The sequence below is a fragment of the Pyrus communis genome, chromosome 15 (genome assembly GCF_041283825.1).
Source record: "Pyrus communis isolate YQ-2024b chromosome 15, ASM4128382v1, whole genome shotgun sequence".
Taxonomy (NCBI): Eukaryota; Viridiplantae; Streptophyta; class Magnoliopsida; order Rosales; family Rosaceae; genus Pyrus; species Pyrus communis.
In genome coordinates, this window is record NC_142579.1 from 15398274 (window position 1) to 15470362 (window position 72089).

Consider the following 72089-nt stretch of genomic DNA (forward strand, 5'->3'; position numbering starts at 1 on the left):
GTTCTCTCTCCCTTATTAGTATAAATAAAGGCACATGGCATGAGGGATACATATAGAGAATTCCTCAAGGCTTTCTATTCTCTTTTTGTCTGGAGCTAACTCTCTCCCTCTCTTTTCCCTTAGTAAAATATGCCTACAACATGTTATCAGCACATTCTCATTGCTGCGCTAAGGAACTAAAGGATTTTGGAGAAGGATATTCTACAACTAACAATCAAAGGCTTTTATTGTTTCCATATAATTCAGGTTCTTCTAAAACACGAAATTGATATTTAATAAGCTTTGCTAGCATGAAAATATTAACCGTGATGCATGAATCTCAAATTTATGTTATTCGATATTGCGATGGTGAATTGTGCAAGTACAAAGAAAAACAAGAAAATAGAAGTAAAAATAGGATTTTCTTTCAAAACCCTAATCGTTAAGCCGAGACGAGCCAAGTCGCAGCCTGAAGCCGCCTCCAATACGACATGGTTTTGGCATCATATTCTACAGCCCAAATCTTTTAGGCCTATTGTGCGCTAAAGCCCAAGCCTAAGAGTTGGGCTTTCAATTTTTCTCGGCTCACCTCAACTTCTGATATATTCCCCGCTGCTGCGGCATTCAGCCAGATGATGCTGGGCTGCCCTCATCTCAGCTGAAGCCCCAAGTTGGGCTCCTCTCTGTTTTCAGCCCACACACAACTTTTATTGGGGTGCACTGATCACAACTCACGCCAATTTGGGTCTTCCACCTGTTCGGCCTGCAGAGATCTACCCTCAATATGGCATGAACTGTTATACTTTCTTGCTTCCACGGCCATCCCCTATTTGGGCCTGGCCTATTGAACTAATATAGAGACCCACGGTCCATAATTCAATAAAAGAACATATTTTTGGCTCGTAGTCCACTTTTGTAAATTACGATCCAATTTTTTTTTTTTTCTTTGAAACTGAACATGAAGTTTCAAATTAGTGCCTTTGAAACCCAAAGTTTTCATAAAACAATACAACATTGTAAAACTCGAAGTTTTTCAAGCAAATTAAACCAATGTCTTTAAACCCGAATTTTCTAACTTTGATGCTTATGGAGGTTTTTATTTCCCATAACACCAACCACAATTTTGTTTGCTCCATGTAGTGGATTGCTGAACCATCACAATTTTAATTTCACCGACATGGAAGTTTTTGACAGAAACTACTTTATGTGGGTACAAGACATGAAGCTCTACTTGACTATTGAAGCCAACAATGGCATGGAAGAGCTGAATAAGCTTCCATCATGATCTTCATTCGAAGACATATGCATGAAGCATTACAAACGGAAGTACCTAGCTAAAGAGGATTTCATGGCTCTTTGGCTTGCTTTACGGATTATTCATTCATGAAAGATGATCTTGCCTGAAGTAAAACATGATCGAAACCTTTACATTCATGAATAGGTACAATTCCGAGTTTATTGAATCAATCAAATTTTGGTTGTAGCATATTTTTTTTTTCGTTTTTTTCATGTCTCTAACTTGCTCCTAAAGCAGCAATGTAGAGAGCAAAAGTTTACTAAATTCTTAAATTTGATTACTATCACAACTATGAGAGAAAGGTACCTCAGTGATCCAGTTGGGAGGTATAGAACAGTATAAACCTAGCTTCAATTAGAGTCTAACGAATGATCTGATCCAGTTTCGGTTGGTGAACATCGAAAGACATTCCCTATTTCGGCATGGATGTACCAAAAGACATGCAATTGCTTCTTCAGGGGCATACAGAATAGAAGGCTCTACTTTGATAGACGCCTACTGAATATGCTCATCCAGCTTCGGCTGGAACCTTCCGAACCTAAGTCTGGATTTGTCTCTTTCTTACCCATTTTACGATTTGTTTTACTACATATATCTACCAAGGGGTGGCATCACAGTCAGAAGTGTGATTTTTTCGCACCTAAGACCCAAAACTTCACTAATAAGGGATAGTATTCTCGAACCTCAAAACTAAAGAATCTACTTTCGTTTTGATGGAAGAGATCATTGGTTATGCACTTACTCTTTTCTCGACCAACGTTGTTGAGAAGTGCCATTCCCATAATCAGTATGTGAGACTAATTTTGCTCCATCTAACACATTTGAAATAGCAGAATTTTCACACGGAATGCCCATGTTGGCCAAACCCCTAATTAAATTTGGTTTCCTTTAACAATTTTCTATGTTCTTGGATTCAAGTTTGGTGTTTGTTTTATTTATGGATAACGTTTTGGATATTGTCCTCGAATATGAGTTAATTGAATCATGTTTCTTGTATACATGTGATTGAATTCAATTAACATGTGATTAGGTATAAATGTGGGAAAGTTAGTTGTTTAGATGAATGTGCTATTACACACTAATTTCATACCTCAATCACCACTCTGACTACGAATTCAGGTTTATCTAACCTGATTACGTGTCTTGGCGCCGCTCCTTATTGTATGAATGGTACTGAATTACCATTACAAATGCCTTATATCCTTCGCATTCTAGAAGAACGTTGTTGAGTATTAATGACACGCCCGACCCTGATATTCTCCAAACACCAGATTAGGCACGTGCTGGCCGACACCCGAAGGTTTCGAAGCCATATTAAGATGCATGAGAACCAATGAAAATAAATAAGACTTATAAATTTAAATATAATTAATATGCAAATGAGGAACATGTTCAAAGCATACAAATAATTTAGAACACTAAAAAGAAATAATGTAAAATTGAATGAACAAAGAGATGGGTCCTACACCGTGAGGACTCGAAGATGCCAATACGGGAGTGCCTTGATGCTGGGATTGTATGCCTCGATTTTAAGTCCTGAGGGGTGCAAAACAAAACATGAGTAGACCAATTTGATATATAAATAGTACTAATATAATTATTCAACAACGTACTAACCCCCAAAGTTTATGAAAACTTAATAACATAATACGTAATAGGTTTTCCGAAAACCCTAGCATGCCATAAAACCTTTCATAAAACATGTATCATATATAGTGTGTTTAGTAGTGGTATATATTATTAAGGCATATACATATATATAATATTTCATTCGCCCGAAGGCATATACAACACTTATTCATTCATCCGAAGGTTCTACATCATGTGCCCGTAGGTAGTATCATTCGCCTGTAGGCATTACATCTCTTGACCAAAGCCAATTTAAGTATCTTCCGACTGAAGCCACGAACCTACGCTTGGCCGAAGCCACCGACCTACGCCCGGTCGAAGCCATTATAAATATCTTCCTCCTGTAGGCCTTCATTTGCCCGTAGGCTCCTACAGTACTCACCCGAAGGCATATAAGTATCAATCGCCTGTAGGCTCCTACAACACCCACTCAAAGGCATACATAAGTATCAGTCGCCCGTAGGCAGAACATATGCATGTAGGCATGACTGTTCGAATAACCATTTAGTAAGTACATAAGTATATATCTATCTTGATCGGAGTTCAGTAGCTAAAACATCATATTGTAAAACCTATTCGTAGTACATACTCATTAATCATATATACTATGAAGAATGTAAGATCGATAAAGTGTGGTATTCCAAAATATTCTCCATAAAGCATGATATCTCATAAAGTGTAAATCTAATTTACTCATAAAAGTTTCATAAAATGTAACCATTAAATCATGCTTTTCATGTATGCATTTCTAATAGTAAAATATGCATTTGAGAAGGGGTCCACTCATAGATACTTCGCCGCCGAAGAGTCATACAAACTGACGAAGATGGAGTCGCCACAATAAATGCACCCAAGCATATAAAGGGTCCAATTAATAAACTCTATCATAACGATTCAATTTCAAAAAACAGATGTCATAAACGAATTAAGGACGTTGAAATTAGCCTAGGAGGGGTCTCAGACAAAACCCGAAAAAGTCCATGGCCAAAGTCAACGGGTTAGACCAGGTCAACGGTCGGGTGAACGGTTAGTGGGTTGGCCCGGTTCATTTGGGTCAAATGGGTGGTTGGTTCTCTCTTGGGTTTGGGCCAGTTCTACTTGGATTTTTGGGTAATGGGTTTATGGGTTTGGGTTTGCCAAAAGGGCCGATTCCATGGCCCAAAGGCCTGGGTTGGGGTTTGGGTTCAAAGGGGTTTGGTTTGGGTTACCTCAGGCTAGGTCTGGCTTGTTACACTTGTGGGTCACCGGACCCTATTAAAGAAGAAGGTCGGATTTCGACCGAAATTTCCTCGAGCTCTGACGAAGCTTAAATCTCAACTAAAAAGTCATCATATAATATACCGAAATGAAGCCCGTGAAACAAGGAATCGAACCATACCCGTGGACTAAAGATGGTTGGAAGACGCCTGTAAACCTTCAGTCTTCGCCAGAAAACTGGGGAGAGTCTCCCTGAGTTGATTTCTGCGTCAAAACACATGTATAAACCATAACCAAGCTCAGAACTCTGCCATTTTAACAAAATTAGGGGAAAAGGGAATGACCTTGAAGCTTACCTTGGTCAAAGTCGGCGGAGCTCGTTGGGAAGTCCAAACACAGTCACTGTGCTACCATAACTAGAATGTGAGAGAGAGAGAGAGAGAAAGAGAGAGAGAGAGAGAGCGAGAGATATGGAAGAAAAGATGGTGGTGATCTAGGGGTGTGGTTCAAGGGCTCGCCAGAGATGGTAGGGTGGTAAGGGTGGTGGTGTCGTCTGTGTGTGTAGTTCGAGAGGGATGAAGAGAGTGTAGATGAGGGAGAGAAATGAAGTGAGAGGGAGAGTGAGACTCACGGGAGAGAAGAGGAGAACGAGAGTAGGCTGGGGGACAACCCAAAAGCAAGTGAGCCCTCCTTGGGCACACCTAATTAGACCCAAAAACAATATTTTAAACAAATATCCCATAACCCAAATGAATTTACCAAAATACCTTTCCGTTCCGTAAAATCCGGGCTGAGTTGTTACAATTAAGGATATTTGAGAGAACAATGATCATTAATAAAACCATTGAAGAAAATAGAGTGGAATATATTTGCACCACCTCCAAAATATGAAGGCGGAGGCTATGTTTTGGGGCAAATGGGTTGCCTTCCAATTGAGATGCACCACTAGCTGGCCTGGAGCCAGGTGATTTAAGCGGTTTACTTGCTTTGGCATGACAATTTAGGACACTAAAGTCAAACAACGATGCCACGCGTTATATGAAGCATCTCATTAACCGAAATAAAAATTTTGTGTCTACAAGCACACTTTGCCAAGTCTTCTTTTTAGGGAAATTGGATTTCTATATCATCCCTACCAAAGATACTAAATGACCCTATTTCACTATTGATTCAAGGAAATAGTTGTGTACTAATCCAACTTGTGGGATTATGATTTTCCGGATGCATGCCCAAAGCCTATGGAGCATAGTCTGGTAGGACAGGCTTAGACTTATTAAAGATGTTACTTGTCTCCCAAGTAAAAGAAAACCCCAGTTAGAGTTAAATTAGGATATCTCAAGGATTAGGCAACATAATCCACATTCATGTAAATACTTATGGTTTTGTTTGATGTATCGACATACTGGTCACATGTTTGTCTGCATACATTGGTACTAACCTCCTTGCCAATTCTACCTTAAGGGCTCATTACCCTGATTATCATATAAAATTTGGAAAACAGGATAATGCTAGAGAGTTTATATCCGATATTTATTGATAAGTATTGCATGTCTTATGGGATTGAAATTGAACATCAATTTTCAATGTTCAAGCCAAAATAACATCTCAGAGGTGATCATAAAGCACAATTAAATTGATCACTCAAACTTTGGTAAACGCACCAAGTTTTCGATTTCTACCAAGAAATGTGCAATCTTGTATGCAATTATGTTGGTCCACTTGAGGCCTATTGTCATCCAACCATTTTTGGCTTACAGTTGGTTACATGGGTCCAAACCATGATGTTTCGCATTTACGCATTTTTGATGTGCACCCTATGTGCCATATTGCACTGCTCTAATGTACCAATATAGGTCCTCACATCAAGATTTGAATCTATGTCGATTTTGATTCTTCTTTAAGCTCTTTAAAGCCCTTGCAAATGATCTCTTTACCGCTTATATTTTGCAGATTGTCACTTCAGTGAGACAGTATTTCGGCTATAAGGGGGAGATATGAACGTCAATATTCTTGAAGAACGACTTGTGTAGGCGCTGCCCACTATGTCTCATCTCCATCCCTGTATCGCACAAGTATGATAAGTAGATGCAATGTATTCTAGCTTTCAAAATGTTGCTACAGATGCATTTTTTTTTTTATCTAGTTAAAGTTACAAGATCATATACCAACTGTAAACATACCTGCAAGGATATACGTACCTAACAGACGTTGAGTAACTTCCCTAAAATGTGTATCGTCCTTAAAGGATAGTTGATCACCTTTGTTTGACGGTCCAATACCTTGGCTTCTAGCCAATCATCTGTCTTCGGCTAGAAGTGCAACAGATCACTCGATTCATGGGATTCATTCCCCTAAAAGAAGAAGGATATGGCACAAATGAATCCATAGTCGACCGTTGTCTCAACCATTCAATCTCATAAGATTAATCTGGTTATCCCAAGACTTGAAGTTCTTGGTCCAATATACTAGTTTGGGTGAGATATGGAATTGGAACGAGATAATGAAAAGTGACGAATCAAACCACATTCCATTGATTAATGAAAACGTGGAATTGATTAGTCAAATTACAATCTAGGTTGAATTAAATTCCTTACCAAAGAGTGTTTGGACCTATTGTTCCTGCACTACTCAAAGTAAGTTTGTTGTATTACAAGTGGGAAAGAAAGCGTAATGAGATGAATGAAATAACATGATGTAATGGACACCTTATGGCACAAGGTTTCTCTTAAAAGCCTTGTGAACAATTGCAACATTATGAATTTGGTTAGCGTTTCTCCATAGGGATATTTATATGGAGATTTCATGTAAGTTCCCAAAGAATTACACAGACTGATTCGAATAGTTCTAGACCACATAACAACTTTTCAATTCAAATTAGGCGTTATGTTTACGGATTGAAGCAATCTAGGCAGATATGGTATACATGTTTAAGTGATTATTTGATTAGTTAGACATATAAGAATAAACTATGCCCTTGAGTGTTAACTAAGAAGTATTTCGAATTGCTAGAGTTGCAGTTAATGTCATGACATAAATCTCACCAAGACTCTAAAAGAGCTTGAGAAAACTGCCTCGCACTTGAAGACAAAATTTGAGATGGAGGATCTTAAGAAAACTTGTTTATGCCTTAATGTGAAGTTCGAGCATTATTTTGACGATCTTCTGGTCCACCAGTCGAACTACACTCCAAAGGTGTTACATTTTGCGTATACTTGTAATTATCTATTCGCTAGATGCAAATAAGTCCCTTGAAAAGGTTGAAGAACCCGAAGTTCTATATCTAAATTCAACTTTGCACTTTATTGTACTTAAGCTTTCTCGGCAATCCCCCAGTGAGTATTCCTAACTATGCATGTGTTTGACTCTGCATTCCTTTGAAATCTGATGAATGTGGACGAATGATGAATGTATGAACATTGCTGAATGCATGATTCAGTCGAATGTGTTCGCTTAGTGGTTTTTAGGGATGAATCAACACTGTATGCAACTTGCAAACATCACAAAAATTAAAAACAGGTTAGCTAAAGAATAAAGAAAAAGGAACTGAAATTGCTATTTTTTGGTTTTTCAATTTTTCAATTTTCTGATTTTTTTATTTATTTTTTGTTGTGTGATTTTGTAATTTTTATTTTTTATTTTTATAAAAGCATGAAAGCAAATAAACAAAAATAAAAAAAGAAAATGAGTTAAAAAAGTTGGGTTGCCTCCCAATTAGCACCTTAGTTAATATATATCTATATAACACTAAAGAATGAGGTTGGTAATCACATCACTTGTTTTTTTAGAGTCAAACACTCCTTAGCAGAATTGTGGGACGACAGTGGATACAGAATAAGTTGATGTTTATCAACTGTGCATTTAAATGCAGTGGGTGAATACTTCATACCAACCCTTCTATGAGAATGAATCTTTATAATCAAATAGGGTCATTTCCAGCGAGGCTTATGTCTCTGTCGAATTGACTTCAATCTTGTATTTAATACCCATAACCTCTACAAAGGCAAAATTTCTTGATGAAGAATTTGGTTGCCATTCAGCGCCTTTTTTTTTTTTTTTTTTTTTCCATGTAGATCTTAGCTTGCTTGTAAGACTTGCACCGAATTTCTTCAAGTATGATCGATTGTGCTAGTGTGTTGTCCAGTATAGCAACTAAAATTTTCTCATCAGCAACTATTTTCCATGTGTCCAAATTGTTCAGCTTGTTGAAGAGTTGACCATGTGACATACTTGATGCTGAATTTGTGTGAAATTCCCCTAACACATTAACTTTTAAGCCTTCCTGCACCTTTTATGGGAAAGGTTTGTTGGCACATAAACTTAGGTAGCCATCAATTATGGGAGGATTTCAGGATCAGCATGTGCCATTTCCTCCCTTAGGCATGAATAGTTGACAGATTGCTCCTCAATTCCTGCACCAATCTCATTTTGATCATCACAGCTTTTCCTGCAGTTAATGCTTGAAAATGAAATCCTTCATTGGTTATTTCAATGTACAACTCAGTTGATTCCAACAATTTAGAGATTTTATCTTCCACTGAAAGCTCTAATGGCACAATAGGCTGCTCAAAATACTGCTGATTATTTGCCCACATAAATAAACATGCTTTTTCAAACCTGGAGTGTAGAACTCTAAATAGGGGTCGTTCCAACGTCTTTTTGGGTTGTTTCTCACATTGATATGCTTTTGGACAAACTCTGGAAAATATTCCCCTTCGGGGCACTGCAAAATATCATGGGTCTTTAAACAGCAAAGGCACAAACTATAGGTTTAAATCCATAAAAACCTTTTTCTGCTAATGAAACCTATAAAGGTAGTCTTCCTGGTGGTAGCTCCATCATTGAACTGCTCTCAAAATTAACAGACCATAACCTACACAAATAAAAATAAAATCAACAAGTAAATAAGAAGATATATACAAAATTAATTAACTAAGAATATGATAAACATAAGTTATTTAAAACAATCCCTTGCAGCGGCACCAATTTCTTGATGGGATATTTATCACCTGCAAAAGTAGGGATAAAAACACTTACAAATACTTGCAAGAGTATAAGGTAATTGTAGTATAAACGGCTCAAAGAAGGTCGTTCAATTATTTAAAACAATTTATGTAAAACTAAATCTTAATTAATTATTTAAAACAAAGTTTGAGAAAAGGTTGATTTTGTGACTTAAAATATTATAAACGGATTTAAAATAAAAACAATTAAATAAATTGAAAAAGTAAGGAAAACAAAATAAAACAGTTTTTGAAAATCAATTTGTAAATGCACTAGGGTTCCATCTTCACCTTAACAATCCTATATAGCTTTCCCATTTACTTATGAATTACCCATGCATGTTTTGAAGGTTAAGTTTTCCTAAAGTATGCTCTACTTGGACCTCTAACCTAGAACGTATATCAAACATGCAGCCCATCCCGACTTCCAATCGAATGTGAATATGAAAGACTCACTAAGCTTTATGAAAAACCCTTTGAAAAACCATTCAACCCTTAGGACATGGTGTTCGCCCTAAGTGAACTACAATTATTAACCACAAGAACCCATTGCCAATTTTAGGGAACCTTCTATAATGACCAGTCCCCAATTATTACGATTTTTATAATTCTTAAATGTGAATCTACGAAAATGCCCTTCAAGGTAAAGTGTTGACTTTTGTTGACTGCTGTGTCGTGTCGTGTCATGTAAGGTTCAATTTCTTGGCGTATCCTTGTAGTACTCGTCTCTACGACCCGACCCGCGAAAACTGTGAAACCCGATGGGTTTCGATGGTTTTTCGGCCAATTTTCGACGATTTACGCCGAGTTATCACCTGGGAACTCCTCACTAGCCTTCCCTCTTCAATTTTCCACACAAATTAGACAAGATTTGGTCTTTGTTTCGTGAGAATGGCACTAGCGGCACCATGGTGTTCTTGGTGGTAATTCGCCAATTTTTGAAGAAAAGTCCTTCAAACTGTACCACCATTAGACTCTCCTTGAACCCAGAAACAATGCCCAATCATTGGTTGGAGCGTCAGAGTCGATTTTAGGACGAATCAAGAATCACCCTTTATAAGGTTTCCAACGGGTTTTAGTGGAATTGGGGCTTTTCCCAACCAAATTGGCCTTAGTCACAGGTATGAAAGTTGCTCCACTCATTGAGATCTTTATTCTTGTAAAATTTGGTAATTTTTAGAAATAGTTGCATTTTCTGGCAAGTCGGAGTGGCTAAACTTGCGGTGGCCCGTGGGGCAAGACGTCCCTTGACGTTCCTAGGTTAAATTTGAATACTCTAATTCTATTGGTGAAGTCCGATTGAAGAATTTCTGTCATTTGAATGTAGTTCCATGAAAGTCTGCCGCTTGATTATTATAGCAATCGACAATGCGACCGTTGGATCGTCACCAAACTTTGATACGTTATAATACGTAATATTTGAGGATATTAGAAACTTAAGGATTAGGAATCCGACATACAGATCTTCCCAATTAGGACATATAAGTTATATGTTCTATTGATAAGAATTCTAAGACATGATTTGATAATTGTTCTAGGTGCCGGTCGTTCGTGATGCCTTAATGTTGTGCTAGGGAGTTGGAGAGCGGACTCCAAGTGAGTAGGCTTTTGGTTTTCTATATATATATGTATGTATACTTTAAGTTTTTCCCATAAATTGTTTTAAATGAAATGTGATTGAAATGCCATGTCATACTTGCGTTATATTTTAGTATATGCATTAGTATAGCTTTGCATAATGTTGCATGATGCTGTGGAGCCCAGGTAAGTACATTATGATTTTAGTGGTTTTCTATATATATATATATATATATATATATATGTATGTATACTTTAAGTTTTTCCCAGAAATTGTTTTAAATGAAATGTGATTGAAATGCCATGTCATACTTGCGTTATATTTTAGTATATGCATTAGTATAGCTTTGCATAATGTTGCATGATGCTGTGGAGCCCAGGTAAGTACATTATGATGTTAGTGGTTGTGATGTATATGGTTATGCCTGGATGCATTTGGTACCCATTATCCTGCACCCCAGTGTTAGTGCTCCGTCCGAGGTCAAGGCCAACCTTCACATGATTGTTCACCTTCCGCACCGTATGCTCACCTTGGATCCAAGGCATGTGCCAGCCTATCGTACAGACCACATTAGGTGGTTTCGACTCGTAGGTGACTTGCGATACTTCGCACAGCCTTCACGTGATCGTAGCACTTGAGCGTATTTATTTACACCTAGCCTGTAGTACAGACCACATTAGGTGGTTCTGATGTGCAGGTTGAGCCGTACAGGTCATGTTAGGTGACTCTGGTTGGCATATCATTTTACATTGATTTATTTTACTTGGCTTACCTATTTCATTGCTAAGATACTTGACATGGCATATACTTGGTTTTCACTACTCTCGAGCATGATTTCTATATACGTATGTATTATTATTTTCTGGGAAATTATATGGGTTTTACGGCGAGGGATTATAATGTTTTCAAAAGGTTTTTATTAAAAACTTTATTTTCAGGCCCACCCACCCTTGTTTTTGCGCCCCTCCAAGTTTTAGCTGTCGAATGTTCGTATCGACGAGGATTTGTGGCGAATCTCAGCATAGGTGGCTACCTCTGAGGGTATGATCCTTACCCACACTACTGTACTTTACTTATGCTCTAACGTTGCGTGTGAAACGGGTTCGTTCCCGCTCGCAGTGTATTCTGGTCCTTAGGCACTTTTTGTTTTAAATTTATTCACATTGTCCACATCATTATACTTTATGGCTTTGTCACCTTCTAGGTGTCGGCCAGCACAGCTCGATTCGGAGTCCTAGTGGACATTCCGGGTTGGGGTGTGTCACATTCTGACCAAAATTACATCAAATTATTTTTCTAAATATCCTAATGATGGCCAATCATCAAGACAATTGGATAGTTTCAAACACGGTGACTAATAATTCAAAACATGCATGTATAATATCATAAGTAAATTGAAAAGAAACTACATATTTTTGCTAAGGCCCATACTCTAACAAAAAGAATTAGTTACGCAAATTCATTATTAAAAAACAAAGTATTATTAAGAAGAAAAAGATTGAAAACACCTGGTGAAATAAACTTGAATCTTTATAAGCTCTCTAAGCCGAGTTCTCCAAATGGATGCATCTGTAAACTAATGGCCAAATATCCTTATTTATTACAAGACAAAATCCTACCTAGAAAAGGTCTTAGAATAAAACTAGGAAACATAATAAAATAATAAACTAGCAAAAAAAAGGTTTCCTATTTAATTTCAAATTCAGACTTCTCCTAAAAACATACTTTTGACCAACCAAATCAACTCTGATTTGGTCCCAAAATGTCTCTTTTGTTAGCTTAAGACGCCCCCAAAAAATCCTCAGAAGGAACATTCCTCAAAACATGCCATCGTGACCTCCAAAATACCCAAAAATGTCAATCTAGGAAAGCTGCGCGCTGGGCCTTCTTTTTTCGCCACGGTCAAAGGGTTAGGTAGAAAAATCCGAAATTTTGACACAATCATCTTGAAAGAATCACAAACATTCTCCAAATCTAATCACTCCAAAATTTGTCCATTTGATTACTTCATGCTCAAGAGGAAGTTGCATGTCCTACATTGAAAATACATAACAAAGTATCAAAAATTCTACCACAATAACCAATAAATTATAATTAAGAATCGGGTAAAATATTTTATATAATATCGACTCATTAAAATGCTAAAGGGACTCTCGCAAAAGTTGGACACTTTGTGTGTGACATCCCGTCCCGGAAATATCGGAAACGTGCATATGAAATGACCCTTTTACCCCTAGCTTGTTTTCGTATTATTGTTTTGGTTGTTTTGTGTGGTGTTGGCAAGCTTAGGGCCACACACACACACACTGTCTCACTCTCACTATCTCTCTCTCTCTCTTTCTCTGTGAGTTCCCCGAGCCCCATTCCCTTTCTTCCTCTTTGAAAACGTACGGACAAACCCCAAAACCCCTCAAACCTTAACAGATCGAAGAAACCAAGTGCACCATCAAGTTCGTGAAGCTGAGAGGAGTCCAGTGGTACCAATTTCAGGTAAAGACTTTGACGTTTTCACGTCGATTTTACAAGCTCCGTTTTAGTCACTATTCATGCAAGATTAATCTAGTTAGTTTTTGAACTTTTGAAGCTTGTAGTTGTGTTGGTGAGGTCCCAAGGAGCCTCGGAGTGCTTCGTTGGACAAAATTGGACGGCGGGATCGTCCTGTTCTAAGTTGGCCGGTTTTGGAGAATTTGCACGGGTATAATCTAGTGAGTTTTAGGCCTTAAATTGTGTATGGTTGTGTTCTACTAGTTTAGGGCTTTATTTTGGTGCAAGAAACGTGAAGAATGGTGGAAAAATGAGCGAGAAAACCCAAGTTGCAGGTTTTCCCAGTTTCCGGCGCCGACGACGTCGCCGGCGATTGAATGAAGAAGGTGACGGAATATTCCGTCAATTCTGACGGAATATTCCTGACGCCGTTAACGGAACCTGTTAGTTTTAACGGAATATTCCGTCAGTTTAACGGAATATTCCTGACGGCGTCTGTTGACACCGTCAGTGTGCGTGGCACGTGGCCGCGCGTGGGGGGCGCGTAGGTCCGTGCCTATTTCGGCGCGTGGGGGCGCGTGAGGGGTCCAAAAATTATTTTAAAAATATGGTTGTGATCCTGAGGTTGTGTAGAGCACGTTGGTATATTCATTTGTCCATTTTGAGCAATGTATGAGAAGTTATTACGAGAAATGGGTTATGTGCTTTAAAGTTAACGTTTTTATAGCTATTTCGCCTATAGGTGACACGTACCCCGAGGACGAGCGTGCACACGCGAGACAGGGGGGCTACGACCCTTCTACATACCAGTGAGTGGGCTTTTGTTTTCCGTATATACCTATATACATTTATATTCCCAGAAATTGAGTAAAAAGGGTTATTTGCCTTATGCCATGCATGTTATTATTATCGTTTATGCATCATTGCACGCATTAGTAGTGGCATACATATATATGCATATTGGGTGCTGTGGATGCACAGGTAAGTGCCAGGTAAGTGGTATTCATGTTTACTTTCAGCAGTAGTTTGAGAGACTTAGAGAGCTCATAACATGCACCCCCGGTGTTAGTGCTCCCGCCCAGAGTAGGGCACAGTCCTTCACGTGATGTTCACCTCCCGCACCACACGCTCAGCTTGGATCCAAGTTAGGTGCTTAGGCCTGTCGTACAGACCACATTAGGTGGTTCCGACTCGTAGGTGACCCGCGATTATTCGCACAGCCTTCACGTGATCGTAGCACTAGAGCGTCTATATATGTTACACCCAGGCCTGTCATACAGACCACTTTAGGTGGTTCCGACTCGTGGGCAGGTTCAGACATTGAGATTGAGATTTGAGCTCTAGATGCAGCCGTACAGGTCACGTTAGGTGACTCCGGCTGCCAGATTATATGATATAGAGATGTTATACCTGAGCACTTGCATATCGTTATGAGATTTTGGCATGGCATATTATCGAGCATGATTGGCATATCTGTTCATACGTATATATGTTTATTTTCTGGGAAGTATACATGTTTTACGGCGAGGGGATAGAAAGTATTTCTATAAATGGTTTTCAAAAGATTTGTTTTTGCCCACTCACGCTTTTGTTTTGCGCCCCTCCAGGTTCTAGTTGCTTAGCCGTTGCAGTGGTTTCCCCTGAGGGCTTTCCGGCGTTTCTGACAGACACTCCCCATTGTAGGGTCGCCTTCGGGCGTACTACTGTTGTCTTTTTCGTTTGGGCTGCTATAGACCTGCTCTGAAATTGTATCTCACTTACTAGCACTTGTTTTAGTACCTTGTATGCTAGTTTTTAATTACTCGTACTTTTATATTACTACTTTATTAGCTTCCGCACGTGCACATGGCTACGTCACCTTTGTGTGACGGTCAGCACGCTCCGATCTCGGTCGGGGTGTGTCATTGTGGACTCTCTACCACCTCACAGTTTAATGTTGATTCCCGTGTCAACACTATAACACATTGTGCCATAAGCATAAGGCAGAGAGTCTATGGAGAGCCCCTCTTTTGAGAGTCCCCTTAGCATTTGTCTTTTGAGCATCTTTGGTGGACGACATGCAAAATGCATTAAAATTGACATTCTACAATTTTTGTTGATCGGAAAGCTTTACAATAGATAAGATTTAAAATACCCGATTATGGCAAAAAATAAATAAAAATAAAAATTTACGTTTACATTTACATTTTTGTTTTACATCTTTTGGAGGTAGGTTTCGTCAATCAGATAGATCAAAATAAATAGTTTTTCCATTGAAATAGAGCTCATATTTGCATCTCTTGAAAATGTAAAATGTGATATAAATATGATTTTGATATCACAAATTCACTGCTAGAGAAAATTTCATTTGCGTCGCTATTTTACGACATTTGATGCGGTAGCAAATCATGCGGCAGAGGACTGCTGTCGTCCCAAAAATTAAGATAGAGAACTATTGTCGTTGCAAAAATTGAAATGCTATCGCAATATGGGCTAGATTTTGAGACGGCATACATAGTGGTGCACTTATAACTTAGAAAATTTTCGAGATTTCCAAAGTCATGACTCATGTTTTCCAACACACAAAAGAAAAAACAAAAATACACTCAAAGTGCTTCACTCAATCGCTTTGTTCAGTCTTCACTACTTGTCCTCTCTTCAATCATCTTCACAACAAAAAAAGGGATATGCACTCTGTCACTCTATCGCTCCACCCCTCTCTGTTACAACTCGCCCCTATCTCTATTGTATTTTATTCTCTCACAATGTGAAATTTAAAAAATATCCCTGGAAGGCTAACTGTAAATCTTACGTAAACACTTGAGCTCATTTAACATTTTGTCTCCCTCCTTAATATATTCTTGTTGTACTCTTCAATACAAACCCGTGAGCGCAAGTGGAATAGAGTTTGTAGTTAAAAACGAAGATTTATAGAATTTTAACGTCAAGGAAGTTTAGTAATTTTATCACTTATTGGATACTTCCATTGTTGTTTTATTTCGTTGTTTTGCGTGCCATTGGGATCCATTTCCTCTCTTTTTCTTGCAGCTTACTTTGACATACTCACTCCCTCCGACACTCTCAGAGCATTTCTAGTGTAGGAAGGTCCCTGGGTAATAGGCAACTCAATCCACTTAAATGAACAGTAACTCCCTACAGTAAACAGTAACTGACCAAATGCATCTTCACCTCTAAAATATTAAAATATTAGCATTTTTTATTTTATAAAATAATAAAAGATAACATTATTTTAAATTTCGGGTAACAATATAAAGTATTCAAAAATATTAAAATTTAGTGTAACGTGGATGAACATGGTTATGTATATATAGAAAAAAGTTATAATTTTTTTTTTTAATTAGTTTTTTTTTATAATTTTTTTTATAATTTCTATAATATTTTAATAATTTAAATCGTGGCTGACGTTATTATGACGTTAACCTTACACCACATAGGCAGGGCTTTGGGTTAGGTGATTATTGCTTGGCTTCTCCATCGGGCTCATCTTGGGTCCAATTACTCGAGTGGGCTGGAGTGTTTTGGGGAGGGGGGGGATAATGATTGGGTTGCCTATCCTCAAGGTAATAAGCAACAGTGGAGTTGCTCTCACTTAGCTTAATACTCCCACTCTATCTTCTCAACTACATTGACTCTCTCTCTCTCTCTCTCTCTCCCCTACATACCATAAAACCAAGACCACACACCACGACCATCTTCATCCTCTCCTCACCTCGAGTCCGATATAGTGTTATTTTCACAGCAAGAAACTCATCTTTTCTAGCGAATGTAAGTCTTGAAAGTACTTTGGAAACTATACGAGTTTTACAGAGAGAAGTTACTATGTTACAAAAGGCAAATGATTTAATAAATCCTTATTTTTTTTCCACTCACACTTTCTATTTTGCGTCCCTCCAGGACTTAGTAGTTGGATTCTGTGGTGAGCAAGACCTTTGGCTAATTCTGGGACCCACTTCTGACAATGTAGGAAATTTATTTCTTGTTAGATATGTAATATCCATCCTACCCAAGATGAGAATATTCTTACTTATACTGCAATTTTATCTGTGCTCTAACACCACATGCATTTATAATAAGAGTTCTTCCCACGTTGTGCATTCTTATTCCTAGATTAAATTAGTTTTAGACAGAATTTTAATTTCCTCGTACTTTTTACACAACAATCGCATATTATAGCTTTGTCACCTTCCAGTTGTTGACCAACATGCCTCATCCAAAACCAATCAAATAGCTTTCAAGTTTCTATAAATACTATTGCTGAGGAAGACAACATAAAATGCACACAATGCCATTTTTAAGTCCAAACAGACTCGTGTCGTCCAATTCAAAGGTCTTAGAAGTTCTTTTGTTTAAAAAATAGAAAGAAAAATAATAAAATCAGATAAGAATATAGTTCTACAAGCAACCCCAAACCTTCACAAAAATACAGCTTTTTATCAATTCTATTGATACTTTTTCTTTTTCTTTTTTGTTTAATTTCCAAGGTAATGTACATTTTCAACAATTCCTTTCGTGACAAATTCAAAACTAGGGTTCATTCTTCAGTCTTCATATTTTTCGTAGAAAAGAAAGCTGGCTTCTGCAGCGAGAACATCTTCCATTGAAACAGCACACACTTGTGAATCTGAAATAGAAAACCAGCACAATGCAGCAGCGTCAAACTCAGATTCATCACTAGGTTCTTTGTCACATAAATCAGCTCTCACGCTTCTGTATACGGTGTAGTGCCCACTTCCAGCTCTTCCAAAGTGCTCCACAACGGCAACAACACGGTACAGGCTAGTATTTGAAGGAACCACTTCGCAACTCTCAGTCAACTGCACTAGGTACGCGCACGTTAATAATCAACCTAAAAGCTAATTATTCATCAAACACCATAAAAAATACTTTAAAAATGAAAAACAAATACAAGTTTTAAGATGCAAAAATTGTTCTTTTATGAGGAAAAGCAAAGGCCAAACAATTCTCAAATCAACTGATATACAATAGCAGCAAATTTCAACTACCTGATCTTCTGAGTGCAAGTTCATGTCTGCATGCATGGATTTTGAAATCCCTGCAGCCTGGGAAAAGCTGGATTCTCCCAAAAAATCTTGTGCATTTGCAGTGAATCGAGATACATCTGAAGCTAATTCTTCTGGGTAGATACTTCCTCTCGTTGATCCATAGATATGATTCCGCTTTATCTGATCATGCTGCATACTGGATTGATTGCGGAAAGTTCCCAGGTTTCTACATTGTCGCTGAACTTGCCCTCTTTTCATGTTTTCTTCCCAACTCTTTATTCTGACCTCAGTTGTCCTGAATTGCAACAGATCCAAAACCAACGGAAAAGAAATATGGCCCTGCAATCATCAATACAAAACCCCACGCCATGACAAATATTTTAAACCATTTTATCCTGGAAATATGTTCTCATGGACTGAACAAAGAACAACAAGAAATTTCAAATACCTGAAGTTTTACTAGTTCCCCAAATATATTGACCGAAACACGTTTTAGATGAATGCATAGAATCTGCAAGACACAATCAGATCAATAGAAATTTGTAGAGATTTAAGCATACACCTACTTCTCAGGAAAATCAAGATGTCAGAAAACGTTTAATAAAATGCAGAAAGTGAGAAACAACTAGAGCGAAATACCCAAAATATGAGCGAAAAGTACAAGAAACCAGTAGATTATTTGCAAACAGATTTAGTGATGTTAGTCATAAAAAGGAAAGAAGACAACCAGAGATATAAATGAACAGGGCTTGTTGAACAATTTTTAGCCTTCTTCTGATTTGTACTTCACATAACCAACCATCAGTTCAATTCCCAGTTGGGGCTTAACTTTTCCAAAACAACCAAATCCACTCTAGAAATTGTATCTTTTGTCTAACTATTTTCAGTAGATATTTAAATATATGGCAAATGATATCAAACAATAATAACTATAAATCACTTCTCCAGTTTTTCTCTTATGCTGGGTCACCAAGTAAATTGAGATTTCCTTGTTTTTCTATTATCGTTTTCCAAGTGAATACAATAAAGATAAACAATATAACAGAATAATGGATCCTGTTACAAGAACTGAAGAACCAAATAAACCAGTTAATCCACTTTGGGTTTATGCAAATTTGACAGTTAATTTTGCAGAGGCTTCCCCAAAACTAACCTTTCTTGGTTAGGTTAGAAAATTTTTCCAAATACAACATGAAAATTGCCTTGACCATAATTTGTTAGTTACGTTGGGGGCTTTCTTTCGCATTATGGACATACCTACATCTCTTGTTCATACAACATTTTCCTTTGTTTTCTTATAACCATAATAAGCAGGCTCCAAGAGCTTTTGAGATGCCTATTGCCACATATTCCCTTATTCATTCTTAGATGATGCCAAAGCAGCTGAGGTACATGGGCTTCCACATGATAATCAAATAAACCCAACTGTTCAAGAGCAATATCGTGTCATGCCAAATAGTTCCAAAATCCCATTTATCTTTCTTCCTGTCGGTCTAGTTGACACCTGGAAGTACCTCAGGTTTTATGTAATAACAGAAGAAAAAAGGAACAAACCTTTGGGCAACGAGCAATACTTATTTGCTTTAGAGTATATGAAAATCTATTTGACCACGGTAGCTTATGCAGATGAAAATGGCTTCGACAGTCACAGGAATCTTGCTCAGGGCACCTCTTAATCTTTTCAATCTCTTCCTGAAAAACAATCAAATTAAAGGAGCAAACGGTATTATGTTTACAGAAGTCAATAGCTCTTCTTGAAAGGAATAAGAACCTCGAGGGCCACATAAGGAGAAATGCGACAATTTTTATTTGACTTAAATGTCAAAATGGTCCATGTGTTCTAGTCATTGGGTCATTGGGTCAATTTAGTCCCCATGTTTTTTATTTGGCTTAAATGTCAAAATGGTCCATGTGTTCTAGTCATTGGGTCAATTTAGTCCCTGTGTTTTTAATTTGGCAAATTTGCTCCTTGTGTTTATCTCTATCAGCTAATTGAGGACATTCCATCCAATCTATTTTAAAAATTCATAAATTAGCGAAGTGTTATTGGCACTCCAAAAATCTCATTCTACACTCCTCACAAGTATATTTTTCTTTCCTGATATAGAAAGTTTGGAGTGTAGAATGAGATTTTTGGAGTGCTAATAACAATTCCCATAAATTAATATAAACTTATTTATAAAACTATCTATTTGATTCAAAATATTTAAAAATGAAATAAAATTAAAAATTAAAAGAAAAATTACTTAAGTCTCAACTCCCCGACCTCCTTCCTAACGTTCTCTCATTCCCCAATTTTCTCGCACCCTCTTCTCTTTTCTATGTCACAACCTTAACAATTTTTCAGATTGGAAGTTTTATCTCTTATATATCTTATTTCACATTGATTAGCAATTTTCTGCAAATTTAAATTTAAATAAAGAGAAAGGGTAATATATGGCTCTCAACGGTCAGTTTCTCAATTACATAGTCAAAGACGAGGTGATCAGGGTTAATTTTCTTCGGACTACCATGATGGAATTCGCGTGGTGACAGGTGGGGTCAAGGTGGATGTAGAGACTCGTTGGTTGAGTTGCCTACGTGTGTGGCTAGGGTTGGGGTTTGGATCAAGGACAAGGCGGATGGCGTGGGTTTGTTTAATTTTTTTTTTTTTTTTTTTCATTGGCAGGGTGGGTTTGTTAAAATATTTTTCTATAATAGGGTGTGATAATTTTATGATTTTTTAACAGAGATTGAATGGAATGTTCTTAATTGGCTAACAGAGAAACATAAGGACTAAATTGGTTAAATTGGAACACAAGGACTAAATTGACCAAATGGCTATAACACAGGGATCATTTTGACATTTAATGTTCGCGTGAGTCAACCCTATTAATTAGGAGATTGTTTGTGATCAGGAATACAATTGTGTTTCCTAGTTTAGTTAGTAGTCCCCTAATATTCCTTGTATCACAAGATGTGTTTATATAATGCCTCCTGGGAGAAGAATACTTAACGATTAAGCCCTATGTCTTATAGTTTTATCTTGGCATCAGAACGAGTTTCAACTTGTCTCTTCCCCTAAACCCTAAATTCTGCGGACTTGAGGATTCCATTGTTGGCTGCCGTCTGCAACCAGCAACCAGAATTCAATTTTAAAAGGTTTCAAAGCAAGAAACCTCACTTTATCCCAATCCAAAAGAGAGGGAAAAAAAAAAAAAAAACAACCACCACCAATTCAAAGGTTTCGAAGCAAGAAACCTTACCGGCAATCCAAGTACTAAACCTAGAATATCAAAACTGAAACCAACAACTTGCTGCTTTAATGACAGACAGCCTAGTCATGTTCTCCCTCGTGGGGTTGATGCCCGCCTCATAAGCGTCTGACAGAAGCTCTGTTGGCACCGCATGGAGGAAAATCAGGAAGTGGGCTGTGCTTGACTGACATCCCACCCATTGCGCCACAAAGAGGAAACTCGGAAAATGGGCTACTGAGTTTTGAAGCCCAGAACAATTCAAATCCACCAGCAGGTGCTGGCGTTAGCAACATTGATGGAACCGGCCTGCTTGGCCCACTAGCAGGGGCAACCCAGTAAAACAACTTTGACCTAAATAATCTGGACCGTCAGTTTTCCTTTTTAAATTTGATTGCTTCAAGAAAGCAATTTGACGACCCAGGTAACACAGGCAAGTCTTAATTGCATCTGATGATCATGATACAGGTTGGATTATTGATTTTGGGGCCACTGATCATATGATTTACGATCATACTCTTTTTAACTCAATGACACCACCACGAGACAATATTATTACTGCCAATGGAGGTGTTGCCCTGGGTACAGGGGTGGGTTCAATAGCACTCACTGCTACCCTCTCTTTACATAATTGTTTACTTGTTCCCATACTTTCTAGCCACTTATTATTTGTGGGGCAAGTAACTGAGCAATTAGACTGTATAGTGCAAATGTTTCCATCTTTCTGTCTACTTCAAGATATTCGGACTTAGGCGATCATTGGACGTGGTACTAAGAGGAGGGGGTTGTACTATGTCAACGATGTTACACAAGGTTGGGGTTCACCAAGTTCGAAGTCGTGATAGTGGAAAGGAGAAAGACTGTTGAATTGTGGCACCGTCGCCTAGGTCATGCCTCCTTTGGTTACTTGCGGAAATTACTTCCGTCATTATTTAATAATATTTCAAATTCTTCTCTAAAGTGTAATGTGTGCACATTAGCTAAAAGTCAAGCTTCGTATCCTCCGAGTTTTAATAGAAGAACAGTTCCTTTTGAGTTGGTTTACTCTGATGTATGGGGGCCATGTCCAGTTACTACTCAGCATGATGTGCGTTGGTTTATAACATTTGTTGATGACTGCACTAGAATGACTTGGTTATATCTCATGAAACATAAGAGCGATTTAAGTGAAACTATCCAAAAGTTTTATCATCTGGTCCACACACAATAATCGGCTTCCTGTTAAAGTACTTAGATCTGATAATGGTGGTGAATACATTAATCAGGACCTTTCTTAGTTTTTTGAAGACAAGGGAATTCTCCATGAGACTACTTGTCCTCAGACCCCACAACAAAATGGAGTAGCCGAACGGAAAAATTGAAACATACTTGAGATTACTCGTTCCCTTCTCATTGGCGCTTGCACGCCCAAGCTATACTAGGCTGATGGGGTGACCTACGCCATACTCTCAGGGGGAGACAACCGTAGGTGGCTGGTTCGATATCCTTACTGGTTTAAGTGCTGACTACCCAAATAACAGGTCAAGTGAGCAAACGCATCTGGAGGATAGGTACAAGGCAAGGGTAGTAGCCAAAGGGTACACACAGACCCTTGGTATCGACTATCAGGAAACGTTTGCTCCGGCTGCAAAAATGAATACCATTAAAGTTTTATTATCTCTTGCGGCTAATCTTATTGGCCTTTGAGACAGTTTGATGTGAAAAATGCATTCCTACACGGGGATTTAGAGGAGGAGGTCCACCTAGATTTTCCACCAGGGTAGGGCATTGAAAACTCTAGTGGGAAAGTGTGCAGATTTTGAAAGGCATTCACTCGGGCTATGAAAAAGTATAGATACCGATAAGGGAACTCAAATCATACTTTATTCATTAGACGCAAGGATGGTACAATTACTTTGATCATTACATATGTGGATGATATGATCGTCACATGTGATGATACGAACGAAATTGAACGGCTACAGGGATATTTGGCCTCCGAGTTCGAGATGAAAGATTTAGGAGGACTAAAGTACTTTCTGGGTATTGAGGTTGTTAGGTCTCAAGAAGGGGTCTACTTGTCACAACGTAAGTACATGTTGGACTTGTTATCCGAGACGGTTATGTTGGCATGTAAACCGGTGGACACTCCAATGTGCAAAATCATCATCTTGCAATCTATCAAGATCAAGTTCCAACAAATAAAGAGAGGTATCAAAGGTTAGTGTGAAGATTAATTTACTTGTCACTTACTAGACCATATATTGCTTACGCAGTAAGTGTATTTATGCATGCACCAAGTGAAGATCACATGGCGGCTGTAATGAGGATTTTGAGCTATTTAAAGGGAGCTCCACGAAAAGGCCTAATGTACAGAAAGCATAGGCATATGGAGGTGACATGATATACTGATGCAAATTGGGATGGGAACATCACATATAGGCGGTCTACATCGGGTTACTTTACATTCGTGGCTGGTAATCTAGTGACCTAGAGAAGTAAGAAACAGAATGTGGTGGCTAGATCGTTAGCCGAAGCTGAATATAGGGGGTTGGCACATGGTATTTGTGAACTTCTATGGCTTCAAATACTTCTTACTAAGATAGGTTTTAAGCCAAAGGGGTTTATGCTATTGTACTGTTATAATAAAGCGGCTCGGGAAATAGCTAACAATCCGGTGCAGGATGATCGGACCAAACATGTTGAGGTGGATGGATACTTCATAAAGGAGAAGCTTGATGTTAGGCTTGTTGACATTCCATTTGTGAAAACAGAAGAATAGCTGGCAGATATTCTAACACATGCAGTATCTCTTGGGAGATTTTGGGACTCACTCGACAAGTTGGGCTTAGGAGATATCTATGCACCAACTTGAGGGGGAGTGTTGGCGTGAGGCAACCCTATTAATTAGGAGATTGTTTGTGATCAGGAATACAATTGTGTTTCCTAGTTTAGTTAGTAGTCCTTTAATATTCCTTGTATCACAAGATGTGTTTTATATATAATGCCTCCTATAGGAGGAAGAACACATAACGATTAAACCCTATGTCTTATAGCTCTATCTTTTAAACCTTTTTATTTTTTCGAATTGACTATCAAAGTCCCTAAAAGAGCATCTGGTGACACATCCAAGCACAAGTGATTTAGTTTTAGTTTCCCGGTGATGCAAAGCATTTATGGAATTTAATAAACAGTCAATGAGTGTTTTTATTTTTCCATATAGTAATAAGTTTTTGCATTATAAAAGATTATTAATGCATAGCCAAAATTCGTAAGTTTTTTTAAGGAGTATGAGTTAATAATCATGTATTCAATAAATGGGACACAACGCTTTGTCTGCAGTAGCAAACCTGGTTCAATATAATTGGAGGTGATGTCAGTTTCTAAAGTACCCGATCAGCTTCCCTTTGTTTTTCTTTCAGGAATCTAGGATTTGGCATCATCATTTCTTCACTTAATGTGAAAGAGAACTGTCTTTCTTTTCCTAGTCGCATCAGACAAGAAAATAGAAGGAGAAACAGGAAGATGAAGGAGTAACAGGAACCCTATTCTGCTGCAGTCGTCATATGCAAAATAAGGCTGTCAAGTTACATATTTTCATAATATGGGAATAAAGGATTTACCTCATTTACTCCTAGAGAAAATAAATACTTGACTGCCGCAATGTGCCAACAATGGTTACAGTGGTAATTCTCAACTTGCTCAGCAGCAGTGAACTGCTCCAGGCAATCCTCTAAGGTGCATCCAACCATCTAACATTGTACAAAAACAGAATTGATTAAGAATAAAAAGGAAAGGTAAAAGCGGAGACGTTTTAGTTTAGAAGAAAGCAATCATAACAGCAGAAGTCAAGTGATAGGCTCAACATACATAATATCAAAGAGTGAAAACTTCAGTACACACTACACATACAATTGTGCCACCGCCATCAAGGACTGGTGAAAGAGGCAAGCTGTGAAAAGATTCGAAATTCAATGATATCTGCAAAATAAAGAGTCAGACTCTGAAATATCCACAATTGAATGATACCGTTAAAATAAAAAGAGGAAAACCTGACTGAAGACTCTAGAACAATGGCCAGTGAAGATAGGATATTGTCAACAAGTAACTTTATTTATTAAAATTCAACATCTAAAACACAAAATTGCAGCCTACTAGGACAGCCAAGACCGAAGGATGTAGAATTTCAGAAGAATTTAAGGAAATTTAGGCATGTGAAATTGATTTTGGAAACAGAAACAGTAGCACACCAACTAATCGTAAGAGTTGCAAATACACAAAAGGTGCAGATAAGCATACACGAGATCAAGTATAACTCAAATTAGTGCATGATTGTGTTCCTTCAGAAATTCATGTGAACCTGTGATGAGCAACTTTGGCACGTGAGGATGCTACCGAGAATTCCATCAAATGGCCCAAGGTAGTATTGCTGCCACCTTGCCTGCTTACTCTGATTCTCCATACTCTTAGGAGTAATAATCCTACAATTAGATGCACAGAGTTCTGCCAAAGAACATTGATTTGGAAGATAGCAATCTGAAAATTCTTCTCTTAAAGAGGACAGAAGATGAAGAAATGCTTCTGCTGCATCCTATGTGTACATAATATTACATATTAGATATTCAACTTTGATTACTCAAGTTGTTATGGTATTTAGAAGGCAGAGTAGCACCTGCTGGCTTGTTAGATCGAAATTCTGAATGTAATCTGCCATTGCAAGCATCACTTTCCGTGGACTTAATACAACTCTTCCTCCACCAACTACGCGCAGGTCTACAGAAATATTATAAATTAGTTTGGAATACCTAATAGAAAAGCCAGAAAGTTATATATTCTAAAGACATGATGACATATGATGTCTTATCGAACCAAGTTTTATATTTAAAAAGCATTCCAGTATACAGTTTAACTCCTACAAACGGCAAGCGATTCCAAAAGGCTTAATACTAACCTTCTAACAAAGTAGCCAAAGCTATCGCAAGAGGAAAGCCATCAACGCGATTGCCAGCTGCTGAGAACTCATATTCCTCTAAAACCTTCTGGAGAAAGGGTTGAAAGCATGAACAGCTAGCAAGAGCCTGAAGATTAAAACATCCAACAACAAATCACATAAAATCATTCTAATTCATGAAACACTTAACGTAATTGATTTCTAAACAGAACATACATAGAATGTAATCGACTTCCATCTTCAAACACTTATAGGTGAACAAACGCGACCATGCGCACACACACAAACAAGCACACATATAATGTTCTCCTAGTATTTCCAAACATGATTTAACCTGATAGTGTAAGCGAATGTGCATCTCGTTCTACCCCGATCAATGGTCTTAATCAAGAACATATGATATAATGGATTTCAATTTCTAATCAATATATAAGTCAAGCAATCAAACAAGAGTATAAGTACAAAAACTAAATTAAAAAAAAAATTGAAAAAAAAAAAAAAAAGGAAACAAGTGGGAATACCTGTAAAATAACATTGAGAAAACAATTATTTCCAAGATTTTGGAGGCCCGGTACCAAAGGCAGCTGCTCGGGAGAAGAAGTCTCAGTGTGTGGCAGCCACTCCAAGTGTAAGGTGTTTAGGATGCCGAATTTCGAGCCTCTGAGAGCAAGAACAAAGCCGCCAGCAACACCCAGAAGAGCAGCCACAGATGAAATCGAGCTTGAACCAGATAAAGTCATAAACCCTTGTTGGAATTGCCCAATCAAACACTTCAAATTTACCTCCCTTTCAAACTTCATCCTATTTCTATCTTACCCAATAACCCAATACGCAATACCCAATACCCACACAGATAGACAGATTCCAGAGACTACTAGGAAGGATCAATGGGATTTCAAAACCGTCAAAACCCTGCAACAATAACAATTGAAGGAACACCGGAAACACTCTGTTCTTTATGCAAATCTGAAATAAATAAACTTTAATAGGGCAGTCTGAAAACTGGGCAAACGTCCATAACGTTTTTATAGCTCTGCACTTTTTATGCAGTCTCACCCAACTCCTACATATGAGGTGAGCTTCAGGATGTAGTGAGCTTAGGTTGATGTTAAATAGGGAGTTTGGAAAAAAATTCCTGTTTTTTAGCGGCCTAATTAAACATTAACCCACCCTTATTGCATTCAGAATTCATGTTTACTTGACATAACTGGAATTAATTTTATTTTTGACTTTGCTGCTTTACTAAAATATGGGTAATAAAATTATTTTACTTCTATACTTCCCTCTGTATTTGCTTATACATGAAAAAAAAAAATAATAAAAAAGTGTAAGTTTTCTCCCAAAACTCGTAATCAAATATGTAAAAGTCAGGAATTAAATCAACGAGGGGATCTAGTTGATCTAATTCCATTTTCTCACGTCTCAAACTTCTAAGCTCTCCAGTGTCATTCTTTTCCATTTCTATTAAGTAAACATGCTCCTAGTTGTAGTTTCTATTGCTCATCAACAATAACAACTCGAGCCCGTTTCAAGTGCTTATTGGGCACATCTTTATTTTTAACAAAAATCACCTAAATCGGAAAGCATATGATCATTGAATTAAACAGTTATCTTCTCCTATAATTTATTATTTATTTATTTTCAGTTTCAGGAAACGTTTTCAAGGGTGTTTTGGTCATTTTACATTTCAATTTCTTGTTTGGAGGTGAACAAATAGATAGATGTTAATTCCACGAGCACATAGGTGTAAATAGTGCCTAATTCAGAGTTAGAATGAAGAAGTTAGAAGTGTTTAAGTTGGAGGGCATTTTTCTCACTTAGACCAAAGTTACTATAAATGGAAAGAGTCTGACCCATGGAAGTAAGAAAACCAGGTCTCCAAAAACGAAACCCTTTAGCTCTGCTAGACCAGGATCAGGAATCAATGAGGATGGTGGGGTTAAATTATTGTTGAGCCCAGTTGAAACCCCATGTCATTTTTACCTCCAACAACGACAAGGTGAGCCTTTGAAGTTTTTGACATCGTGGCTTTCCTAGGGGTTTTGGCCGTCTTTCATTACTATTGGACTTCATGACAAGTAAAAAAGTTGTTCCTTGTGTTGAGCTTTACATGCTTGTAAAATTTTTGAAATTTGAAGTTAGCGGGAACTGAGTTTCCGTTTGCCGGAAACCACCATGCATAGTGGTGTGTGTGGCGGGGCATGGGAAAACTCAATGACATGGCTTTTGGACATAGAGATGTTCATGAAGCCTGAGTCCATATTCAAGGTTTGATTGTTGAAATTTGATGCAATGGTTCGATCATTAAATTTTTGAGATAATTGTACAGTTGTTCGATTTTCATTATTGGCAACAATGCGACCATTGGATTGTCGTGCAATTTTTTAGCATGTTATTTGTTTATTGTCAAACCTTTGAGAAATTATGGAACGAAAACTTGACGTTTGAATTTTCCAGATTGGAGAATCTTGGTTGTTAACCACTTTGACCGACGATTGACTTTTTGGTCAACGTGCCCCAATTTATTCTGGTGGCTTATTTATTTTAGGATTCTAAGATAATATGTGTATTTTAATAGGCGTTCATCGTGTCTAAGTGCTCAGATTGCTAATAGTCGAGATTTTTGATAAGTGATTGTAATATTATGTGATGATATATTGCATATTCTCTTGTTACTTACTTCTGTATAGCATAGATTTATAAAATGTGTTTATCGCTAGTCATCAATCTGTTGTTTGAAATGATATATCTATATTTACTTGAAATGATTGCAAACTGAGAGGGCTAGTAGAAGACCGATACCTTGTATACTTAACTTCTCGTTTCATGCATCGATATTAAATCCTAGTGTGTTACCTTTCTTTCTAATTCCATGAGTAATTCTGGAATCCAATTTTCCTGAGAGGTTCTAGAACGCTACTCTATTCGATTCCATGCGAAGTTCTGAATCCCTACATCATGTCTGATTCCATGAGAGGTTTTAGAATCCTACTCAAGTCCTAGAGAGGTTCAGAAACCATGTGCATAGTTTCTATCTAGTTCCATAAGAGGTTCTAGAACCTAGTGGTTTGCTCTGGCGCGGGTCTAGTAGACATGTGATGCACTGCGAGCAAAGCCACTAAAGGCTGCATTAATGGGCCAAAGCCCATTGGAGTTAGGGTTTCTAAATCAATGGGCTCAAGACAAGCCGCAAGATTATTCACATAGACTGTTCGTGGAGGCTGGTACTGTTTGGCAGTGACCAGCAGAGCTAGTGGCTGTAGCTCGATAGAAGCATGTTGAAATGGTGATGGCTATTTGACGGGGAGTGACTGAATCTGATGAGGCCTCGCATGCGGTTGTTGTTGCTGTTATCACCACTATTGCTATTGTTATGGCGCTGCAACCACAATGGCCTAGCACGGTACTGGTATGGTAGTGGAGGTAGTAACTGTGGAGGTGATTTAGAGCCAAGACAAATTCATGGCAATCCTGTTTTTTTACGAAAGCAGCTATAATCCTCGAATAAAAGGTGCGGCAGAGATTGTGATCAACGAAAATTTCGAATTCATGTTCTAGGGCCTCAGAGATTCCATGGAAATCCTAGATTGCGAGGATTGACCATTATTGTTCTTGCTTGTTGTTCTTTGTGTATCCACCATAGTTGTTCCATGTGAACAAGAACTAAGAACACTAAAGAAAGCCTTTTATGGAATGCCCCGACCCGAAAAATTTTTATTTCAGAAAATAATTGTGGTGATAGGCCAAATTAAACTCTTGTTTATTTCACTACCATAATTCATAATTCTTTATCTAAATTTATTAATCACTCACAAAATCTATAATCTATAACCAAAGTTTAATTACCAAAACATAAGATTTAATTTTTCAATTAATCACCAAGTTTCTTTTCTTAATTCAAATTCTCAACAAAAGAATAATTTCAATTATTTAAGGCTGCATCTAACCCCTATTAGACTACCTACGTACCCTTGATGCGGGCTTCATTTTCAATCCATTTTCCAAAGACATTCAAGCAACCGAAATAACCAACATTGGGTTTAATAATCGAAACACGTCAATTGGATACCAAGTTCATATTTAGAATATCAACATTTGCACAAAATGGCAGCATCGGCCCATTGGCAACATGTAGCTGTGGGTGGCGGTTTCTAGCGAACAGAAACCCCAAATTCCAACCAACTCTAAAAATTACCAAATTTTACAGGCAAGTAGAGTTCAATGAGAAGAATAACTTTCATACGTGAGCCAAAGTCCAATTCGGCCGGGAAACACCTCAAATCGCCCTTGAACTACTGGAAACCCTTGAATTGGGTGTTCTTGATTCGACTCCAAAACAACTCCGACGCCTCAACCAATGCATGGGCTTTGTTCCATGCCTCAAGGAGAGTCCAAAGGTGGTGGTAATTGAAGGATTTAGCTTCAAAATTTGAGGAATCGCCACCACGAACCCAATACACCAACCATCAATTTTTCACAATTTCAAGCTCAAATTTCATCAAATTTGGGGTGGAATGGGTAAAAGGAAGGTTGTGGAGTGTTTCCCAGGTGTTTTTTTTTTGGCATGATTTGCCTGAAAATTTGACGAAAAGTCGTCGGAAGGGGAAAATGGAACCAGTCGGGTCGACGGGTCGAAGGGAATGAGCCGAGTCGGCCAATTCTTCCTTCCCTCATTTCCCTCATTTCTTTCTTTTCCCATTGGTCCTCTCCTACCCCCCCCCCCTTTTTTGAATCATCGACCCCCTCATTTTGTCCCTCTCCATCACAGCCACACACGTGGCACATCCATTGCTCCAAAAAATCTGGAGCCTTCTAGATGAAGGTTAAATTACAAAAATATCCCTAACTTTCAACATTAATAACTTCTTCATTAGAACTCCGTTTCACGAACGGTTTGTGTCTATGCGTTCGTGAGATTGAGCTCTATTCACACATAAATTGTGACCTGAAAGGGTCTACGGATTTTAGATAATTAATTTCCAAACTTCAAACTTCGTAGCTAGTTTAATTTAAAACTCAATTCAAATAAATTAATATAAATTCTTGAAAAATAATATGAAATCTCAATAATACAAATACGTAAATTATAATAATTTTCGGTAACAAAATTTTAAAATTCCTCAATTAAATTTTCATAACCATAAATCGATTTGTTTTCGATTTTCGCCACATATTCATAATTATAAATATTCTATTCCATATATTTAAATTTTTAGGGTATTACATTTTAGACCATTCCTAAAGGAGATGTCAAATCCTAAGTGGAATGTCATGTAATCAAATTTGAAGATAGGAGCAAGCTCCAACCGATATGTTAATCCCATGTTTTCATATGTCAAATTTGATATATGAGAAAACGTGATGTCAAATAATTTTTAATTATTTTATTGTGTGAGTCCCATTAATGCACCAATTATAGATCTTGAAAATTTATTTTAATTGATTTATTTTTAAAATGGGTGCTAAACATATCGGTTGGAAAAAGAAAAAAAACTGACATTGCCACGTTAGCCATCAAATTGACATTTGACATTAATCTTTTGACATCTCCATTGGAGATGCTCTTAGGGTTTACTTTCTTCACTCAGATCTCCAAGCACACATTGAGTTGTAACTCAATTTTTCTCTCAACGAAAATACCAATTTGTGGATTCAAATTTCATTCACGACTGATTTGATGAAATTTCACCTACAAGAGAACAAACACCGTTAGCTTAATTTATGAACACCTACAAAAAAAAGAAGGGTTTATCTGCCAAAGAGCATCTGATGCCTAAGTTAGAAAAATAATAGAGAGGAAATTTGAACTTGAGAGTATTATGAGTAGTACGTGGTGATTACCCTTTTATTTGATTAACTTGCCTATTTATGGGAAAAAAACCCTAGTAGGCATTGGGAAAAGGAGGTTGCAGAGTATACTAGGTAGTCCTTAATGATGCAGACAAGTCTCCGTGGTCCTCTAAAAGTCCATGTTAGTAAGAGCACAGGTGTAGCAGACACCCAAAGGGAGACTCTGAAGAGTCAGTGCCTTGCCACCATTTGACTGGGTATGGCTCGATGGTAGGACGTGTTATGGGTAGCCTAGAGAGCCCCTAATATGTATCATGGGCAACCCAAAGTGACATAAAAGCCCAATTATAGGGCAGATTGAGTCTTATTCCCTTAGGGGAATTTTATCATCAACTAACGATGTAAGGGCAAAACTGTTATATTGGACATATTTCCACGTGTCATTTTCCTATTAGATGTGATTAATTTATGTTTCGAAAGGTTCTCATAATTTTGGTGGTTGTTGATAGATTTACAAAGTATGCCCACTTCATTCCTTTGTCCTTACTAGGGGTGGTTCGGTATGGGATACCGAACCGAAACTAGTATCCCAAATCTCAAACCGAAAATTTTCGGGACAAGAATATGAATACCAATCCCAAACCAAATTTTTGGGAATCCCGAAATATTTTTAGGATTTCGGGACAAATCGGGAATCCCAAAGTAAAATGTGAAATTATGATATATTTTTCAAATATATAATTCAAGAACACATTCATGAACTAGGAATGTCATTTCATTCACACTTCCATTTAATCGAACACTGGCATGCCTGACTGTTTTTATCAGAGTCAAAATTCAAATTAATTAAACCTTTTTGGCAATCTGTTGGAGACAAGAATCAAGCCTTCTGAAATCATCAGCCATGACAGCAGCAATAATAAAATCCAAATGAATATCAAACAGAACATGAAAAATATGCAAGTTGTAAGGCATTCCAGGTTGTAGAGTATAAATTAGAAACTACTAGCATCAATTATAAAAGAATAATATATATATAATATATATGTATAAATATGCATATATAATAATTAATAATATATATTTTCGGTTTGGTATGGGATTCCCAAAATATCAAGAAACCAATCCCGAATCCCGTACCTAAATTTCAGTTTAGGAAATTTTTGGTTTGGGATCGGGATTTTTTCGATTCGGTTTGAGATTTTCAAGAATTTTCATGAAATAGGTGTTTCATCTTCATTAAATGCCACAATCTATCATTAATGACATAAATCAATCTTTTGTAGCAATTTTTGAGAATTTTTTGGAAACTGGGGAATTCATTACCTGGGCAAAGATGCCAAACATAACAGTGATAGCCAACATCGAGGCAAGCAAACAACAATGCAAAAGAAAACATCGAGCAGTAGAGGGAGTTACAAGGAAGACGTATTAGCCAAGTTATCGCGTCACCCCATTCAGTGCCCTAGTTACATTAAGGATGACAAGGTAAACCATCAATTTGAAGCAAATGAACTAACGAAGATGGGGGTCTGTTGACCCAAGAAGCATTTCACATCTCCGAACACCACTACGATGCCAACAAATCTGTTGCCATTTTGGTTGATTTTAGAGTCCAAGACCAGCGACAGTCCTGGAAAGACTCCCCTAGCCTTTTAGCTTTCAATAAAGAAGGGTAGGCCTCCCATCTGCCATTTTCAAGCAAATCTGAAAGAGAGCAAATGGATTCATAGGAATTAGATTCAATTATAACCATTTGAATCCCCAACGCCATACCAAATTCACAACCTTTGAGGAGGGCCACGGCTTTAGTAGCTCCAACAAAAGGAGCCTGAATGGCATGTCTAATCGTTGCCACGAAATAACCCCCAACAACCCACAACATAATCCCTATATAGCCGGATTGCGTCATCGCCGACCAACTGGCATCAACATTAATTTTTGTATACGGCATAGCAGGAGGAACCACTAGGTCGATTGATTAGCCAATGTCAGGACCGGCGCAGGTGGCACCAGATTTTCACGGACAGCTTCAAAATACGCTTAAGCCGAGTTTGTAATTGCGCATAAGATTTGTGTGGGGTTAATTGGTCTTTGATTATACAAAAGGTTGCACCGAGCTTTCCATATATGCAAGCACGTGAAGGCTACATACGATAGTAAGTACATTCGGTCCCCACTTTCACCCGACATGTAGGTTTAAGAATGAGTATAACCATTCCATCCAATTCGAGACTTCATCCCTGTCAATCTTGAGATTAAAAACCCCTCCAAACCAGATGGTCTCCACCCATGGGCATAATAAAAGTAAATGTTCAATTGACTTCTCTTGGTTGTGGCATATCAAGCATGTAGGTTAGGGGCAGAACGTCGTTTATATAATGTTTCCATCGGGGCCAATGCTCTATGGAAGGTTTTCTACATGAAATTACGGATCTTTGCTGGGGTTTGAAGCTTCCATATGAACTTCCAAACCTAAGCCGAGGTAACTCGGGATGAAGAAGGGTGTTGCTGCGCCGAGGGGCTAGCTCGAGATTGAACCCAATGGTACCTAGATTTCACCGAGTACAATCCATTCTTGGTAGCCGACCATATAAACCTCTCCCCACACATTGAGTCACCGATATACGTATCACTAATGGGGTTGAGATTCTCCATAGATAAGAAGGGTTGAAGGGAGTTAAGTTCCCAAGTTCTAGAACTTGGACATATAAAAGTCTTCACCCGAGTATCCTTAGTGACCGGCACCTCTCCACTTGGAATAAGGTGGCCCGAAGGGAGGGATGAGAGCCACCTATCTTCCCAAATCCGCACATTCTGCCCATTCATTACTTGTCAATGAGCACCCTTCAACAGAATATATCTTCCCACTAATAAGTTGGTCTAGGCCCATGATGCTCGGCTTCCACGTTGGGCGTCAAGAAAATAACAATGTGGGAAGTACCTGGACTTGAGTACTAAAGCCCATAAAGAATTCGGCTCTGTAATCAACCTCCAACATTACTTGGCAAGGAGAGCATCATTGAAGGTTTTAAAGTTCCTAAAACCCATGCCCCTTTCATGCTTTAGAAGACCCAACAAGTTTTTTGATACCTAATGAATTTTCTGCTCCCCATTTTTTTGTCCCCACCAAAACCCAAAAATCATGGAGTCCAACTCGTTGCAAATTGCATATGAAAACTTAAAATAAATTCATTGGGTACACAAGAATAGCTTGAGCGACAACCTTAATCATAACCTCTTTGCCGCCTTGTGATAGAGTGCACTGCTTCCACCCTTGGATTTTCTCGATCATTCTACCTTTCACATAGGTGAGTTCATGACTCTTAGAACGGCCCCATGTGGCAGGAACCCCCAAGTAGGTTGCCGGATCGAAAACCACCGGTATACCAAGAATGTCCCCCAACTCCTCCGCAACTGCTATGGGGGTATTGGCACTAAAAAAAATACGCATGATTTCTGAATATTCACCACTTGGCTCGAAGCCGAGCAATAGGCCTTAATTAGTCGGCCTAAGTTAATGCAGTTCACGCTGTCAGCCTTCAAGAAGATTAGGGTGTCATCATCAAAGAAAATATGAGATATGTAAGGGCCATAAAGGCTTATCTGAACCCTCTGCAACTGCTTAGTATCAGTGGCTCTACTAATCATCTTTGACAAAACTTCACTAACCATTAGAAACAAATACGGAGATAGCGGGTCTCATTGCCTTAATCCTTTCGAAGAAGCAAATTTATTACCCAGTTGATCGTTGATGATCACAGAAAAATTAATCGAACTCACACACCCCATGATAAGCTTTCGCCAGCAGGGGTGAAACCCCTTCTTCTCCATTATCGCATCCAGAAAGTCACATTCCACACGGTCATAGACTTTTTGCATATCAAGCTTGATGCTAAGTTCAAATTTACACTTTGTTTTCCTGAGCTTAAGGAAGTGGAATAGCTCATGTGCAATCCCAATATTGTCCTGAATTTGTTGTCCCCCAACGAACGCATTCTGCATAGGAGAAATAAGACTCGAGAGTAAAGGTTTTAGTCTATTAGTTAAAACCCTGGAGAGTGCCTTGTAGGAAAAATTGCATAAGCTAATAGCCCAGAATTGAGAGACCGACTTCGGGTTCAGAACCTTTGGGATCAACACAATGTGAGTCGCATTGAGTTGACGGGGACAATTATCTCCATTCGTAAAAAATATGACAAGCTCATTAACTTCCTTTACAATATTATCCCAAAATGAATGGTAAAAAATTCCTTGAAAACGATCCAGTCCCAGGGCTTTTAGGCTGCCCATTTACAGAGCAACATCTCTGATTTCTTCCTCCATTATCAACATCAGGAATGATTGATTCATACCATTAGTGACCGATGAGGTGATGCACTTTAATACCTGCCCTTAATCCCTATGCCCCAACGATGTAAAAAGCTTAATATAGTAGTCATCAATCAGCTGATGCACCCGGCTTGGGTTCTCCTTCTATACTCCGTCTTCCTTCTCGATATTTTCCACTTTGTTCATCCTTCATATTTGCAATATGGATTGATGAAAGAACGCTTGTTGGCATCACCTTCACAAAGCCATTTTACCCAAGACTGTTGTTGCCAAAAACTCTCCTCTTGTTCCCAAAGCTTGTCAACCTTTATGGTCTTCTCCTTGATTTCAACCGCATTTGGCCCCCAATTTATTTGAAGCTCCCTGAGCTGGCCCATCAATTCCTCTATTTCTCTAGCTCGCATCTTGAACTTTCTTTTACTCCATTTGATGAACTGAGACCTACATTCATTTATCCTTTTCTGCAACCTTGTTATCGTGTCCCCATTGCATGGGCGGTTCCAACAAACTTCGACTAACCTTCTGCATTCCTTATCTTTGGCCCAAAAAGCTTCAAAACGAAATTGTTTTTTACCTTTTCCTAGACTCGATTCATGATGGATAATGATTGGGCAATGGTCAGATCCCACAACCGTACAATAGGTAATAGAGGTGTTTGGCCAAGTAGCCTGCCAAAGTTGATTGCTAAGCCCCTGGTCAATCCACTCATCCACCAACTCCCCATTTCTGTTCCCGCGCCATGTAAATGGTGGTCCATTAAAGTTAAGGTCAATAAGCCTTGTAGCTTCCATAAAGTTTGCCAAGTATCGAGGCCGGTTATAAAGGATTGCAGCCCCTCCGGATTTTTCAGACTCCCTGATAAATTCGTTAAAGTCACCCCCACATAACCAAGGTATATTAGAAGGCACAAAGTGAGAGTTCATTCAACCCTAGAACTCTTCCTTTTCCCCCCGATAGGATGTGCCATAGACTCCAGTCACCCTTACCCACCTAATGTCTCCCACACTCCGAACTCGAGCATAAATGATATGTTTTGATGAAAAATTAACATCAACCTTCATCAAATCATCCCACCATAAACTGAGACCACCAGCCTTGCCAATAGGAGATACATTGAACCTACCAGAAAATCCCATTCTTCTACGTACCCCGTCAATTCTATGATCCTTCATCTTAGTTTCCGAAAGAAAGATCATAGAGGGTTTGTATTTTCTAATATGCCCATGTAGGGCTCGAACTACTGTGTCTGACCCATGAACACGACAGTTCCAAAATAAGTGTGTCATGACGATCGTGCAATTGTTTCATGCCAGCCGCCACCTCCTTAGGAGCTTGTCCCCTTTCTTCTCGCCATGAGTTTAGACCTCTCTACCTCCGAAACCTCATCCATATACTCCCATATCTCCTGGTATTCTTCTAGGATCTCCAACAGTTCCTCTTTAGCATATAAGCCTATTTCCATCATCAGACACCTCTCCCTGATGCTCATACTCCTTAGCCTAACTGCCACCCTTTTCTTCCTCTCTTCTCTGCTCTAGATATTTTTACTTCTCTTTTGAGGCGATTGACTGATTTCCATGTCGCATAGCTCAACCCCACACTTCGATAGACTACCTTCAGTCACCCCACATATATTGAGCACATTTCCCCTATTCTGGGCATCCTCTTCCCTAATACCTTTTATAACAACTGAAGGTGTGTCTCCGTGTTTCGGTTGAATAACTTTAGAATTCGTTTGTAGGAAGCAATCGGGACGACGACCCAAAGTTACATGCCGAGTCAAATAATGGTGGCCCTAAAAAATTATCCAATGAGGGGTGGCAAACTCGAAATCCTCCCCATGTTTGTTAATCCTATATTTTCTCTTCCATCATCTCTTAGGCAGTTGTGTCATCTCAGGATACCCCTTCTCCACCTAGCTGATTCCTCCCTTGCAACTGTTCCCCTAAACTTCAATTCCAGTATAGCTCTGGTTGTCTATCCTCTTGCCTATATAGCAGAAATCCTGCAGTCACTCATATCAAAACTCCACCTAGGTGTCCTTATTATCCTCCCTCGACAACCAGCAACTAGTGGTTAAAGGGTTAAGGGTGTTAACAATTACCCTCACTCTTAAGAATCCAAGAGCGTTAGCTGGGTTCTCAAGCTCAATGAACTCACCTATTTCCTTTTAAAGGAGTCAGATATTGGCTTCCGACGTGAGGCAAGGTGGTACCCCCTGTATCTGTACCCAGAAATAGACCATGTTCAGCTCTATTTCATCCAGGGTCAGTTCCTTAGGTCACATTTTTACTGAAAAGTTTAGTTTCATGGTAACTGGCTAAAAATCTTTGCCACTGTACTTTCGTCATGAACTGTTACGATGAACGTTTTGTTCTTTACCCATTTGATTTGAACTTCCCCAAACTCTTTCTATGAGGACCTTAGAATGTTTCGAACGTCCCACTTGTTCAAATTTTTGTTGACCAGTGCCGTTTCAACCAACTCTACCCCATGTTCCATGGTCGATAGATCCATGGACTTATCAAGGTAAACCACCAAGTCTTCAACTACCTGCTCTACCATATGTTCCTCTCTGTACCTAGTGCTATGGACCACTTGAACAGATGTATGAAGTAGATAGATTGTAGAGGCCTTATCCAGTTTGTCTCTGGACGTGCTGGTATATTTTTCCTTCTTAACTTCTTTCCAGTTTGTTTGATTACTAAATAGCAAAAATACCCATAATATCGATGTTGGGAAGTACCTTATTTCTTTACTCAAAATCATCTTGGCACTTTATTGTTAGGTTTTGGGTTGGTTGAAACTTTCCCAACTGCAATAAATGCTGGGGTTGGCAGACGTCATTTACCTCCCCCCATCTGTCGGATTTGCAAGATTAGGGACCTACCCGCACATACCTCTGGTGGGATAGAAAGATGATTTGGCCTTAATTCTTCCTCACCGATTGCACTTGTACTCTGATAGGATCAAAGGTAGTTGTGGGTTTATTGCCTCCTCACTGACTGCAATTAATTGTCATACCCACTTCCTCTTAGCTAGGTTAATTAATTTTTAGAAAGAGCAATTACTGACCAGATCCATTCCTCTTAGCTGGATAAACTCATTGTAGATTAGCAATCTACCCACTTGGAGAGGCAATCAAGGGTGATAGGGTGAAAAGAGTAGCAAAAGGAGTAAATGCGGGGTATAGAGCACCAAATCACCAACTTCACTTTTAGTCTCACAACAGAGAAAAGGAAACACTCACAAATGAGGCTTTCACGGAGGAAAGAAGTGGCTCTCACAGCGGAGAGAAGTTTAAGTTTTTTGAGAATCTTTTATAAAGACTTTAAAGCACAATTGTACGAGCAGTACCTATGATCCTCAGTCTGAGGGAAAGGGATCCTCTTTGGATCCCTTCCACCAAATTCAACCAATCAATCAATCTGGGTCTTTGAAATTTGATGCAACGGCTACAAACAGGGGGGCTCCTTTAAAAGTTATAATAACTTTAGCCGTTGGAAGGGCCCGGATTAGGTGATTGGGTGGATTTGGTGGAAGGGATCCGGAGAGGATCCCTTTCCCAGTTTGAGGGCCAAACATGGTCGTCAATTGTACTTTTGGAGCATTACCTACCGTGTTTTGTTGGAGACAAAACTTCTTGGTTATATCTCATATATTTTGGGATGATTGGTGGCAATATGTATGCTTCCACTAAGATGTATCATCGTTTCAATAACGAGCTAGCACCAATATAATATAGTTTGTTTCATATCTTAAGCCAAGGTTGGACAAGTGGCATGCATATTGATTCTCCATCCTCGGATAATACTACGAGACTAAATTTATAGATAAAATTTGCAAACTAAATGATTTGTCACCAATAAGAATGAGCACGTTTATCAACGTTTAAGTATTAACTCAATCATCAACTAATATGTCATTTAGTTTACAAAATTTTGTTTACAAATTCAGTCCCCTAGCATTAACCCCTCCATCCTCTAATGAAATCTACCATTTTCACCATTAAAAAATGAACGAAATACCACTTAAGCAGCCATTAAAACTGTTCAAAATGAATGCCATAGAAGTATTTCCTACAGTTTGAACACTAATAGTGATTGTTTACAACATTTCTCGTATTTACTACTTTTATGTAAATTGTCATCTGTCATGACATAGTTACTCTAACTAATAGTTAAGCTATTTGACTGAGATGAATAAATAGGATAAGAAATGACTGGGTTAACTTTTCTTTTTCCTAGTATTCGTATTGTAACCTTAACATTTTTTCGGTTATCGGTTTTTATGTCCACCCTTATTTTGATTTGTCAAAAAGTATATAGTTTCTGAATGTACTTTTTTTTTTTTTTGACAAAACTCAGCGCCAATTTTTTACGGCGGGAGTTTACCTCTAACCTCTAAGTATGAAAAATAGGGTTTTTATCACAAATGATCTCTGAAATTGACCCTCACCATCAAGATGGTCCTTGAAATTAAAAATCAATCAATGTAGTCCTTGAAAATAGGTGTTGCAAATTAATGTGGTCATTTTGTCCCAATTCTGTTAAAAAATATGTTAAGTGCTGATGTGGCATATAAATGAGCCCCATAAGTTCTTTTTTCTCACAAATGGTCGTTGAATTTGACTCACGACATCAAAATGGTCCCTAAAATTGACCCGCGACATCAAAATGGTCACTGAAATTGAAAATTGATCAACGTAGTCTTGCAAGTAAGCGTCTCAAATCAATGTAGTCTTTCCGTCATACTTCTGTCAAAAATTCTATTACGTGCTGATGTGACACATAAATGGGTCACACAAGTCTAATTAAATTTAAAAAAAAATTACAAATAGGCTTAATAATTTAATAGTTAATAAAAAATTTGTCAAAACCCCAGTCTTGCAATCACCTTTGATCCCAGTCCACATTTTTATACCTCATTCGCTCTATTCTCTAAAATAAAAATAAAAAAAGTAAAAATCTCAATACACCCATCTTTACACACTTTGACGCCCTTCCTTAATTGAACCTGGATTGAGATCACCTTTGGTGATGGCTTGGCCCATTAGCAACGACTTTAGGACATCACCTTTAACATTTAGGTGATCAACATCCTCACAACCTTAATTTGGGAGAGCTTGTTCGACGCTTCCTTGGTGGTCTGGTGATGCAAAGAACGACGAGATCTGCCTTGAGATAATGAGATTATAACCGAGGTGCGTCCATTGTAGGTTGAAAACTATTTCCACACCCCCTCTTAGGCCTTGGTTAAGCCTTATGCCTTCGAGAATTTATGGGAGGGATCTATCTTCGGAGTAGGCCCTCCTACAAGAAAAAAAAATTTCATTGTGCAAAAGGTATTTAGATAATTTTTTTTAATTAATTATTAAACCCATATCAGCACATAACAAATTGTGGCAGAAGGATCATATTGATTTGCAACACCTACTTACATTGGTTGATTTTCAATTTCAGGGACCATACTGATGGTGTGGGTCAATTTTAGGGACTATTTTGATGGTATGGGTCAATTTTAGGGACTATTTTGATGGTATGGGTCAATTTTAGGGACCATTTGTGATAAAAACCCATTTATGTGCCACCATTTTAGGGACCATTTGTGGGGCCCCCATTTATGTGCCACATCACACTTAACAGAATTGTAACGGAATGACCGATTTGCGACACCTATTTTCAGGGACTACATTAATTGATTTTTAATTTCTAAACCATTTTAATGGTAAGGGTCAATTTCATGAACCATTTATGATAAAAACCTTTAAAATGATGCTTCTATTATCTGAAGGAGGCAAGTCAACCTAATTACAAATGTTGTTTCTATTTTTCTGAAGGGTAATGTCATGGAGACTAAATTTGTAAACAAAATTTACAAATTAAATAAATTGTCACCAATAAGAATGAGCACATGTATTGACGTTTAAGTAATAACTCAATCATAAATTTTCATGTCATTCAATTTGCATTACGCTTTTGTGAATCATAATTTGTATTAGTCACAGAGAAAGAGATATAACATCAACTTTTTTTTCGTATATGATTGTACCAATGGTAAATACATCTAACAAGAAAAAGTTTCATAACCGAACCAAACAACAATTTCATAATAAATGGAAAAATATATATGGTAAAAGATGTAAATGAAACCATCATCTCGACGAGGGAGTAGTTTATTGAGCATAGCTAGACCATTGCTGCATTGGAAAATCAGCAGTACTAGTACTGTTGTCACTTACGGATGGTCCGACGGGAAGCCATGACCGAGCCCCAAAGAGTGAAGACAACGGAGGTGGTGATAACGAAGAAGAAGAGGAAGACGAAGAAGCAGCAGCCTCAGCAACAGCAGAGGATGATAGAACCATCTGATCATAAAGGCTCATAGGTTGCCTCTGCATATCAACCAACTCAGAATAGCTAACAAGATTTCTTGAGGTTGAAGGCACCTCGTCCGACGAATGGAATGCTTGAGAGTGAACAATCGGCTCACAGGATGTGGCAACGGACAAAAGGGTATTTTGAGGAGCAGAATTGCTCAACTGGGTCGGCGGAGGAACGGCGGTTGACGACAGGAGTCTGACGTTTTCAGGGAAGTTGAGTTTGGCCTTGTTGCCTCTGAATCGGAGGGCAGCTTGATCGTAGGCTTGGGCGGCGGCTTCGGCTGTTTCAAAGGTGCCTAACCACACCCTGGCAGCCTTGAAGGGGTCCCTAATCTCAGCTGCCCATTTTCCCCACGGTCTTTGTCTCACTCCTCTGTATCTTCTCCTTATTGGCTCTGCTATTTCGGGCGCACTGTATACATATCTACTACTTGGAGTTGGAGATGGAGTTGGAGGGATTGCTGTTGTGGTTGTCCTGGTGCTTAAGCCTTCTGCGGATATTGGTCAAGAGAAAAAGTCATTTTTTAACTAAATTGGTCTGTCCCAACGCCACGCATTTTGCGTGAAGGAGAGAGCTTACAGAAACTGCATGCCTTTTGTAAATTTTTTTTTTTTTTAAAATAAGTAGAAAAGAACAGATAAGTATAAAGAAACAACAAAATCACAATTATTCACATATTGGTTAAACAAATAAGTGTTTAAACAAATTAAACATTAACTAAACTATGATATTAGTCTCATTCTTTAATTGAACTGTTCTGCCACTCTACGTGCAGAAGAGAGCTTCTGAAAAATTTCCGCGTTTTGTAATTTTATTTATCTTTGAAGATAAGTGGACAGGAACAAGCAAACAAAACCGCTAGAAACAACGAATCATAGTTGTTCTTATTTTGGAGTATTTAAGTAACTTCATGTGTAAGGAATTAGAAGCGTGCACGACTTTCGTACAATTAGAACAACTTAGAAGGAGATTTTCTTTTGCTTTAATCGCAAGTCACTCTATCGTGTTAAATGTAAAAAAGAAATTACCTCCAAAAGCAGAGGATGGCCCCTGAATGTGCTGTGGAAATTCATCGAAAGCTCTACAAAGCCTTGTAACCGACTCGGACAACGGACCGCCGCCGCCGCCGCCTTCTTCCTCTTCCTCTTCTTCTCTTCCTCTTTTAGTTCCAACACTGCCACATGAACTAGTCCTTGAATCAGAATTAACACCTGCAGCAGCCACCTCATTTTCGTCTCCGGCCACCACATGCGTCAAGGCCGATACCATCGCCGACATCTCTCTCTCCCAATCCAACTGCAACAGCATTGACGATGCGGCCGACGCTAATATCCCACTTCCACCACCGCCAGCCCGCTGTCGTTGCTGATGTGAAATAAGCAGGGGTTCATTGAGCCATTCTCCAATGTTATGATGTCCTCCTTGTCCCTCCTCAATGTTGGTGCGCCTTGCGGCACGTTGGTCGCTATTACCTCTTGAATTCGCCACCTTTAATACACACATATAGAAATAGATATGATTGATGAGATAATATTTGTTGATATATCTATCTGTATCTACCCAACAAAACTATAAGCACACACAACACAACATACAAAACCAAGTTTACTACTGTTTACGTGCAAATTCTCTCTCGTCAAGAAAACCAACACGCCCCCGCCCCCAGACACGCAGACTTGTTACTTATAGCTTTGAACCGTCATCTAAATATAATATATTATATATATGCAATTTATAGCTGGGACTAGCAGATCGATTTATATAAACGCTGTCATGGGAATCATGTCGGTTAATTCAAAGGAAAATTAATAAAAAATTTTTGAAAATTTTGAGTTTTAATTTTTTAGGATAAAAATATGATTTGTTGTTAAATTAAACAGTACCATGAGTTTTTCATTAAAATTCTCTTAATTCAATTGGTCCATCTTCATGCAGATGGAACCCATTATTTAAAAATATTAAATGTTAAAAATGGATTTTTATCAAAAAAAAAAAATGTTAAAAATGGATAAATATATACAGGAAGGAATTTTATCGAGTCAAAAGAGGCAGTATGAACTTAGAACACAAAGTGTGAACATACAGATGCCGACAAATATATATGTGACAGGCTGGCGTATAGGAATTTTTTTTTTTTTGTGGTGGGTGGTGGGGCGGGTTGGTTGTGGCGGTGTTTGGGGTCAGAGGGAATCAATCAACCAACATGATGGTTTCGAGTAGAGTCCGATCAGTCGACATGAACTATTAACTTGGTTTGTTGCGACATGGATTAATCTCTTACTACCAACAACCTAGTGAAATGAAACCAGTTTCCTTAACTTTGAAAGTCAAGGGGCTCAAGTTTGTACATCCCGGTTATTCAATTAAAGAAAAATATAACTTTAAGCGAAGAATTGATTTGGGATTGTGATGCTTTTATAAAATAAAATAAAAACAGCTTATTAAAAAGAGAATTGTTATTAGCACTCTAAAAATCTTATTTTACACTCCTCATAAGTGTATTTTTTTTCTTTCTAATTATGGAAAACTTGGAGTGCCAAATGAGATTTTTGGAGTGCTAATAACAAATCCTGTTAAAAATTGTGGAACATTACATATGTTTGGCAAAATAAAAAAGAAAGGTCTTTTTAAAAAACTGTTCTTAGTAGAATAGTATAGAAAAGCAGAAGTAAAGTCTTTTATGCTTCTAAAATTTTTTTTTTTATTTCAAAGTATAGTAATCGTGTTTGTTTAATGAAATTTTCAAATAGCAAATGTATCCCCACACATTTTACAAAATTACAATCATTGGCCCTATATTATTCTCTTTGATAATTATCATATTATATTAAATACTATGTCATATTTAGTCATTTAACATATTTACAGTAATTTATCTATAAGTTTACTAAACATTCGGATACTATTTTTTTGTTAAAAGTACTATTACAAAAAAAATTTATCAAACACTCAACAATTTTATTGTACAGTTGTTTATTTTCATATCACAACAAAAGCAGGTTCTTATAAAGCATATCAATACTAAACTAGCCTGTAATATACCGACTTGTGTTTAGTTAATGTGTTGTATATATTAGGAGTATTTACAGTTCTTTTTATCACATTTGAAATCATTAATTAGATTCTCCATTTTCTTGCGTTCCATGTCGACCCACGTCTTTGATGGAAGGGCAATTTACAAATTGGTTGCACATGACAATGACGGTGTTGCCTGGTTCCAAATATTATATGGATATCAAGTCAACCTTGATTTGAGCATGAGCAACTTGTTTGTTATTGTTGTTCTGAGAGACGCAATTGGTTTACGCGTTTACTTTTTAAATGAATGAATGGATATACTACAGTAGTCACCGCTAACTCGATCGGTCCACAGTTTTACATGTTCAATTCAAAAGAGCAAGTGGGGAAGGAGGTTGCTGCGTCGAAGGAAGGGAGTTCTCATGAGTTTGCCTTTGATTATTTTTTGAAGTTTCAATGTAAAATTAATTAGTAGTATAGGCTAATTTAATTATTTATAAATATATGTAAAGTTTTTTTTTCGATATGAAATTTATATTTTCAAATTTTTTTTTTTTACATGTGATTAACTTTTAAACTTAGCACGTGAACAACATAAATCGGACAACGTAGATCACGTGTGGCTATTGAGCTTCACACAATGGAACAACATGCTTTAATACTAACAAGAAAGTTGGGGAAATCCAATTGGTATGAGAAATAGCCGAATTATTTATAGGTAATGCTAGAGAGACCCAAAATTTTAAACCAAATAATGTGTCATTAATAGAAAATAAGTACGTTAATTAACATTTAAGTGATAATCCAATTTTCAACAACATCAATTAGTTTACAAAATTTGGTCTCCCTATCATTAAACTTATGTATAACCATATGCAAAATCTCTCTCTTTTCTAATATGAGATTCATAATCTCAACAAAGGGCGGTTGGGGAGTGATGGTGACGGCTACGGCGAGTAAGAGAGCTTTTGTTCCCCAAAATCCAATTGCATAACCGTCACAAACAACTTTAATTGATCTAGGGAATCCATGAAGCAATGGTGACAAAAAGAATTACTTGTAAATCTTTTCATTTTCCCATTCAATCCGATCCTCATCATTCGTCGTTGTGCGTGGCCATTTCATAGCAGATAAGAATTCACTCTGCACCTGATTCTCAATAACTTCCCGCAGTTGTGGGTAGAGTACGATTTACCCCATATTCATGGGCGTTCTTTTTCCTGCTACTGTTATGCATTTCCTTACCAAAACATACTCATTGAGGGTTGCAGACAGGTAGGCGGTTCATAAAAGCCATTACCACCCGTCACTGCTCAGTATTACAGTCTAATGGTATTTCTCTTCACTTGTAAGTGAGAAGTCTTAGGTTGATTTTCACTAAAAACAAATTGTTAGATTGTTGGAGCAATATTAGAAAATATGAAAAATAACAGTATAATTCCAAACATAATAATCATAAAGAAATTAACAAGATCAATTATATATGAGATCAATATAAACAACTAGAGAGAAAGTTGGAAAAACTGACAAACTTGGAGGGTGAGGCTTGCATAAATGCAATGTCCTAAAGACAGAATTTCGCCCTTACTCTTGTGCTTGTAGTTCGGTAGGCGTTCGTCTCCCAGGATTCAACAATCTATAATCCAAAGTCAAAGCACTTCAATCTTCGGACTTTGGCAAACTTCATATATTCCGTACTCTCAAGACACGATATATTATAATATGAAACATTGTAATATAAACTTTTAATAATTGAATGAAAAATATTGTTAACCAATTTCTTAGAAAGGTTATGTTGTTTAGGTGTATTCCCTTGATAAGTGATGTATACCTATAAATGAAAAGTTACATCTCTTTAATAAGTAGAAATTGGATTCTATATAAACCCATGAAACCATTGGTATTATATATAGAAAATTAGAGTTAATTTTTCCTCTTGAGAAATAGGGTTTTCCCACTTTGTTTCTCTCATGCTTTGTGAGTCAAATTCCTAGTCGTGTCTTGAGAGTACAACATATATAAAGTTCGGCAGAGTCCGAAGATTGAAGTGCTTTGACTTCGAATTATAGATTGTTGAATCCTGGAAGATGGACACCTACCGAACCACAAGCACAAAGTAGGGGCGAAATTCTATCTTCAGGACATTGCATTTATGCAAGCCTCAATCTCCAAGTTTGTCAATTATTCTAACTTTCTCTCTAGTTGTTTATATTAATCTCATATATAATTGATGTTGTGAATTTCTTTATGATTATTATCATTGAAATTATATTGTTATTTTTCATATTTTCTAATATTGCTCCAACAATCTAAAGATAGAAACTTATTTGGAGTAATTAGAAAAATATGTGATTGTAAGATGTATATGTAGTTTACGGGAAAAGCAAGAGGGAATGTAAGAATGGTGTGATTTTAAAATCTGGCAGCTATTAAGGCAATAAGTCAGTACCTTTTGGTAAAGAAAGACTGAAAGACACAAATGAATGGCGTGTCTGTTTAATACTTGTGTTTCATATACACAATCATGTTTGTAACTCTGATTTGAGGTTTTATGATTATATGTTTTGACTTGATTGAATTAGCACATATATAGAATGATGAGCACTTCCTGATAAATGAGTAACATGTGAAGGCAACTACAAAAATGAGTCTTGCTCATAAGCCATGTTAGTCATGGATAAAATCAAAGCCAATTCCTTGCGAAGAATTATACACTAAAAGTGTGGGGGTCCTAGTAAAAGGAATGATGAGAGTAAGCATACAAAATTAAATTAGACATGATTAAATTAGACATGATGATGCTTATTAAGTAAGTATATAAATGGTCATGCATGTTAGTCATAATAAGGAAATGATGGAAGCCAAGAAGTGCTTTTCCCATAATGGCTAGTGAGGCATGAAGGCCTAGGAAGATAGATACATAAGGTCTATCTTAATTGTTTCCTACCTTTTAAAGAACAAAACATGTTCGATTTAACAATAACGTTAGAAATTAACCACAATTATCGAAGAATTGTGGGGGTAGCTTATCTATTTTTGAGATATGAGATTTACTTACAAAGAATGGAAACATAATTTGCTAATTGGATGAAACAATCAAAATGTCATCCCTTGTAATGAGTAATTGTTTAAGGTATGGTAAGGTTATAGACCTTCTATAGATACCTTAAATGTGGGGGAAGTCTACTTCCTAGTGTTAGCAAATGGATTGTGCACACCATTAAAAATAGTCAACCTAGTAGTGGATCCAATTATTAAAGGTTAGACTAGAGAGTAAGTTGATCATCGAGGGGAATGAGGCTAAAGCCAACATAACTAATGAATCAGCCGAGCGGAAACCTAACTTAGTTGATTGGAGATCCCATGGTCTAAGTTCAATAGGCAAACTGGTTAGGCATGATTCAAAGAAGTTAACACACTATATATCTCATTCCTATGGTGGAAGAAGTGTGTTGTCTGCAGAAGTTTTAGGATGTATATTTATACTTAGACAGTGATATCTTATAAATAAGAGGAATATAGCAGACTATTCTTAATCAGTGGTCACCTATGTGAAAGTAGAAGTGGGTCACTTCTATGAGTATGAGATGACTAAATTCTTTAAAGCTCTCATGAATCCGGGATTTGTTCAGGACCAAAATGAACACAACCGTATGAACCGGAATATATTAGGATTAGTGGTGTGTGTTGCTTATTGTCTTGGTTTACTACTGCGGTGAACAGTTCAAGATTCTATATTCACTGAGCCACCAAGCAAATCCGATAAGTATTCACTAGGGTGAGTTCAAGTCCAAAAGACACATCTCCCGATGCATCTCTTATCCGCCTGTACTCTCAAATTCTTCCTAATTTTTCATTCATGTGGGGGATTGTTGGAAATTATATATTATAATATGAATGTAATATATAATTTTAATAATTGAATGAAAAATATTGTTAACCAATTTCTTAGAAAGGTTATGTTGTTTAGGTGTATTCCCTTGATAAGTGATGTATACCTATAAATGAAAAGTTACATCTCTTTAATAAGTAGAAATTGGATTCTATATAAACCCATGAAACCATTGGTATTATATATAGAAAATTAGAGTTAATTTTTCCTCTTGAGAAATAGGGTTTTCCCACTTTGTTTCTCTCATGTTATGTGAGTCAAATTTTGAGTCGTATCTTGAGAGTACAGCATATATAAAGTTTGGCAGAGTCCGAAGATTGAAGTGCTTTGACTTCGGATTATAGATTGTTGAATCCTGGAAGATGGACGCCTATCGAACTACAAGCACAAGAGTAGGGGCAAAATTCTATCTTTAGGACATTGCATTTATGCAAGCCTTAATCTCCAAGTTTTTCAATTATTCTAACTTTCTCACTAGTTGTTTATATTAATCTCATATATAATTGATGTTGTGAATTTCTTTATGATTATTATCATTAGAATTATATTGTTATTTTTCATATTTTCTAATATTGCTCCAACAAGTGAGAAGTCTTAGGTTGATTTTTGTTAAAGACAAATTTGAACCACATTATTTCTAGTCCATTATGAGGCTAAACCTACCTCCTCCCTCCTAGTGTAGATAAACATCGTTTGTTAAAAAAAATAAAAATATACCTTCATTTTGCCAAAACCACAAGTATCATTTCAACAGGTTTTATCACTATAAATACTTTTTAAGTTGATGGCAGATGTCTTTCAATATACACACTAACCGTCCTGGAAAGTTTTACGTTTCCTCTGATTGTCGTAGGTACTCTTTCAGATTGATTTTCCAAATCCGTTTACTATGTACTACTTTTTTACCATGATGTTCATCATCGGGTTTCTAGGTTGATGTGTTCTGAGGTTGAAGATGTTACAGGTGTTGCTATCACGGTTATGGTGCAGACTTAAGATAAATCTGGTTTACGTTGCTTCATGCGTGCGCTATTTTTTTCGTCGTAAAAGTTTTGTCTCAAGTGGTTTTCTTCGGGAGGACTTTGTAATTTATAGTTAGTTGTGTTGATATTTTTCAGACTATTTTTGTTTTATGCCCTGTGATATGGTAATTAGATAGCGTGTCTTTTAATTAAGATGCAACTTTAATTATTGATATTCATGTTTGAATTTTAAATAGATATTATGCTATCCTACATACTACCTTATAATGTTTAATAAATCATCTTATTCTTCAAAATAAAAAAGGCGTTGAATGCACACGTTGCAAGGCTAAACTCACGCTTCTACATCTATAATAGAAGGTTCTTTTTGAGTACGATTCGGCATCCCTAGTACATTTCATCAGTGGGAGTAAGAAGAATGTCTCTTGGTCTATATTTCCGTTACTCCGCCAGATTTGGAACCTCCGACACCGCTTCAGCTTCTCTAAGGCTATTTCCAACCGAAGGGGCTATGTTCAGCTCTCGTCTAGATTATACCCTTGCAAAAAAAAATTTTAATGAACAGTGTCATGCCATATTTATATACCATCTCTAACCAAAGGGGCCAATTTTTCAGTCCCCTCAATAATTTATTATTTTAAGTTTGCTCTTTACTTTAGGGAATTTTAACGAAAAACTCCCGGTACTGTTCACTTTAACGAAAAACCATATTTTTACACTAAAAAGTCAATCCTAGTACTATTCACTTTACCCTTTATTTTGTCCTTATCATTAAAACTCAAAGTTTTTCAAGCCTTTTTCATTAGATTTCCTTTAATTTTATTGGTTAATTGAATTAAACTACCATATTAAAATAAGGATTTTGAACATATTTTGAGTGCAACTTGTCGCTAAATGAAAAAACCTCCAGATTTCTTATCCTTTGGTTGAATATGTGGCCATTTGAAAAAAATATTGAAAATTTTAAATTTAGATTATCATAAGAGGTAAGGGAGTGGTGCTTATGAGAGAAGGCATCTTTTGATCGTTGAACTTTCACGCTCATATAGCGAGAAACTATTCCAATTTCTAAAAATAGCTCGGTAAATGAATGGTCAAGCAAGTGGCTGATGACAAGAATACATACCAGCGCGATTTCGATCCAGTGTCTGTGCCAACCCACTAGCTCCAAGAGGGTTTTAGAAATTATTATCAATATATAAATTGTAACATCTCACATCGCCTAGGGGAGTGGATCCTCTATGCTTTACATGTACATGCCCACCTTCTTAGTACAAGGTCTTTTGGGAGCTCACCGGCTTCGAGTTCCATCAGAACTTTGAAGTTAAGCGAGTAGCACACGAGAGCAATCCTAGGATGGGTGACCCACTGGGAAGTTCTCGTGTGAGTTCCCAGAAACAAAACCGTGAGGGCGTGGTTGGGGCCCAAAGTGGATAATATCGTACTACGGTAGAGTCGAGCCCGGGATGTGGTGGGGGTCCGGGTCAGAATGTGACATAAATTCCTTAAACCCAATTAAATTAATAAAAGCCCGGTTTACATTTTTAGGTAGTTATTTTGTTTTGGTTCAACCCGTAATCATATATGAAATAGCGGATGGTATAAATTTAGCAACATTTTTCCCTAGGATCCATTGCGGGAAAGGGATGATCTAGAACTTAGAAAAAAATGAAAACGAGTGAGAAATGGTGTGGAAATGGCTTAGGTATTTATAGGGGAAAAAAAATTAGAAGTTCTATTTTTTTTTTTTTTAAAAGGGCCCCTCAAACGGGCTACCTGGCTGACTAAGAATGGCCAGCCCGATGGGCAAAGGGCTGAAACTTGACTTGGTGGGTCTCTTTTTTTTTTTTGGCCCAGCCATTCATTAGAGTTGGATTTTGGAGCATTTCAGATTTAATTTTGCCCTACAGCCCTATATCCATCTCCATTGGAGATGGCCTAAATAGAGCTGGGTTCCCCACCAAGCGAATTTGATGGCTGATTGGTCGCCTTGCAATGTAGAAGAGGGACGTGTCTAAAAGTCTGGATTTCTAGGCTCCCATCTGCTCCATTCCATATCATTTCCATTGATGGACACCCTTGCCAACACTAACTTAGCTTTTGGATGCATGGTTCTTAAGGACAGTGACTCAGCTATGCTAGTAGTCTCCTCTATCTGTCCTTAAGTTCCCTGCCTCTCCTTTGTTATACTTTCTTTCTCTCTGGTCCTGCGGTTGACAGTTGATCTTGGCTTGTATTCTCTTTGGTTGTTAATGAAGAAGTATCTTTACTCAGGAAAAAAAAAAAAAAAAAAAGATCCCATACTTCCAAAAGTGCAAGTGTAAGGCTCTGCTTGTTCCTACGACAGAACTGTCTCAAACTAGTTTTAAATGCTAAGTTGTATTCGGCTTGTCATGAAATCAGTCATATAAAAATAATGAAGCGTTTGATATAATATAAAACTGATAAGTTGGATAATACATGAAAAACATTGTCCTATGTTAATGTCTCCTCATAATGGACTGTAACTTTTTAAAATATAATACATTGTTGAAAAGTCTAATGTCTGATGGCAATGAATGCCCACAAAGCAAAAGTCTTCTGCATGGGCAAAGTTTTCAATGCCCATGCAAAGTGAAATTGGAAAGTGAATTGTAATGTCAGAGGATAGGTTTTAAATTTCAGGATGCATTAACTGCATCAGTTTGGAGACGCTCTATAAATAGAGCACTCCGCATGTTTGTAAGTTACAAGAAAATAAGAAGAAGAAAGAAAACTAGAGAAAAATATCAGTAACATCATCTACTCCTCTGCCTTTTTATTTTCTGCCTGTGCTATAATTTTAGTATGGCATTTTACATCTACCTTGCACCCACCACTTAAAAGGTTATCTCTCAAACTTTAATCCTTTTATAACACGTTATCAGCACGAGTCTCTATATATAATTATTCTCTCATCTCTCTTCGCCGAACGAACGAAAGAAAGAAAAAAAAAATGTTTCCTTTAAGTTTTTACTGTTCATCTTCTTCCTCTGCCTCAACTGCGCCGTGTACCCTCGCGACGAATTGTTTGCTCCGTGCCTGCTCATAGTCCTCCAACTAACGGTTACATACATCTTTGATTACTTGTTTGGTGTAGAGATTGATTACTAACCCAGTATTTATTTATGTTAATTCTACTGCAATCCAAGATGGTGCGGTACAATCGCCCATCTTGAACTGCAAATTTATTCTTACTGCGATCCAAGACGGTGCGGTATCATCGCCTATCTTGGACTACAGATTTAATTTTACTGCAATTTTTAGGTGGAGCGGTATAATCGCACACCCTACCCTGCATATTTGAATTTACCTGCTGTTTAATTTCATTGCAATTTTATGTGGTGCGGTATAATCGCCCACGCTGCTCTGCATATTTAATTTTCCTGTTACTTGAGTGGTGCGGAATAATCGCACATTCTATATTACATTATTTCAATGAGAATGGTGCGGTACGATCGCCCTTCTCATTCACCCTGAAAATCTCGAGCCAGAAGTTTCGAGTGCTTATCATTTTGGCCTGAAGATCAAAATGAAAAATTTGTAAGAACCAGAAGTTCTAACATCATATTCCTTCAGGAATACATATTATTGCAAGTTCTTACACATCTCATTTTCTTTCAGAAAAGAAAATGGCGAACTTGGCGAAGCTTGAATTTGCTGCCCTGGATATTACCGGGAAGAATTACCTGACCTGGGTACTGGATACCAAGATCCATCTGGAAGCAGGGGATCTTGGAGATACCATCATGGAAGAGAGCAACTCATCCTCTCAAGATCGGGCAAAGGCCATGATTTTCATTCGCCGCCATCTTGATGAGGCGCTAAAGAGCGAGTACTTAACGGTTGAAGATCCGTTAGCTCTCTGGAATGCCTTGAGAAACAAATACAATCACCAAACAACGGTGATTCTTCCAAGGGCCCGCTATGAGTGGACTCATCTGAGGATCCAAGACTTCAAGTCAGTGGCAGAATACAATTCTGCATTGTTCAGAATTACCTCTCAGATGAAGCTCTGTGGGGATATTATTACTGAGGAGCATATGCTGGAAAAGACTCTCAGCACATTTCATGCCTCCAACGTGCTCCTGCAGCAGCAGTATAGAGCGCGAGGCTATACTGAGTACAACCAGCTGATATCTGTGCTCTTAGTAGCTGAACAGAATGATGAGCTCCTGATGAAAAACCATCATTCCCGACCTACTGGATCTGCACCATTCCCAGAAGTGAATGCTGCTTCCCTTGAAGTGAACGCCACATCCTCTGGTGGTGATAATCATAAACGAGGACGTGGCCACAAACGAGGTCGATGGAATAGGAAAGGCAAGAATCATGGAGTTCAGTTTCACCACCAGGTTCCGAGGCATAATTCAAGCCCGAGCTTCAAAAATGCGAATCGCCACAAAGGCAAAGCTCATATGAATAATGCTCCTAGAAACCCTGAAGGAGCCTGCCATAGGTGTGGTGGCAATGGGCATTGGGCGCGTACTTGTCGTACCCCAAAACATCTAGTGGATCTGTATCAAGCCTCCCTCAAGGAGAAGGGTGTCGAGACCAACTTTCTCGACCAGGCTAGACCAATGGATATACCTGATCCAGTGTTTGACTTATCAGGGCAGTTGAACACAACTCATCTAGATGTTTCAGACTATATTGTGGAAAGGGGAAATGAAGTATATCGGTCTGATTGAATCATTAATGTACTTTTATTATGCTGAACTTGTAGTATTTTCAGATTCAATAAAAGTGGCATGTAAATTTCTTGTTATAACTTGCTTTTAATTCTGATTCTCTTACTCAGAGAGCATGGATAAAAATTGTGGTTATTCTCAGAACATGAGAAATGGCGGAGATATTTGTCTTGCAGACAGTGCAACCACACATACAATACTTCATGATCGAAAGTATTTCTCAAGCTTAATACCTACAAGAGTAGGGGTAACAACAATATCAGGACCTTCAGATGTAATTCAAGGTTCAGGGCAAGCCCAGATTATGTTACCAAATGGAACAATATTGTCCATACAGAATGCATTGTATGCTACTCGATCTACTCGAAATTTGTTGAGTTTCAAAGACATACGTCTAAATGGATACCACATTGAAACAAAAAGTGCAGAAAATGTGGAGTATCTATGCATTACCTCCAATGATACCCAGAAGCGTATATTGGAGAAGTTGCATGGTATGTCGAGTGGATTATATTATACATACATAAGGACAATTGAATCACATACTGTCATGAACCAGAAGTTCATTGATTCAAAGGTTTACATGCTTTGGCATAACCGTCTGGGTCATCCAGGATCTACCATGATGCGTAGGATCATTACCAACTCTAATGGACATCCATTAGTGAGCAGACACATTGCTGCCTTAAATGATAACCCTTGCAAAGCTTGTTCTCAAGGGAAGTTGGTAATTAGACCATCTCAACTAAAGGTTGATGCTGAATCCCCATCATTTCTACAAAGAATTCAAGGGGATATTTGTGGGCCTATTCAACCATTATGTGGACCATTTCGATATTTTATGGTTTTGGTTGATGCATCTACCCGATGGTCACATGTTTGTCTCTTGTCTACTCGGAATGTAGCCTTTGCGAGACTTCTTACTCAAATAATTAAGTTACGAGCACAGTTCCCAGATTATCCCATTAAGTCAATCCGACTTGATAATGCTGGTGAATTTACGTCTCAAACCTTTGATGATTATTGCATGACATTGGGCATTGATTTTGAACACCCTGTTCCTCATGTCCATACTCAAAATGGTTTAGCAGAAGCATTGATCAAGCGGCTTCAGTTAATAGCTCGCACTCTGCTTATGAAAACCAAATTGCCAGTCTCTGCATGGGGACATGCCATCTTACATGCTGCATCATTGGTTCGATTGAGACCTGTAGCCAACCATCAATACTCTTCAGTACAACTCGTGTTTGGACATCAGCCAAACATTTCCCATTTACGAGTTTTTGGTTGTGCTGTTTATGTGCCTATTGCACCGCTGCAACGCACTAAAATGGGACCTCAGCGTAGACTGGGAATTTACGTGGGTTTTGATTCACCATCTATCATTAGATATTTGGAACCCTTGACAGGTGATATGTTTACAGCTCGTTTTGCTGATTGTCACTTTGATGAGACAATTTTCCCGTCGTTAGGGGAAGAAAAGACCGTTCCAGAAGAACGGAAAGAGCTGACATGGGTTGTTCCCACCTTGTCTCATTTTGATCCTCGCAGCATTCAATGTGAAAATGAAGTGAGAAGGATCGTTCATCTTCAAAGCATTGCCAATCAAATGCCAGATGCATTTAATGATGCTATGAAAGTGACAAAATCACATATACCAGCTGCAAATGCACCTGCAAAAATTGATGTCCCTGTTGGACAAAATAAAGTGGCAGCAAATGATTCATCTGGTGTACGCCTGAAGCGTGGTAGACCCCAAGGTTCAAAAGATTCAGCTCCTCGAAAGAGAAAGTCGAGGGCACAACTGAATCCAAATGAAATCATTCAGGAAGAGAAAATGAATGATACATCCACAATTCATCATTCTGGACTTCCAGAAAAAGAAAATGTCCTTGATGAGACATCTGTCCCTGAAGAGACAGAAGTACATGAAAGCAAAGAAATCTCCATAAATTATGCATGTACAAATGAATTGTGGGATCGAAATGAAATAATCATCGATGATATGTTTGCATTTGCAGTAGCCACTGAAATCATCTTAAGTGATGATATTGAGCCCCGTTCTGTTGATGAATGCAAACAGAGACAGGATTGGCCTAAGTGGAAAGATGCAATCCAGGCAGAATTAAATTCCTTGGAAAAGCGGAATGTTTTTGGACCAGTAGTCCAAACCCCGCCTAGTGTAAACCCCGTGGGTTACAAATGGGTATTCACAAGGAAACGCAATGAGAAAAACGAGATCGCAAGATACAAAGCACGACTCGTTGCACAAGGTTTTTCTCAAAGACCTGGAATTGATTATGAGGAGACATACTCTCCTGTAATGGACGCAATTACGTTCCGTTACTTAATAAGTTTAGTGGTTTCAGAAAGACTTGACATGCGACTTATGGATGTCATCACTGCGTATCTATATGGAGAATTAGATACTGACATCTATATGAAAGTCCCTGAAGGACTTAAGTTGCCTGAAACAAGTAATAAACCACGAGGTATGCTCTCGATCAAATTAAAGCGATCATTGTATGGTCTGAAGCAATCTGGACGAATGTGGTATAATCGTCTCAGTGAGTATTTGATCAAAGAAGGGTATATCAACAATGTTATTTGCCCTTGTGTGTTCATTAAGAAATCCAATTCTGGATTCGCTATAGTGGCAGTATATGTTGATGATATGAATCTAGTTGGGACTCCTGAAGAGCTCAATAAAACTGCTGAATATCTGAAAAGCGAATTTGAAATGAAAGACCTTGGAAAAACAAAATATTGTCTCGGCTTGCAGATCGAGCATTGTGCTAGTGGAATTTTGGTCCACCAATCAGCTTACATTGAAAAAATTCTGAAGCGATTTGGTATGGACAAGGCTTATCCACTAAGCACGCCAATGGTCGTTCGTTCTTTGGACATTAAGAAAGATCCATTTCGTCCAAAAGAAGATGATGAGCTGGTCCTTGGTCCAGAAGTACCATATCTGAGTGCAGTAGGTGCTTTGTTGTATTTAGCACAATGTACTAGACCAGATATAGCTTTTTCAGTTAATTTGTTAGCAAGGTATAGCTCTGCTCCAACAATTCGCCATTGGAAGGGTATCAAAGATGTATTGCGATACCTTCGTGGGACAACAGACATGGGTCTCTTCTACTCAAAGAACTCCACAGATGACCAGGTCCTTGTTGGATATGCAGATGCTGGCTTCCTCTCTGATCCGCATAAAGCCCGCTCACAAACTGGATATGTGTTTAAGAATGGAGATACAGCAATCTCATGGCGCTCAACCAAGCAAACATTAGTTGCTACATCTTCAAATCATTCAGAAATACTTGCTTTACATGAAGCAAGTCGTGAATGTTCTTGGTTAAGATCAATGATCCATCATATCCGGAATTCATGTGGTCTAACTTCGAAGACAGACAATCCAACTGTCATCCATGAAGATAATGCAGCCTGTGTTGCCCAAATGAAGGAAGGATTCATCAAGGGCGATAAGACTAAACACATATCTCCAAAGTTTTTCAGTGCACATGAGCTTCAGAAGGCTAAAGTTATTGAAGTCAGACAAATCCGTTCAAATGAAAATCTGGCAGACTTGTTCACCAAATCTCTACCAAAGTGCACATTTCAGAAGTTAGTGCAAGGCATCGGATTACGTCGACTTACCAAACAGCTAAATTTGGAAAATGCGGAATCAGGGGGAGATACGTATCAGGGGGAGCATCCCTGATACATGCTTGTTGTACTCTTTTTCCTTCGATTAGGATTTTTCCCACTGGGTTTTTCTTATCAAGGTTTTGACGAGGCAACATAAGCATACTTGACACTATATCAACGATCCAGGAAAAGTTGTACTCTTTTTCCTTCGCTATGGTTTTTTCCCACTGGGTTTTTCCAAGCAAGGTTTTAACGAGGCAACTCATGTTGATATGTGGGCATCCAAGGGGGAGTGTTGAAAAGTCTAATGTCTGATGGCAATGAATGCCCACAAAGCAAAAGTCTTCTGCATGGGCAAAGTTTTCAATGCCCATGCAAAGTGAAATTGGAAAGTGAATTGTAATGTCAGAGGATACGTTTTAAATTTCAGGATGCATTAACTGCATCAGTTTGGAGACGCTCTATAAATAGAGCACTCCGCATGTTTGTAAGTTACAAGAAAATAAGAAGAAGAAAGAAAACTAGAGAAAAATATCAGTAACATCATCTACTCCTCTGCCTTTTTATTTTCTGCCTGTGCTATAATTTTAGTGTGGCATTTTACATCTACCTTGCACCCACCACTTAAAAGGTTATCTCTCAAACTTTAATCCTTTTATAACATACATGTCATTTTAAAACTATTTTGTATCATACTTTGGACTACAAATATTAGAGCAAATTCAGATTATACCATTTATTATATAGATATTAAGGAAAAATACTAATTTTAAGAAAAATTACTAAGCCCAACTAATTCTATTTGTATTAAGCTACAATTATGAGTACATTTACTTTTCTGCCCCCTTGCATCTCATGAGTCATCGACGCTAATGCTGGAAATTGTCATCCGCCACCAATGAATCAAGTCATTGTTCAATAGTGACATATTTACCTTCAATAATCTAAGTTCATTGTTTTTTTTTTTTTTTCTCCATGTATACAAATATATTAAACAACTTATGAGAAAATTCAACACCTAACATATTTTTCTAAAGGTCACTATTTAAATTCAACACCTAACATATTTTTCTAAAGGTCACTATTAAATAGTGACCTTGAGACTGGAAAAGTTTGATTGTGTTGAAAATGTGCCCTAAAATCAATCATATGATGATACTTTACAGACATTTCACATGTTAAACTAATCTAATTTAATATAAAGGGAAAAAATTATTGTTTTAAGCCGTCTCATATAAATGTTATATACTTAAATGATAAGTCCAAGGAATATGCAATTGGGAGAATGTGATATAAAGAAGTTAGATTCATGAGACCATTATCTTTCGTATACATATCCTAAATGTTCCTGATCATAGGATTGCCAATTGGGCATTGACAGTCCGTTAAGATCAGTACGTGCTATGTCTTCTCTTAGGGATAGTGACTGGTCTCGAGTCATTGGTGTGACTGACACCAAGACAAGCATGTAGGTGCTCAATAGAGAATGAGTCCACTGAATACGATCAACAAGGAGTTCTCATACTCATGTCACATGAGAATTCATGGTTGGGATAATGCAAAGTAGTCCTTTAACTTGAGGCATCATAGTTGTCTTGTGGTTAGATCCTTAATCTTTGACTATGTCAAAGTCACTCTGTCAAAGAGTGTCCACGGCATAGTTGGGGTTAAGCCACTTAGCCACAGAGGCAAGCGAAAGCGCAACAAGGGATCTCTAGCTTTCAAACCGTTTGAGGGAGAATACTCTATGATATGATTAAGAATCTTTGACCAGAGTATGAATGAGATTTAAGAAGTTGTTCCAAATTACATTCAAGGTAATCATATAAGTAAGAGAATCACATTGGATAGTAGACATGAATAAACTATCAAACCAAACAATGTGGTCAAGAGTATTGTATTAGAGAGAGACCGTATTGCATTGTAATCTTAAACTGAATAGGTTCTCCACCTCTTCTGATTAGCTTGGGTAGCCATGACATACTGCTAGGTGTCACTCATGGTTTTTGGAAGCCTTAAAGGTGAGTAATCACTAAAGGGAGAATTGAAAGTAAGTTTCAATTCACAATCGATTTGAAGAGTTCTAATCGCCCACTGCCTCGCTAAAAGGAACCTAATGAATCGTACACCGCGTACGGTATAGATTGAAGAAACAACAGAGATGAGTGAGGATAATTAAATGGTTTAATTATTTATGGTTAGGATTAATTAATATGTTAATTAATCAAATGAATATGTTCGTTATAGACCTCAGGTTAGTTTTGGGCTACAAGGCCCAATAGGATTTGAATGTCAAGCCCATTAACTCAAGTTGTATGACAACTTGAAAACACAAAGAGCTTGAAAGCTCAATGAACCCTTAATGGCCAGGCATATTGATGCGAGATTTATACGCACACAAATTAACCCTCTTTTTATCATTTGTAGTAAGTATGTAAGTAGGGATCGTTCTAGGCCGGGGATTAGGAGGGATTGCAAAATCACTTGGATTTGACTCAAAAACGTAAAAACACAATATAAGACACCAAACTAAACCATATTTTAAAAACACAAACTAAATTGATTTCTAATTAAATTGAACAATAAAGTAAAGGGGGGATTGTGTTTGGACGAGATTATATTAAATGGACAAATTGTAATTAAAGGCAAAACGTAAATATGAATGTGATGAAAATAAGGATGATGGAATAGCCAAGGGGTTCTTCTCCACACATGTTACACTTGCATACAAGATTGATTCTCAGTTGGTCTTTCGATAAATTATGAAACTCAACGCCCCGGGTCAATTAGGTCCGCTTAAATTAACCGTCAAGTTTTCCTTAAGTTAATGAATTGGATGGGTTTGCGCAACGCAATTCACAACATTCTCCAAAAGTCCTTTACGTGAACAGCACAATAAAGATACAATCAAAGATCATTAAGCATTATGAAAACTATAAGTGTTGACGAGGCATTCGTTACTATGATGAGCATGAAACTAGTGCCAAGAATTCATTTAACGCGATTGTTTATAAGCAACCTCCACTACTTGTGAATATAAGTTCATAACGATTAGGTGAAACTCACTTATATTCTAGCGTCATATTCATGCATGAAAATTAAGCGCGTATTCTTAATAAACATACATAAATAAGTTATCAATCAAACGGTTAAACAAATTGAATCAACGACTTATGAAATTCCAACGAAAGTTAATCAATTCATATTGCAAATATAAACATAGTTTCGAATCACCCCCTAGCTAAAGGGGGTTTAGTTCCTCATAACTTTGAAATCAAAGAAACACCTAAACATTCCAACAACTTAAACTTGAATTGTATGAACGTTTAGGCACTCTTCTCTTTCATTCCTCATACGTACAAAACAAAGAGAATTGAATTTAAACATTGAAATCAAAGAAACACCTAAACATTCTAACAACTCAAACTTGAATTGTATGAACGTTTAGGCACTCTTCTCTTCCTCGTTGTTGTAGCACAAGGTCTAAGGAGATGTTTAGGGCTTTAGGTGTATGTGGAATGGAGTGGGGAGTGGTTGGAGATGGAAGCAATGGAGGAGAAAAACTGCAGAAAATGGAAGAGGATGCACGGCATAGAATGGGCAGTTTTGTGTTGTGTGTTGTGTTGTGAATGGAATGAATGAATTTTGGCTGCAATGCATGCTTATTTATAGGTAAATGAGAAGGAACATGACAGCTAGGAATAGGTGGAAATGTGGCTGCAAGTTTGGTGAATGATTATGAGTGAATGCATGTGAATGTGGCTAGGTTGGAAAGCTGGAATTGCATGTGGAGTGTGCTGAAATGGAGATGTTTTGCACGGCAAAGGGTGGAATATGTGGCTGCATGTTTGGGTTTGTTTAAAGGGTGCATGTGGGTGAATGTTAGGTTGAAATAATGATGGAAAAACAGCTAGGAAAAGAGGGAATGCATGTGGAAGTGTGGCTGCAAAGAGAAGGAGAAAAGCTGGAATGTGTTGATGTGCAATGCACGGCAAAGGGGGGAGAAATGATGGTAGGTTGTGTATGTGATTGATTTAGGGTGAATGTGCATGTGTTTTAGGTTGTGAAAGCATGTGGATTAGGTGGAAAGAGGTGGGTGTGCATGTGAGTTGAAATGCATGTGTTTAAATGGTTGAAATGTGTAGATGATTATGAGTATGATAAGTGATAAGTGTATGGTTATGATAAGTGATAAGTGAATGATATGTTAAGTGATAAGTGAATGATATGATAAGTGATAAATGAATGATATGTTAAGTGATAAATGAATGATTATGATAAGTGATAAATGAATGATTATGATAAGTGATAAATGAATGATATGTGGTGATGATAAGTGATGATAGGTGGTTATGATAGTTTGGTCTTTAATTTCGTCCATTCCTTTTGCTCCAAACATAAGCTATCCAATCCAAGTCCGATTTTGCTCCAAAATGCTCCAAAATGCATCTTTTTGCTTCCTTAGCCATATGAACCTAAAAACACACGAAAGAAGCATAAAGGACTAAAATAACTAAAGAAACATAACGTAAATGTACGAGAACAAGCCATTTAAGTCGCATGAATATGCTCCTATCACATATAGAGAGGGATAGTGAACTTGACTTAATTTCAAGTTTGCCACTCCATTGTGAGGTGGTATAAAGGCAACTTTATAGCCATTTCATCCTTAGGGTTTTCTAAGGGAAGAAAAGAGAACACAGAGCTCTCTCTTCTCTAATGAAGGCCGGCCACCCTAGAGGAATTTAGCTAGCAATCTTCCTTCCTCTAGGTCACTCATCTCTTCATCAATGCTCTTCTTGGTGTGGAGACTTAGAGGTTCTCTATTTTGGGAACTTGGAGAATCCATTCTACCATCCTCATCCAAGAAATTTATGGAGCTAAGAAGTAAGGAATGAAGGCACCTATCTCTTGGGTGATTAACCTTTGTTTATGCATAGAGGAATCAACAAAGGTATAATATTTATCAACTCACTTTGTTCTTGAGTTGTGTCTTGATTCACCACACTCACTAGGCCTTGAATTTCATGGGTAAAGTTTTGTTTTTGAGTGCATACAAGCATGATTCCGCCTTTTAATTGTTAATTGCATGCATAGATGTTTCTTAAATGAACTAGTTTCACAAATATTTCCTTCAGATTGGCATGTCATCGGAAAAGTTGGCTTGTTGGAAAACGTGTTAGGATTGAGGGACAATTATGTAATTATATTAAATTAGGAAACTGATATTAACACTCTAAAAACTCATTATACACTCTTTACAAATTTATTTTTTTAATTATAGAAAATTTGGGGATGCAAAATGAAATTTTTAGAGAGCCACCTAAATTATAGTAGCATTTATAGAATTGTTTTGGTTGATTTTTCAACTAGTAAGTGGTTTGTTGCTCAGTTGATTAAGAGCATTTGCCCTTACACCTGAGGTCCGTGTTTGGATATCTCTCCCCTAGTTTAGATGAGTTTGGTATAGATTATCCTATTGTTTTTCAAAAAAAATAAAAACTAAAAATATGGTATTTAGCTAAAAGTTTTGTTAGAATTGGTAACTAAAAGATCTTAAATTATAGTTGTTCTATTTAATAGGTAAGCTTATCCACGGCTGCCTCCTGAAACTCAAACTTGTTCTCATTTTACCCTATAAGACTTACAATGTTTCACTTAATCCCTTAAAACTCGAATTATCCCTAACTTGGCATTCGTGTCGTGTTTCTCGTGTTCGTGTCGTTTTTGTGTCATACCCAATAGCTTAACGGGTCGTGTCATGTAATACCTATTAAAGTAAACGGGTAATATGACCCGACCCGAAATTAACCTGTTAATATTATCAGGTAATATGACCCGACCCGTTACCTGTTAAGAAAAATATATTTTAAATCAATAAAAATGAAAATAAAAAACATAATTCGACCCAAAAAAAAATTTAAAACATAATACTAAATTAGTATATATATACTAAATTTCGGAGTTGACCCCTTCATAAAAGTTGTAAAGTTTTTCATTACGAATGATTACATTTTTCACACTTCTACAATAATTATTATTAATTTTGCACTCAAATAAGAAACACTATTCATGAGATTTGGAGGGTTTTAAAAATCTAAAAGACCATGTAACCATCATCTAAGCGTTGAGGATGCAATTATGAACGTTTATTATGTTTTTACATCTTTCAGAGTTATACATTAATGATTATGAATTTTGTTTATTTTGAACTCCCTTAAAAATACTATTCATGAGAGTTTGTATGGTTTTAAAAATTCAAACTATCATATACCCATCCTCAAAGCATAAAGGATGTAACGACGATCGTTTTCATATTTTTTTCATAATTTTCGCATATGTAAATTAATTATTATAATTTTGTAATGTGTTTGGTATTTTTAAATTACTTGATATTTTTATTTTTAATGTGTTTTATGATTTTTAATCTCAATCTTTGCCTATAATATACTATAAAAATAAATAAATAAATAAAACTTAAATTTTTATAGAATAATAATTAATAAACAATATATACATATTCATTATATCTATTGTATTTTATAGTAAGTTTTTTTTAGTAGTTTAAAAAATTAAAATCATGAAAATAATTTTTTTCTATCGTGTCGAAACAGGTTATCCATGTGTCACTCTCGTGTAAACCTGTCGACTGTTAAAAGAAAAATAAATAACTAAATAAAGGTTTCAAAATTAAAAATTAGATTAATTAGGAATTCTTTGTGATTAACTTAGATTAATTAGGGTTGGCAAAACCCAACCCCATCCCTACCGTGTGCCTCCCTCACTCCCTTACGCCGCCACCTCCAACCTCTCTTCCCCCCTTCCTCTTCTCTCTCCCGTGGTCGCAGCCGACGACAATTAAAGGTCTATGGGGATTTTTGGGCTTTCCGGATACTACTGTTGCATTGCGAAAAGTTTTGGTATAATTGCTGAACTGTTGACAGACTTGTTGAAAAAGAACGGTTTTTTAAGTGGAATGACGACGCTATAGCTTCAATCCGATTAATTCTTAACAAATTAGTATTTGTAATTTGTGAGGGTCGTTCTAGCTATATGAAATTCTTGATTAATAATAAGATAAGTAAATTTTTGGGGGAACTCCATAGAATAGATTTATTGCATCGGGGATGTAGAAATTTAATAGGAGAAATTTTATTTGAACCCATGTAACCTCCTTCTACATCAAATTTAAACTTTAAATATGAATTGTCTTTTTTATTCTATTGTATAATTATCATCAAGTACAAAATGAAATTAATAATAAAACTAAAATTTATCAATAAATCCACACTCAATCATTAAAATTTACCATAAAGCAATCATTTTTGAACTTTCTATTTGGCTAAGACAAGAGCAAGCTTTTTTTTTTACGAATAGATGGTAACTTTGAAGTTTTGGATCCTTCAACTAAGTTATGAATTGATTTATATAAACAAATGAACCATTGAAGTCTAGTGGGCCAAATAAGAAGTTTTATCATGCCCTATATTGTGTTGTAAATTTGCCTGTCTAAAGCTGTAGTTCGTTCCATATATAAACGAATGAACTCATTTTAACTAAGAGCTGGTTGTGGTCAGCAAAAAATGTGAAGCAAATGGATGGTTTCATTATGGATGATTCAATCTAGTAGCCTTATCGCAGTGGCACTAGATTCAAACCGCTAATTTCGGTTGCATTTCCACGACTTCTACATATATTCATTCGTCCTACCGTAGTAGGAGTTAAACCTACAAGAAACTAACTAGTCCAATAGCTATAATGACTCACAAGTTAAGTTGGGCTACACGATCTTTCTGTTTCATAGCCTTGAATTTCTTGCGCCCAAATTGCTCATAAAAGCATCAAAAAGCGAGCAAATAGGGTGTTATCAAGCTTTTCCAACATGGTAATTGCATAAAGGATGGATTTATGCCATCCTTCTATAAACCTAAACGATAAATTAATACTGACTAATTATTATTAATTTCGATATCAATTTCTGTTAAATCATGAAGAATTAAAAGGGAAGACGACAGACCGGTCGGAAGGATAGAATGTCATACGAGAGAACATATGTTTTGATTTTGAGTTTTTTTTTATAAATGGGTGTAAAAATAAATTTGCATATTAAATTGAGTTTGTGAAGGTAGTTTAGATAGTAAACTAGGGTTACAAGAGATATTAATAACTTAATTGAAAATAAAATGGGTGTAGAGAGTAAGTTGGGTGTAAAAAGATATTATATGGGTTCAAATAAAATTATCCTTTTAATATCCAGTAGTCTTAATATAATTTTTTATTTTTTTTGGTTCCAGGGTACTTCAAACCTACATTCAAATCAAGACAAGTTTCAATTGGCCCAGACTTAAGAAAGTCTTTGAAGAAATTTGTGGCGATGTGTGGTATATGACAATGACAAAACTATGAAGTCACTAAACCACCGGGGCTCATTCAACCACTTCCAATTCCTTCTGACATTTGAAAAGATATTCCCATGGACTTTGTGGAAGATCTTCTAAAGGCACAAGGAGAAAACTCCCTGTTGGTGGTTGTGGATTGCTTGTCCACATATGAGTATTTCATTCCTCTCACGCATACATTCACAACCGCCAAGGTAGCTGAGATTGTTATCCTAGAAATTTATCACTTGCAGAGTATGCCTAAAACCATTGTAAGTGATTGTGATCCGGTATTCATGAGTAATTTATGGACTTCTTTCTTTGTTGCACAAGGTACCAAATTATGGCATAGCTTAGCTTAGTAGCTTACCACCCCCAAACTGATAGGCAATCCGAAGTTCTTAACCACACAGTGGAGCACTACCTGCGTTGCTATGTGGCAGACAAACCATCTTCGTGGCTTTACTGGCTCCCATGGGCCGAATGGTGTTATCAGACCACTGTCCAGGGCACAATTCAAATGGCGCCTTATTAGGCGTTGTATGGGCATCCACCACCTTCAGTTTAGATAGGAGGTACAACTTTTGTTTATGCGGTTGATACCATTCTCAAAGATCCCTGTGGAGCCAAAAAATGATCCAAAAATTCAGAAGACTACACATGGACGTTTTTCTCAAGAAAGGCGAGGTTTCCCTCATTAAATGGGCATGACTCTTATGTACTCCCACGCGCATCTCAGCATCCCTGAAGGTCCAAGCAACTGACTACGACTGCTCAAGGATCCCTTGCTTGTGGCATGGAAAAGTTAAGGCATTAAATATATGATTAATTACCAAATCCTATCTTTAATACATTTATGATTGAAGAACAACTCAAACAATTAAGGAATCCCTACCACAATCAATTAGGGATACTTCCACCATTTCTCCTAATTATTATCTTGGGGATATTATTTCCTCATTCATCCAACAAATGACACACCTTGGCCAATATGATGCTACCATGTGCAGGCAAAACCTTCACCCTGTGGCCAGCCACATCCTTTTACAAATACCTCCATCTCCACCAGATTTTGTTAAGTTTTTGCTACGCATACAAGCCCTAAACACTCATACAAGCTGAAGATTATTTTAGTTGTCCAGCAACCTAGTAGTGCAACTTTCCTCAATTGTACTCACATCAACTTCCATGCTCTCCAGTGCGAGAGGGCTAACCAATCCCCTGTCATCTATTTGGGTATTCTCTCCAGTGCGAGAGGGTAAACTAATTCCCTGACACCCATTTGGGTCTACTCTTCAGCACGAGAGGATAAACTAATCACCATCTGGGTAAACTCTTTAGTGTGAGAAGGTAAAATAATTCCTCAACACACATCTGGGTAAGCTCACCAATGCGAAAGGGCAAACTAATTCCTCGACACCCATCTGGGTTTACTCTCCAGTGCGAGAGGGTAAACTAATTCCCCAGCACCCATCTTGTAAGTTCTCCAGCGTGAGAGGGTAAACTAATTCCCCGACATCCATCTGGGTCTGTTTTCCTGCGCAAGAGGGTAAACTAATTCTCTGACACCTATCTAGTTTTGCTCTCCAACATAAGTGTGTAAAATAATTCCTCGATACTCATGAATTTTCACACAACTACACACTTTTGATGTGAATAGTTAAAATTTTCATGTCCCACAGATCTTTATCATGTTGTGATGTAGGTCACGTAGCTCAAATGATCGAAGATTCGAAGAACAGCTAAGCAACACATGGTCAAAGGGCAGTAGCTTATGACTAGCTCATCAACTCGATGCTCAAGAAGCCAAAGCTCATGACCATAGTGACTACATGGAATCGTTTGCATGCCCAACTGACGATTCTAGGGAAAAAAATTTTGCAAGACGCTTCAAGCAAGCAAAGTTTCAAGAAAAATGAAGATGGAGTAAAGCGAAGAAAACAATTTATTAAATTCCTATCAAATTGATAAACCTGCACGAAGGCTACCAACAACTTGGATGACTTTAGGCTATCCAAGAGCCACCTAGCCTCTAACAGGCTATCTCGCCTTCAGTAGCTGCTTCATTTTCAACAACTTCGATCTTGGTAGCTTTATCCTCAACTGCACCATCTACGTCAGTTGTGACATCAAACTTGAGTAATTCTCTCATTCATGGCAAGTAGCACAGACGTGGTAGCAGCAGAAGGGTTACGCCTCTTTAACAACATAATTCCACCAGTAGCAAAAAGACTTCTTCTCAACTGAAGGTTAAACAAGCAGGCCAACTAACTAGCTAAGCCATGTGCCTTTTTCGCAGCCTCGATTATGCTAACTTAAGCTTTGCGCCCAACGCGTCATTTTCTTCTGTCTAAGCCAAGCCAAGCTCTTAGCCCATGTTAGCTAGCTGTGTTACACCACTTGCAGCAGCTCTCCGAGTTGCCCATTTGGACAGCAACCTGTGGCTGCCCCGACACCATCCTTGGCCTTCGCTGAGCCATTCCATTGAGCCCAAGGGCTCTAGAAAAATAACAAAGAAATAAAATTAATTTTTTCTTACCTTGGTGCGGCACAAAGAAGAAAAAAAATGTTGACGATCAACTCTTCGGAGGGGCAAGAAAAGAAGGAAACTAAGGGAGGGATTTACAATTTCCTTTAACCTTTTCTCTCTTTCTTGTAGGGATAAAATTGGTCTCCAAGTTTGTTTAGCCTTGTAAACATGTAAATTTTGTTGCATACAAATGATGCATCACAAAGCTCTACGTGGCATATGACTCATCACAAATAGACAAGTCATAAATGACATGAGGCACAAATCAAGCAAAGGAAATACAAAACCTTCCTAAAATTCGGCAAAAGTGAGAAAATATCTCTTAAAATTAGCAAGGAGTCCAAAATCTCTTAGAAACTAGAAAGAAAGCTAAAGCACCTTCACAAAATAGGCAACAAGCCCTATAGATTTTAGCCAAGCAAGGGAAAGTGGCTGAAATTAAGACACAAAAGATGCCCAAATTCTCCCATGGATAAATCAAGACACAAATCAAAGCCAAGTCCATCTAAAGGCAAGCCTTGAGAAGTCTATATATATAAGGTCCCAAGACAAGCATAAGGTCGACAATTTTCTACATTCAAGGCTGAAATTCTCAAATTGAGAAGAACCTCTGCCAAATCTTTGAACACTAATATGCTGCCAAAGTTTTCTTCAAAGAACACACAACCAAAGCCGAACCTTTCTTTTAACCAAAGCCAAAGCATTCCCTTGAAGAAATCAACAAGCACTTATGCCAATTCCTTCAAGACTTTGTTGCAAGCTCAAAACTTGTAATGATGTTCGATTCAAGATCAAGTCATCAAGACCCTTGAATCAGCAAAGTCCTACATCAACTCTATCTTTGCCACATCCCAAAACCTGTGGTGAAGAATATCCATGCATTGTTTCAAGCTCAAAACTTGAAGTAACCATTTAATCGTTCGTCCGAGATCAAGTCATCGCGACCCTTGGATCAACAATCTACACCATCTACATCAAATTTGAAGACTAAATAAGAGGAAAATTGTAAATAGAGATTGTAACCCTATAAATTCATCAATACAAATCTACTTTGTACACATGTTCTCGTTTAATTCGTTACAGAATTTCCGTGTTTACAAATTTGGCATGCCCGGTGAGACCTCTCTGCCTCTCATCTCTATTTTCAAATCCACAAGAAACACACATGGCATCAAGAAATGATCAAGTTGTTCCCACAATCAACGCGAAGAACAAGAACATCCTTGCCGCAAGTAGTGGCACTTTGGGCATCACAACCCGAAGTAAGGTAAAAGCTCTTTTTGCCATGCCTTCCACTCCGATACCAATCCTCTCAAATGAGTAAAAACTCTCGAGGCACAAGCCTATCATCACCTTAGCCTCACTAAGGGCGCCAAGAGAGGAAAGCTCGATGAGGTATTCCAAGGTGTTGACTTTCGATGTCGAGTCAAGCAGTAGCTCAGCTATGTAAGTCATGGCTACTTATGCGATTTCAACAGAAGAGTATATGGCACAAATGAACGAGGCAATTACACGGCTGACAAGGATCGTGGCAGAGAGGACTTGCAAATTGCCACGCTCGTCAACCGTCTCGAGGCGCAGCATGATGATAAAGCTAACCACGACCCGAAGGTTAATCCACTGAAGAAGGAAACTGGTGAAAATAAGGAACCTTTGATGAACAAAGATGAGGAGAAGCTAGAGGTGGACCGAGCTACGATGCACATGGTGTAAGGTCCCACATCACCCAGGGGAGTGATCCTTATATGTATATTCCCATCCCTACCTAGCACGAGGCCTTTTCGGAGCTCACTGGTTTCGGGTTCTATGGAAACTCCGAAGTTAAGCGAGTAGAGCGCGAGAGCATTCCCAAGATGGGTGACCTATCGGGAAGTTCTCGTGTAAGTTCTCAAAAACAAAACTGTGAGGGCGTGGTTGGGGCTTAAAGCAGACAATATCGTGCTATGGTGGAGTCAGGCCCGGGAAGTGGTCCCCCCCCCGGGCTGGGATGTGACAATTTGGTATCAGAGCCTAACCCTGGTCGCGTGTGTGCCGACGAGGATGTCGGGCCCTTAAGGGCGTGGATTGTAAGATCCCACATCGCCCAGGGGAGTGA

At 37.7% G+C, this 72089-nt stretch overlaps 3 protein-coding genes across 8 annotated transcripts; 1 reads left to right on the forward strand and 2 right to left on the reverse strand.

The window, feature by feature from the left end:
• Nucleotides 1–17480: 17480 nt before the first annotated feature.
• Nucleotides 17481–27440, reverse strand: LOC137749137 (ubiquitin carboxyl-terminal hydrolase 27). 3 transcript variants are annotated; one of them, XM_068489258.2, is made up of 10 exons: nucleotides 26853–27440; nucleotides 26332–26458; nucleotides 26053–26153; nucleotides 25741–25971; nucleotides 25293–25361; nucleotides 25004–25132; nucleotides 19723–19860; nucleotides 18617–18679; nucleotides 18169–18507; nucleotides 17481–17979 (listed from the first exon to the last, which is right to left on the reverse strand). In XM_068489258.2, the coding sequence occupies exons 1-10, from the start codon at nucleotides 27129–27131 to the stop codon at nucleotides 17704–17706; spliced, it is 1752 nt and encodes a 583-aa protein (XP_068345359.2). In that variant the 5' UTR covers nucleotides 27132–27440; the 3' UTR covers nucleotides 17481–17703. The 3 variants fall into 3 exon arrangements, with proteins under 3 accessions (XP_068345359.2, XP_068345364.2, XP_068345371.2); XM_068489270.2 differs by having other exon boundaries at nucleotides 17846–17984; XM_068489263.2 differs by lacking the exon at nucleotides 19723–19860.
• A 15027-nt stretch (nucleotides 27441–42467) lies between these two features.
• On the reverse strand, nucleotides 42468–44560 carry LOC137714299 (ethylene-responsive transcription factor ABR1). Of its 4 annotated transcripts, none has more exons than XM_088686977.1 (3): nucleotides 44432–44551; nucleotides 43865–44324; nucleotides 42468–43326 (listed from the first exon to the last, which is right to left on the reverse strand). In XM_088686977.1, the coding sequence occupies exons 2-3, from the start codon at nucleotides 44142–44144 to the stop codon at nucleotides 42629–42631; spliced, it is 978 nt and encodes a 325-aa protein (XP_088543103.1). In that variant the 5' UTR covers nucleotides 44145–44324; nucleotides 44432–44551; the 3' UTR covers nucleotides 42468–42628. The 4 variants fall into 4 exon arrangements, with proteins under 4 accessions (XP_088543103.1, XP_088543104.1, XP_068309645.1 ...); XM_088686978.1 differs by having other exon boundaries at nucleotides 44456–44470; XM_068453544.2 differs by having other exon boundaries at nucleotides 43865–44560.
• Nucleotides 44561–53795: 9235 nt separating this feature from the next.
• Nucleotides 53796–55518, forward strand: LOC137725417 (uncharacterized). The gene has a single exon (XM_088685280.1). It carries the CDS (start codon nucleotides 54380–54382, stop codon nucleotides 55436–55438), a length of 1059 nt encoding a protein of 352 aa, XP_088541406.1. The 5' UTR covers nucleotides 53796–54379; the 3' UTR covers nucleotides 55439–55518.
• The last annotated feature ends 16571 nt before the right edge of the window (nucleotides 55519–72089 follow it).

What these genes read in the sequence shown, in the direction of transcription:
- LOC137749137 (XM_068489258.2), bottom strand. Translation starts at nt 27,131, where the DNA reads ATGAAGTTTGAAAGGGAGGTAAATTTGAAGTGTTTGATTGGGCAATTC. An exon ending in GCCAAAGTTGCTCATCACAG is followed by an intron (nt 25,362 to 25,740) that starts GTTCACATGAAT and finishes TTTATTTTGCAG; the next exon opens with ATATCATTGAATTTCGAATC. An exon ending in TTGATGGCGGTGGCACAATT is followed by an intron (nt 25,133 to 25,292) that starts GTATGTGTAGTG and finishes GTACAATGTTAG; the next exon opens with ATGGTTGGATGCACCTTAGA.
- LOC137714299 (XM_068453544.2), bottom strand. Translation starts at nt 44,339, where the DNA reads ATGTGTGTATTAAAGGTGGCGAATTCAAGAGGTAATAGCGACCAACGT. An exon ending in GCCATCCTCTGCTTTTGGAG is followed by an intron (nt 43,327 to 43,864) that starts GTAATTTCTTTT and finishes CAATATCCGCAG; the next exon opens with AAGGCTTAAGCACCAGGACA.
- LOC137725417 (XM_088685280.1), top strand. Translation starts at nt 54,380, where the DNA reads ATGGCGAACTTGGCGAAGCTTGAATTTGCTGCCCTGGATATTACCGGG.